At 36.6% G+C, this 72,089-nt stretch overlaps 2 protein-coding genes across 4 annotated transcripts; both read left to right on the forward strand.

Annotated features, from left to right (window-relative positions):
* Nucleotides 1-3,902: 3,902 nt before the first annotated feature.
* On the forward strand, nucleotides 3,903-43,785 carry LOC125839100 (putative ABC1 protein At2g40090). 3 transcript variants are annotated; one of them, XM_049518083.1, is made up of 12 exons: nucleotides 3,909-4,119; nucleotides 18,583-18,737; nucleotides 18,879-19,004; nucleotides 19,146-19,241; nucleotides 19,322-19,422; nucleotides 31,114-31,150; nucleotides 32,713-32,931; nucleotides 33,618-33,729; nucleotides 41,698-41,789; nucleotides 41,874-42,053; nucleotides 42,534-42,647; nucleotides 43,234-43,785. In XM_049518083.1, the coding sequence occupies exons 1-12, from the start codon at nucleotides 3,936-3,938 to the stop codon at nucleotides 43,432-43,434; spliced, it is 1,617 nt and encodes a 538-aa protein (XP_049374040.1). In that variant the 5' UTR covers nucleotides 3,909-3,935; the 3' UTR covers nucleotides 43,435-43,785. The 3 variants fall into 3 exon arrangements, with proteins under 3 accessions (XP_049374046.1, XP_049374040.1, XP_049374041.1); XM_049518084.1 differs by having other exon boundaries at nucleotides 3,988-4,119; nucleotides 18,519-18,737; nucleotides 43,234-43,652; XM_049518089.1 differs by lacking the exon at nucleotides 18,583-18,737 and having other exon boundaries at nucleotides 3,903-4,119; nucleotides 43,234-43,652.
* Nucleotides 43,786-65,056: 21,271 nt separating this feature from the next.
* Nucleotides 65,057-65,568, forward strand: LOC125839082 (uncharacterized). The gene is made up of 2 exons (XM_049518067.1): nucleotides 65,057-65,356; nucleotides 65,416-65,568. Exons 1-2 carry the CDS (start codon nucleotides 65,057-65,059, stop codon nucleotides 65,566-65,568), a joined length of 453 nt encoding a protein of 150 aa, XP_049374024.1.
* Nucleotides 65,569-72,089: the final 6,521 nt, after the last annotated feature.

Here is a 72,089-nt window from a genome sequence, read left to right on the forward strand (position 1 = left end):
TAGTTTTTTGGTGCTATCTTGTAGTTGTGTTGCTCATTGTTTGACACTTTGTTGCTGACCATTTTGGAGAACACTTTTGTAACTCTTGTTGTTTTTTAGTGGTGCTTTGGCCTTGTGGTTTTTACTCTTCACACCGAAGAGGTTTTCCACGTTAAACTTGGTGACTCGTGTATTGATTTGTTTTTCTTGCTTGGTTGATTTGTTTGCTGCCCCAAACAGTTTTGTTCTTGCATTATGTTGTCTTCTCTTGGTTCAAATAGAAGAGAAAGTTTTAACTTGGGTTTTCTTCCGCTATTGCCCTGTCGTGTACATTTGTTTGTGCTTGCCTTTCCCAACGGAATTTGCAGGAAAGAGAGAGATATACCACTAAGTTTAACCAAACAAAATATCCACTTACACGTGAATCTCATGACAAGATATTATTATCATACAAAGTAAAAGGCTAAACACTGAAACACACATTTGATCTCACGCTGGAGAATTTTCTTATAATGCACCATTAGAGTTAAATTGAATAGATCATATATTTTATTGCTCAGTACATATTCAAATTTGTCTATAACATTTTCAGCCTCTTTGTATGAAACATTAACACAAAATGTAAAACTATGTATACAAATGAATGAAGATATTTAATAGTTCAGAAATAAGGGGCAAGAAAAAGAAATAAATGAAAAATACACAAAACTCAAAAGTCCTTATCATAAAGAAGTCATCTATATATAAATTTTCAATTACTATATGTTTATCTATACATGTAAAATCATTATTCACATGTCAGAAGAAAAGAATATCAATCAAATTCTCCGTATCATCACAAAAGCATTCTCCCTCACCCAAAAAATAAATAAATTAGAAAAGGATAAACGAATTATCTATACAAATATGATTTTCTTTCTTTTTTCTTGTATCAGCATAGCATGCACTGCTGTTGAAAAGGAATAGAAAGCTTAAATATGCAATAACGCAAATAAGTTATTGAAAGATCATTGCTCCTAAAATTTAATGCAAAAGGTAAATACAAAAGTAATTGATATTTTTAATACGTAACCAAATAATTCAAGTCTTACTATATAGATGAAAAAAATATAGAAATTCAATATGCATTGATTATCCAGCTTACTTGGCCAATTATTACTGCTACGTGGGCTAATTTTTGTATATATAAAATAAAATATTTTAAAGTGTATTATTATGTTATTATTATATAGTAAAAGGAAGAGAGACATGTAAAAAATGATACTAATAAATAAATATGAATGGAGACCATAAAGATGTGTCACATCACCTTGTCTATGTTTCTCCTCTATTATATATATAAATTATATTGTAGACACTGAAATTTTATGGACCTCCACAAGATAAGCTTAATTCATGTTTTTCAAACTTTAAGGCGTGTCAAAGTTTTCTGGAGGCTATTTTACCCTAAGGGTGTGTTTGGTATGAAGGAAAATGCTTTTCGAAAAATATTTTTCGATTTTCTTATTTTTGGTTGGGTAAACTGTTTTCCAAATCAACTCATTTTCCTCAAATTCAAGAAAAATGACTTCCCTTCAAAACTTAAGGAAAACATTTTCCAAAACTTTCCTCCAACTTCAAATTACAATGTTTTTTTTGAAAAAATCTATTTTTTTTTGTTGAAAAAATAAATTTACAGCTTATTTTAAAAAAACATTTTTCAACTTCAATTTATTTTATATTTTTACCCACCCTCACCCCGACCCCCCTCCCGCCAGCCCCTATCCCCCCACCCCCAAAAAAAGAATAAAAATTTAATATTTGTTTTTAAAAAATATTTTCAATTTCAATTTTTTTCACCCCACCCTTACTCAACCCCCCCCCCCCCCCCAAAAAAAATTAAAGTTTGTTTTTAAAAAAATTTCCAATTTCAAATTTTTATTTTTTCACCCCACCCCTGCCCCCATTAACCCCCCACCCTCACCCCCTAAAAAATGAAGTTTGTTTTTAAAAAATATTTTTAATTTCAAATATTTATTTTTTTACCCCATCTCACCCTTACCCCCTACCCCCTACCCCCCTCCCCTGCCAACCCCCCCCCCCCAAAAAAAAATTTAGTTTATTTTTAAAAAAATATTTTCAATTTCAATTCAAAAATTATTTTCTACTCTCTAGTAAAAAAGAAGAGATATTTTGTCAAAAATAATTTTCATTCATCATTAAAAAATCTTTTCCGAAAAATATTTTCTACTCACCAACCAAACATGAGAAAATAAGTCAAAAATGTACTTGTTTTCCAGGAAAACATTTTCCTTCATACCAAACACACCCTAAATCTAGCCCACACCTATAAAAATAATAATATACATTTCCTTGAAAAGGTGTATTCAATATCCTATAAACTCTTGAGTATTAATAAAAATATTAAGTCATCAAATATTATCTTTCTCAGAGCTAAAGTGATCAAGATGTGTTCTTCCTCAAGATCAACTCGATATATCAAAGTGATGCCCATCATTTTTTGCGATCAAATACATCACAAAGAGGTCCAAATCATCCTTGTTTGAGAAATATGTTACTATCTATACTCGAATCAAGAAGAAAATATTTTATGAAAGAAAAATTAAGAGAACACACAAAATTATATTCATAATCTTGCTAAATAAAATTACTTCTATTTATTTAGGGATAGGAGTTTGAAAAATACCCCAACTTTGGTCGAATTTGCTGTTGCGTTACTAAACTTTCATGAGGACCTATTACCTCCCTAGACTATTTAATACCGTATTTTAAACATATATACTTGCCCACGTGGACATGAAAAATAATGCAAAATTATAAATAGTAATGTGTCCACGTGGGCACATATATACCTTTAAAATACACTATTAAATAGTTCAGGGGGTAAAAAATACGATATTAAATAGTCTAGTAGGTCCTCATGAAAGTTTAGTATCGCAACAACAAATCCGACCAAAATTAGGGTATTTTTCAGACCCTTATCCCATTTATTTATTTATTGATTTTGTGATTACAATTTTTTTTTGATAAAACTATTTTTGGTGTCTACATATATTTTTATTAATTTATGTCAAACTTTTCATTTAAACGAAAATGAATACGCAAAATACCATTACACTAGTAAAGGAAGGTAAAAAGGAAGAGAAAACGTGGACGGGAGTCTAGGGGTGTTCACGGATTGGTAATTAGTCAAAATTAAAGTTAAATCAATTTAATTGATTTTTAAGTTATCAAAAACAATCACCAAATATAATATACACTTATCGATTTGATTTGGTTATTCGGTTATTAACTATATACAAAAATAAAAGAAATGATTCATTCAAAAGAGGGAAAAAAATAATTCATTCAAAATGGAAAATAATTAAAACGGCTCATATTGTAGAACTTTCTATCACCAAATTTACTACGAATAAAACTTCAAAATTCATCATTTGAGCCTAGAGGGAAGAGATAATGACATTCTAGTCCCATCAAGAATTGTCATAGACACTTATATAAATGAAACTAATAAAATAAATATTCTCATCTTGAACGTTTTTGCTTTTCATAAATAAATTCAGATGAAAACTTATATAAGTTATTTAAAATTATTTATAAAAATAATACATTATGTATGTATAATAATAAAATATATGTACATAATTTATCGATTCGATTTAATTATTTCTTTAATATTTTTTGAGAAAAACAAAAATCAAATCAAACATTATCAATTTATAAAATTCTAAAACCAAATCAAATTCAAATAAAATCAATTTAATTCGATTTAAATCAATTTTTATCCAAACGGTATCGCCCATACCCCTAACAGGAAGTTAGGCAGTTGAGTGGCATTAAACCAAAGGACAAAAAAACGTAAAAGTAGCGGGGCTATCGTTGGTAATAGAATATAGGAGAAGGGGGTAGCATTTACCTTCTTCATCGAAATCCTCCAGGAGGGGTCGGCAAAAAAAATGGCTGGCAGGTCTATGTGGCGCGCCACAACCAGGCTGTTAGTGGCCACCACCGCCCTTGGTGGTGGAGCAGCGGCGGCCACAATTGCCAGCTCCGACGACCCAGCAATGGCCCTTAAGCTTTGCACAAATGTCCCTCTCCGCCTCTATCGCGATTCCGTCACTGCTGCCACCATTGCGTTCGGTACGCTTTTGATTCAATCCTGAGAATCTCTCCTTTTTTGTGTTTTTCCCCTTCCTTTGAAGCTTGTAGCCGTGGCTAGAAAAGTACAACTTAATTTATATTAATCGATGCTGGATCTTTATATTTTTCTCTACATATAACCTCGAAACATATGAGAAGCAAGAATTGTAACTTAGTTTAGACATGTGGTGTTTTGAAAATTCGAAGCCTGTTTAGACACGCAAGTTTATGAATGGTGCTTGATCAGTTGATGTAATATTTAAGAACATGTGACTCTTAGTTTCACTTTTATCCAATTTCGATACGATCTTGTTGAGCTAATTATTTTTGTGGGTCTATAGTGCTTTGTCCCTTGCGACATTGGCCTAGTCATGGACAATAATTTTTCTCTCTATATAACCTTGAAACATATGAGAACTATATAGTGTGTTCATTTGACACCCCTAACATAGTGTGTTCAGCCATTTCCTTGTTGGAAACTTGAAAAATGCTGAGAACTATACATTTCATAAACTCGAATCCCTCTTATATGACTCATTTACTGCTGACCACCTCCTGACACCCGAGCTAGTGGGAATTTCTGTTTCATGATTGGAAAACCCCCCAACCACACATCTACTTAGCAGGTCTCTGTCTGAAACTTTTGATGAAACAACTACCACCACTTCTGATGTTATTATTACTACCTATTTTGTCAACTTTTTATCAAGTAAAATTTACATTAATTGTTGGGCCTAAACGGAAGCGCTCGCATACAAGTATACCAAAAAAGTAGAAAACCTATAAGAAACGGTCCTCTACGAAAGACAACCAATCTTCTACACAACAAGGAATTTCATGGTTTCACCAAAAGAAAATAAGAGAGAGGAGGCTACTCCTCAACTGAACAAATGTCAACTCTACCTATTCAAAAGTCCTTTTATTTCTTCTCCCTAATTAACTCACATTAGTGCTAAAGGAGCAAACCATGCCTTTCACCTTTTCCTCCTCCCACAATCCCATCTAAACATAAGCGCTCTTGGCATCCCCCATGAGGTACCAAACCAACTAAAAATTTCTCACCATCTCGAGGCAAGATACAATGCAAAAGTAGATGATCCACATCTTCACTCCAACTTGTGCATTAAAGCATGCACTAACTTACACTAATGACCTTTATCTTCCTACGATTCTCAGTCATCCAGAACGCCGCTCTAGCTGCTAACGAAGTGAAGAACATATCGTCTTCAGAATCTTCGGGATTGGAATTGAGATATATGGAAAAGCATCCTCCTCCTTAGTCAAAAGCTTTTCATAGAAAGACTTAACAAAAAACTATGTTATTCACCAACCTCCACCTCCGCCGCCACCTCCACCCATCAAGGCTCTGGCGATATGTATTAATTGTGGAGCAAAGCAAACAACTTTGGAGCTCAAACACCTTCCAGTCATGGAAATTCCTCTTAAATCTTAGGTCCCAAAAAACTGCTCCACCTCGTATCCTTCAGATTTGTTGGATTGCAAACTCCTTTTGGCAAGCTCCTATGTAAGTGTTCGGGAAATTATTTTCAGCATGTTGCCCCTGCACCACCTATGTCCCCAAAAGCTATCTCTCCTCTCATTTCTTACATTGCCTCTAACTTCTATCATACCTTCATAATGTTCCTCCATAACCCACAACAATAAGGCATGTTGACATCCTTAGTTGTCCACCCCCTTTTGATGACCCTACATTTATCTACAATCACCATTCACCATTCTTTAGAATACTTGTTCCTCTGCTAGGAATCTCCATAATCATTTTTCTAACAATGCTTTGTTGAAACCCTTAGAGGTCGTTTGGTGTGAGGTATAAAAAATTAGTCCCGGGATAAAATTTGGGTGTCTTGTTTGATTGCTATTTTTGGGATAACTTATCCCACTATTTATACCATAGTGATGAGATAAGTTATCCCATAAACATGATGGGATAAGTTATCCCAAGATAGTTAATCCGAAGATAATTAATCCTGGGATAACTTGTTCCCAACCAAACAACCCCTTAGATTGTTAACTTCAAGCCCTCCCAACACTTGAGAGATGTCTCAGTCTCCCACTGAACTAAGTGGAACTTCCTTGCCCCATCTGATGAATCCCATAAAATGTTCTTTTTGAAGCTTTTCCAAATTTATTGTGACACTAGTTAGAGCATGAAACAAGGACATGAAATATGGGGGAATTCTCGATAAAGTGCTATTAAAAAGCACTTTTTTCCCACCTTTGATATCTTTTCTGCCATCCTACATGCCTCTTCTCTACCCTTTGAAGGGCTGAAATCCCAACACTTGATCAAAGCACCAACCGGTTGGCTAAGATAGGTAGTTGGGACAGCTCCTACCTAGAATTCAAAACCTAAGCAAGTGCGACAATATTATCCACTGCAAAGAAAAGATGAAAAACTGAAATGTTGTCGTGTCCGCCAACTTCTACATTGAAACCCCTTAATTATTTTCCCATCAAGGCTCTATCCATCATCCCACTCAATACTTCCTCACTAAAGTGCAGAGCATATATGTATATTTTATGATGTACATATGCCATTGTTATCATTTAATGGAAGTTTAGTTGCACCTTGTTCCACAAAGTTTTCCTTAAAAGACGAATTATGTCACCTGCTCCTTATAAGCGAAACACTATCGACCGACAAGAAGAAGAGTATAAATTGACTCAATGAATCTTCTACCTAAGATAGTTGGGTAGTCATCTCATTGGTTCCAAACTCAACTCATATAATGAATGAAATGTGCACTTCATATAGACACATTCAAACTTGATCCAAATATTTATCTCAGAAGAGGATTCAGTTAATATCAAACAATATCTACTTTATATTATATGCTTCAACTACCATGGAAAGACATTTTCATTGTGAGCTAATTTCCCCCCCACTTAGGGAAATAATAGCTTGGTTGCCAAGGGTAAACTGGAAAGAGTTTAATAGCAGAAGTACAATGTTAATTCAGTAAATCCCACCTCTGTATACCAAGTGTATGTGTGCATAAACTGGTTAATGATGATGGTTAGAATCAAGCTATCTCATTGTAATTTTCATGAAGGCAGTTGAATAGAAAACCCTAGTAAAACTGCAAATAATGTATCAGAGTCCAAAATACTACGTGTAAACAGATTTAGATGCCAAATTATGTTTTATCTGCGACGAGAAGAAGAATGCTAGATTAAGCATTGAGCTTCAGTGACACACTACATCGCCAATCAAAAAGTCTCTGCTTACAAGAATGATCAAATGACAGTTCAAATTTATATCTCTCCACTTAACTACTTGAGCTAACTTTTTGTGTTTTCCTTTTTGAAACTTATCGTGAATGTTTTAGTATATAATATTTCACCCCTTTAATAACCTTTAGCATGAAAAGGGAACCTTAAAGGTGCAATCTCATTACTTTCTTATATTCTTGATTCCTCTTATGGTAGCACAATACTCAATCTTGAGTTCAAGTGATCTAACATCCTGGTTCCGTGTATATCTGAATGGGTTTGCATCCACACCTGTGAGAAACACCATTAACCAAATGAAAGACACACCATATGAGCACACTCCCTATTACAACCTTATAAATATAACGGGACTGACGGAAGAAATGACAATCCTTCACAAGTTTTTAAATCCCAGCTTCACAGAAATTCAACAAATTATGGAGCTAATGTGTTCCATAGTCAAGGCCGTCTTAACCACTAGGCCACTAAAGCCACCGCTTGGGGCCCCATATTTTTGGGGGGCCCCATTTTTAAAAAAAAAGTACTTATATATATACTTTAAAAATTATATTTACTTTTAATTTTTTTTTTTTTAAAAAGGTGCAAGAAGTGAAAAAATAAATGCAAGAATTATAAAAAAAAGAAAAGAAGGTAAAAGTACCGTTAGTTTGATAGTTTTTAATTAAGGAATGGGTGGAACAATTTTTGGGAATACTAAACGTGCAAAAATTAAAAAAAGGTAAAGTGCTTTTAATTTTAATTAGGGTCTAGGGAAATGAACAATTTTTGGAATAATTTCCAGGAGTGAGAAATCATGCTTCCTTATTTATCTCCCAAGACTTTAACCATATATTATTATATACCTTAATACTCATCTCTTTTATTCTCTATTTTATTATTTTTATTCTCAATATTGAACTCTCTCCTACAAAATCTTTTGATATACTATTGCTTACAAGTTTGAAGTTACAAAAGAACAAAATTTACTTTTGGGTATTTTCTGCGCATTTCAAGAAGTGCAACCAGTAATCATTCTATTGAAGGAGTCAAGAAACACACCATTATTTCGATATCATTATATCAACTTATCAAATTCGTGAGTCAAGTTTTATTATTCTAACTTTATTTTATAGCTTTTCTTAAAAATTTGTTATTGTTGATATTCTTAGTTCATAAGCATATATATTCTTGTTTTAGTTATTATTACAATTTATTTAATTTAAATATGTCAACTAGAAAATATGATTCTAGTTTTACAAAAAGAGAGAAAAAGAGAAAACTAGAGGAATTAAATAAATCCCAAAAAAGGAGCCCTTGATAGATTTTTTAACAAATAATAAAAATTCTGAATCAAAAAAAATTGGAGGGTGTTCTTCAAATGAACAAGTCACTAACCGAATTGAGTTAGATGATAATAACATCCAAGAAGAAAATCTAGAAGAAGTTGGTGAAAAATGTGACATAGTTCCCTATAATTAAGAACTCCTAAGTAATTTAAATAGTTGCATCCATAAAAATACATATGACCCAAGTCAATGGAATAATACAAATACAAAATTGAGAGATCTATTAGTATAAAAGGGACCAATTAGAATGATTAATATAAATTTTCCAAAGGATAAACACTTACGACATTTTTCTACAACACACTATATTCAAAAATTGGCAAACGGAGAAAAACATGAAAGAAAATGGTTAATTTACTCTAAAGATTTGGATAAAGTTTTTTTTTTTGTTGTAAATTATTTAGCATAAGATGAGAATTTAAAATAGCACGGTCTTAACCTTGAACTTTCTTTAACACATAGTAGTTATTCTGATATTAATGGTTTAGATTTATTTTTTGAATTAAAAGTGTTAAGAGAAATAATACAAGTAGAAAATAATGATCTAATGGAAATACTCAATCTAATAAAAAGACTTGATTCTTTTCCTAATGCATGTATTGCTTATAGAATAATGTTAACAATTCCTATAACCATTGCCTCAGCCGAAAGAAGATTTTCGAAAATAAAATTGATAAAATCTTATCTAAGATAAACAATGTCTCAAGAGAGATTGAATGGATTAGCTATATTATCAATTGAAAAAGAATTACTAAAACAAATCGATTATAAAAACAGTAATTAATGAATTCGCATCTAAAAACGCTAGAAAAGTAGATTTTAAATAAAAGTATATAGAATGTTTTTTTTAAATTTTTTTTAGGGCCCCTCTCTATGATTTGGCTTTAGGCCCCCAATGTTATTGAGTCGGCCCTGTCCATAGTTGACTTAACTATTAACAAATTTCTTAGTAGAAAAAGTTGCAAATATACTCTTCCTAAAGATTTCCATTAAGGTTGACCAACATGACGATGTAAGTGGGACGAAATGGGAAGGGAATGGACTTAACAGGATAGGGGGTCCGAATACTAGTCTCATTCCATCCCACTAAATTTATGGGATGGGGGCCTTAGTGAGATTTTTTTAATTTGTATTAATTTAAATATTTAAGCACTAAAAATTATGAAAAGATGATAGTGTGATACAAGACTACATATAGGATGGTAGGGGTGGAGCTACAATGTATCAAGGGTGGTCAGGAGAACACCCTTCACCAGAAAATTATATTGTGTATATTGGTAAAATGTTACTTGAGATGGAGTATTTTGTATTTTGAACACCCTGAAAACGAGTTGATGAGGTAGCTCAGTGGTCAAAGTTGTTCAAGAAGATCCCAAGCGCTGCTGAGCACGCGTCCCAGGATCGATTCCCACTAGCCTGTTAACTTCTACATATTTTTTTTGAAATAGGTAACTTTGTATTCACACAAAAGACCTCATCAAAATCGATGAGGTGGGATTTACAAACCCCCAGGGGGTGCCATCATACTCAAATCCAAAAAGACAAAACTAACTTTACAATTGGCTTTTAAACTCCACAAGGCTATCTACTTCCCCCACTAAATTTTGCTTACACCAAAAATACAAAAGACTAAGGCATTTCATCTTGATCTCCTCTGGGCTGCTAACCTTTCCTTCAAAACATCTCCCATTCCTTTCCTTCCATAGTGTCCACCATATGCCAGCAGGGATATTTTTCCACCAGTCTTCTTTTGATCCTCTCTTTCCGATTCCTTGCCAGTGTGTTAGGACCTCAAAAGTGGTTCTGGGCATTGTCCAGTTAACCCTGAGTATACAAACGAACATGTTCCACAGATCTGTAGCTATCTTGCAATGCAAAAACAAATGACCATTTACTTCAGCCTTCTGTCCGCACATGTAGCACTTTGAGCAGATCTGTATACCTCTTCTTTGTAGCACTTCATGGGTGAGACAAGCTCTTCTAATTACCAACCAAGTGAAACATGCAACTTTTAAAGGAACCTTAATTTTCCAGATTGATTTCCAAGGCCAAACTGTTGTCAGGAGATGATTGGTATTCCTCTCCCAATAGCATGATTTAACTGTAAAAACCCCTCTGCTATGCAGTCTCCAAACTGGTTTGTCCGGCTCTGTGACAGTGCCTGGAAACAAGTTTAAAGCATGCAGTAGGTCTGCTACTCTTCCAACCTCCCAATCATTTAGAGCCCTTCTGAACAAAAGGTCCCAACCTTGAGGGGTCTACATTTGCGCTATAGTGTCATTCTCCTGTAGACTGATAATGTACAGATCGAGAAAAAGTATCCTCAGATTTACGTCACCTAACCAGGTCTCGTTCCAGAAACTGGTCTTCAAACCATTCCCCACTCTGAAGGTCACCTTTGCACTGAAATCAGGCCACATCCTCCTGATGGTTTTCCATACAGAGCACCCAAAAGTGCCATTCACCTCTTCAGTTATCCAGTTACTTTGTAGGTCATATTTCTCTGCAATAAACCTCCTCCATAATGCCATATCTTCACAACAGAATCTCCACAACCATTTTTGCAGCAGGCTAGTGTTCTGAGTACTCAATTTCTTAATGCCCAGACCTCCTTGTGCTTTGCTCATTGTCACCTCTTCCCATTTAACCAGGTTGTATCCTTGCTTCTCTTTATTTCCTTGCCAGAGGAAGACCCTTCTCAGCTTGTTGAGTTTCTTTCCAATATTTTTTGGTAGTGGGAAAAGACTTAGCATATAAGTCGGAAGTGCATCCAGGACTGATTTTATGAGAGTCAATCTACCTCCCAGGGATATATATTGACTCTTCCACCTTGTCAACTTCCTTTCACTTCTCTCCAGAACTTCACTCCATACTTCCAATTTTTTGTTCTTGGCGCCCAAGGGCATCCCCAGGTATTTGGTGGGAAGAGAAGCTACTTGGCAGCCCAGGTTGTCGGCAAGGCCTTGCATGTCATTTACTTGATTAACCGGGAACAAACAACTCTTCTGCCAGTTTACATGTAGTCCTGATATGCCTTCAAAAATGGTTAGTATTGCCCTCAAATGTTTAATTTGCGACACTTCTGCACCACAAAACACTAAAGAGTCGTCCGCATAGAGAAGGTGTGTGACCTCCATATTATTGGCTCTGTTTGTGTGTGCACCAAAACCTCTTATCCACCCCATTTCATTAGCCTTTCTGACCATGTAGTTGAGTCCCTCCATTGCTAAGAGAAATAAGAAAGGAGACATGGGATCTCCTTGTCTCAATCCCCTTTGTGATTGAAAAAAACCTTCAGGACTCCCATTTATAATGATTGAGAACTTCACTGTTGACACGCAAAACTTGATCCAATTCACCCATTTCCTCCCAAACCCCATTTCACTCAGAACTTTCCAGAGGTAGTTCCAGTTGACATGATCATATGCCTTCTCTATATCCAATTTGCATAGGATACCTGGTATCTTTTGTTTTTCCCTGGAGTCCACCAACTCATTTGCCAACAAAGAGGCATCCATTATTTGTCTGTCCTTCAAAAAAGCCATTTGGTGCTCATCAATCAGTCTCCCCATCACTGTTTTCATTCTCTCGGTGATCAGCTTAGCGATGATTTTGTACATTCCACCAATCAAACTTATTGGCCTAAAATCCTTGAGTTCCGCAGCTCCGAGCTTCTTGGGGATTAATACCACAAAAGTGGCATTCAAGGATTTTTCAAACACTTCATTCTGATGGAAATTGTGGATTGTTTGCATCGCATCGCTCTTTATGATCCCCCAACACTCCTTGAAGAAAAGCATAGTAAAACCATCTGGACCAGGGGCTTTGTCTCCATCGCACAATTTGAGAATGTGTACCACTTCTTCTTCTGAAAATGGTCTCTGCATCCATTCCTGCTCCTCTTGGCTTATTCTTGGGCAATTTGTCATCATAAATGATGGCCTCCAACTTTCTGATTCAGTGTATAGCTGCTTGTAGAACTCTGTTATATGATCTTTGATTTCTTTTGGATCTTTATTCTCCTCCCCATTGATAATCAGCCTGTCGATGGTGTTGCACCTCCTATGAGCTGTTGCTACTCTTTGAAAGAACTTGGTATTATTATCACCTTGTTTCAGCCACAACACTCTAGACTTCTGTCTCCACCTGGATTCTAAATTCTTCGCTAATTCTTCTAACTCGACTAGAACTGTTGCTCTAATCATCATCTCATCCTCTGTCAGCACCCTATCATTCTGGATCAAATCCATCTCAGCTAGCTCACTTAACAAGCTGTTCTTCTTGTTGTTAAGTTCCCCGAAAGTTACACTGCTCCAATCTTTAAGTTTCTGTTTTAGCATCTTTAGCTTCATACTGAATTTGAAATCTGGGCATCCGTCCACAACAAAACCATTCCACCAGTTCTGGACTAGATCTTTGAAACCTTCTACATTAAGCCACCAGTTCTCAAATTTGAAGTATGCCTTCCTCTGTTCCCAATCACCACATTGTAGCATAATTGGATTGTGATCAGATATAACTCTAGGCATAATTTGTTGCCTTATGTTTCTGAATTGTACTTCCCACTCAATTGAATAGAGAAACCTGTCCAGTCTCGCAGCACTATCGTGGCCAGCCCCTCTGTACCAGGTAAAGGTCCCACCATTTAGATGAGGGTCATGTAACTCCATATCCTCTATCCAACTCGAGAAATCAGCCATTACATTGGTTATTCTTCTGCATCCTCTCCTTTCTGCCATTGTTCTGACAGTGTTGAAGTCCCCACAGGTGACCCAGGGGCCTCCACATAGCTCCCTAACTGCTGCAATTTCTTCCCAGCACTCCAGTTTCTCAGCTCTGGTGTGTGGAGCATATACGCCAGTAAGAAACCAACAAAAACCATCGTGAACAGCTTCAAATTTGTAAGTGATTGAGTATTTGCCTTCCTCCACACAGCTACCCGTCCATACTCTTGAGTCCCACATAATTAGTATCCCCCCACTACTACCATCAGCTTCAGAATACCCACATTTCATCCAACTACAAGACCACAATTGTTTGGCTATCCCCTCTACATCTTTACTGATTTTTGTCTCCTGAAGGCAATAAACATCAGCTCTCCATTTTAGAAGAGAGCTCTTAACCAGATTCCTTGCTGAAATCTTGTTAATCCCCCTGACGTTCCATGATAAAATATTTACTTTCATTTAAGAGTTAGTGATAGGACTCTCCCTCTGTTCCTTGCACCTTCGACCTCACTGATCTGACTGTAAGTTCTTCAACTCATTCTTGCCAATTCCTTTGTGACGAGGTGTTGACACTGCACTGTTTGCCCCTTTCTTTTCCATCACACTCTTCCTTTCATCGAGCTTCATTAGTAATGCATGTGTTTCTTCCCTGAAACCTTCGAATGCCACTCCATAAGTTTTACTGAGCTCCAAAATATGTGACTTTATCCAACTGGATGCTTCAAACTCGCTGTCTGTATGGTACCCAGGGTTTTGTATGGAAACCGGCTCCGCATCGTGAATCTGTTGAATTTGCATGCCTCCTTCCACCAGTTCTTGTACCCCTGAAATCTCCCCAAAATCCTTAGAATGATCAATCCCCTTTGCTTTGTTGCATAGTAGTTCAACAGCCTCTTTCGTCTTGTTTACCGGCTCTCTGTTTTTAGCTGAGATGTCGGTGTTTTCCACCATACTCGAGGTTTCCCATTTGTTGTAAGCCTGTAAGAACTGCATCGCTAATTCTTTGATGCCACTTAACCCTTCTAGAAATTCCCCCTGTTTTTCACTTGACAGGTCAAACTTTTTATTGACCAGGCTCCCCTCTTTATTTTGTTCTAGCCCCAATCTTAGAATTGGGCTTTGTTTTGAGTTGGGCTCGCCCCAGCCCACTATTTTGTTTGACTTGGAGGACTGCCCACATGCCTCTGACACAACACATGCTCTGCCAGCTGTAGCAGTTACTTTTTGACTTTGTGCCTCTGACACAACACGTGCTCTGCCAGCTGTAGCAGTTACTTTTTGACTTTGCAGAGGAGCCTCACCTTTACCCAGTGGTTTTCCACCTCGTGACCGCTGGGTACTGATCTCGGAGTTCAGGTCTTCTCCGGCAAATACTCTTACCGGCGATTCTGCCCAAATTTGCATCGTGTAGCATATTCCGCCCCCGTCGATGGTCACTTCTTTGGGTATGTCTGCTCCATCTCCTTTGATTCTGATTCTTGCCCATTTGAGATGATTCCTCAATTGGGTTTCCTCTTCCGTCTCTACCCACCCCTCGCAGAAATCTCCGATGACCTTGAAAATTTTCTGATCCCAAAAATGCAAAGGCAACCCTACAATTTTTACCCAAGTTGAATTTTCTTTACTCTTTCCGCATCTCGTACCTATTGTTGGATTCCACCATTGGAGGATAACTGGACTATTCCTCCACTCCCAATCCCCTTCAATCACTTGCTCTGCTGTGACCCTAAGTGCAAACTCAAATAGAAAGAAGTCATTGCCCATTTCGTAGATGTTCAAGCTGTGTGTTTGTTTCCACAGTCGATTAGCCCATCCCCTGATTTCTGATAGGGTCACTATCTCTCCGGCTCTAGGTTCAAATGCACCCACCAAACTTATCTTTAGCACTTCACTGTACTCCTCTGGATCATCGTTGATAAAGATTGTATCCCCTTTTAGAGCTGCCTTCTCTTTTTCAGCAAGTTTTGAATCTTTATTAGCCCATTTAATGCTCCTTAGCACTGTAGCATATGGAATGTCTCTGCTCACCAGCCTGTGATTGCCCCCATTCATTAACTTTCTACGACTATTAATGAATCTTCCAACCTTTTCCGCAAAGCTCAACCACCCTGAGTTAAATTTAAATTCAGGAATGATGATAACTTCCCTCCTCCTGCCTTTTACATTTATTAAACTGATGTAGCGCCCATATTTATTGTAGTTCCTCGAACAAAAAACTTCTGAGAACCCATCTTTTTTCTTCCATCTCTTCACCATATTCCCCCTTGTCATTGATGCCTCCCGTAAAATCTGCACGATCCATTCCATTGACTTCTCATTAAAAGTCGTTCTCGTAATAGATTTTCTATTTCTTTCCGTCCAGTCGTACCATGCTCCCGCTGTACCAGGTGTTCTTGTGATGTCGTAGGACTTGAATCCAACTGCAAAGTATATACTATCTTCCATTTGGAACTCGCCTGCAAGGACAGTGGGAAAGAAAAGAAAAAAAAGAAAAGAGAAAATGAAATCCGGTGATCAGAAGGATCACCGGAGGACGTAGGAGAGGGGGGTCCTGCTGATTTAGACCATTCCTCGGTTATTGTGTTTGAGAGCTTTTTTTTAGTGGTTTCACTGGGATCTCTCTAACTTCTACATATGTTATTTATTGATAATCCTTAATTAGTTTTATGGTCTTTTAATAAGAAATTTTCATTTTAACACGTAAGAGACCTTAAACAATATTTTTCTTTTATTCAATTAATGTGTCTAAGAGATTTGTTTTTCTCATTAAAATCTTTAAAAAAGAATAAAAGTATCAATAGCCAATTGGATACTCACCCAGTGTGTCTTTGACTTTATTTTATTTTACATTAATTTTTTTTAATAAAATTAAAAAATAATTCTACAATTGTGCCAAAATCAAAATCAAAAATGTTCCATAAGGAATCTTTTCTCTAAAAAAGATCTTGTCTAATTCTGATCTCCATTCTCCATGTCTCATTGTTATTGTTGTCGTCGCTAGAGGCTGTAGAAAGGTTATAGTTTAAAGATGGTTTCTTTCTTCATAAAAAAATGGTTTCTTTCTAGGCTTAAGTTTCTTTGCCTCTTTTTTTTGCGTTGTTTGTTCACTTCATATTAAATTAAATATGAACTCATCAGTGCTAAGCATTATGCATTTTGATTTTAAATTTTTTGATGCACCCATTCATTAAAAAAGTCAATTACTAATAATGCATGGTTAAATTTTAAAATTTGGTGCACTTATGTGCAATTTTCTTTTACCTCTAACGCTTGAACACCATTCGTGAAATTTGTGGCTACACCACTGTAGGATGGAGCCAAGACTAGGGTGAGGATAAGGGGGGGGGGGACTCAAAGCACTTTTGAGTCATGATTGGGTTGCATCAGAGATAGACTCTTAGTTTGTTTCTTTTTACACTAGTTATGGATGAACTGATTCGACAAATTCAAGTGAGGTGCCATGGTGTATGTTATTCGCAGTTAACATGATATTGATTGACGAGACTTGCAACGAAGTTAAGTTAGGCGGGAGGTTTGGAGACAACTCTGGAGTCTAAAAGGTTTAGACTGAGCAGGACCAAGACTGAATACTTAGAGTGTAAGTTCAGTGATGCTACATATGAGGTCAGCGTGGAAGTGAGGCTTGATGCTTAAGTCATCCTCAAGAGGATGTTTCAAGTATTTGGGGTACTTATTTCAAGGTAAGTGGGAGATCGACAATGATGTCACACATTGTATTGATGCAAAATGGGTGAAATGAAGGCTAGCCTCCAAATTCTTGTGTAATAGAAGGTATTGCCAAAACTTAAAGGTAAGTTCTACGGGATTGTGATTAGACTGACTATGTTGTTTGTGACAAAGTATTGGCCTCAATAACTCACATGTTCAGAAGATGAATGTTATGGAGATGAGGATGTTGAAGTGGATGTGTGGGTATACTATGAAGATATCTGGGGCAAGGTAGGAGCGACCTCCATGGTGGACAATATTAGGGAAGTGAGACTGGGATGATTTGGACATGTGAAAAGGAGAAGTGTGTAAGAGAGATTGGCAATGACGGGTATCAGGAGAGGTAGAGGCAGGAAAAAGAAGTATTGGGGAGGTGATTCGACAAAAAATGACACATCTTGAGCTTATTGAGGACATGACCTGAGGAGGGTTTGGAGGATGTGGATTAGGGTAGAGGGTTAATTGGTGGTTGAGGATTCTCTGGCTTTCTGCAGGATATGCTTGATGGTTTAACTTGGACCTTATTTCTTCCTTGTGGTATTAGCACCATTTTCGTAGTTTCTTGTTCTTAGATTTCAGTTATTACTTGTGTTTTTTGTGCTTTGATTATCTATTATGAATCTTTAGGGAAGGATCGATTCGTAGGGAGATATATAAATAAGCTCGTTAAAGGGAGGCTGAAACCTTAGAGTTCATTAAAAGAGAAAACACAGATCTCTTTAGCTCTTCAAAGGGAGACTGAAACTTTAGAGTTCAATGGAAGAGAGAATCTAATCTCTTGCTTTTTGCTGAAGGTTTATTCGTCAAAGTCCCCTTTAAATAGGAGTCTTATTACATCAATAGGAAGTCTAATTCTTATGAAAGTGGGAAACCTAAATCCTATTCCAATCTACTAACTATAACTTAACCTAATCCCCTATTCTAGAATAATAAATAAAGCTACTTAAATTATAAATAAATAATAAATAAATCTACTTGAAAAATGTAGTCAAATACTTAATTAATTGACTTCCTCGTATCCACAACATTATCACATTAATTTGTTGCCATTATTGTGTTCTGTACTGCTCTCCATTTCACATTATTTTGTTGTTGTTACTGCTCTCATTTTTTCATTCCTTTTCAAACTGCTTGGAAATGCTTTAGTTTAAGCCGAGGGTCTATCTATTCAATTCAAAATGCTCACCTATTGAATCAAGCTATTATGGCCAAATTCACAATGTTCACTTAAAATGTATGATTCTTGATGGTCGTAGTAAAGAATAGTTGAAGTGTTGTTCTTATATCGGCGTTGTTCCATTTACTGATTAATGTTGGGGAAGTTTCTGGGTTCCTAATACTGCCCCTTTATGTGATAATATAGGGATTTTTTAAAGGAGAAGTTCTTTTCAATATACTAAGATGATCTAATTGTGACTTCTTGTTAGATTATGAATATTCACTCTGGGGACTGCCAGAAGGTAGTGCAGAGAGAGCAAAAGCCAAACATGAAGTTCACATGAGGGGTGCACGCAGGCTAGAAGAACTTTGTTTCAGAAATGGTGGAATTTACATTAAGCTTGGTCAACATTTAGGACAGCTGGTTTGCAACTTCTCTCCTTAGGTTATTGTATAGATAATTGTGTCATTTATATTTGTTCAAAGGCACAAGAAGGCTCTTGCTTCTACAAGTAATTGCCCAATACTTCTGGGCTTATCCAACTTGACCTTTGGTTTTGCTCAGGAGTACTTAGTACCTGAAGAGTATGTTTGTATAATGAGGGAATCAATGTTAAACAAATGTCCTCATTCTTCTTATGATCAAGTGCATGAAGTTATCAAGAAAGAGCTTGGAGGTGCCCCTGATGAAGTATGTTTTGATTTATTGGATTCTCCTCAAAAGCAATGTTTTGGTTTAATATAGAGTCAATTTGATGAATATATGGCTTATATATTCTTGGACTTGGTTTCTTTGTTGTGCACTCAACTGAATTAAAACCTTTGTCTACAGATCTTTGATGAATTTGATCCTGTACCAATAGCAAGTGCTTCTCTTGCTCAAGTCCATGTTGCTCGAATGCATGATGGGCAAAAAGTTGCTGTCAAGGTCCTAAATGTTGATATTGTTATAAATTAGTAATGGAGAATTTTCCAAAACTTATAGGTCTCTTATTTTGCTAATCGCAGGTTCAGCACACACATATGACAGATACTGCTGCAGCAGATTATGCAACGGTGGAGTTGATAGTGAACACATTGCATCAATTTTTTCCTTCCTTTGATTACAGGTAGAAATATTCTCCTTTTCACCAAGTTTCATGAAGTATGAACTCCTAATAAAATTTTTCCAGAGAGAGTTTCTTTTATTACTGGAAATACTCAGTAGCCAGTGAGGCATGGTTCAATACTCAGTGGATAATGTTCCCTACTACTACTTTTCCCCAGGAGAGTATTAAGAACTTAGCATCATGTATATCAATCAATCAATAGCAATCAACTACTCCTCAATCCCAAATTAGTTGTGTTCTGGTATCTGAATCCTCTCGTATACATTCTACTCTATTTAGGTTCATCTCACCAATATTTATTAAAAAAGGTTCATTTCACTCCATACCAAATGTGAGAAATATAGGAAAAAATTATTATTGAATTGTTGTTGTGTCTACATTATTACATTGAGACCCTAGAATAGAATCCTTTACCAAGTAGGATACTATTTAGTACTCCCTCCGTCCCTTTTTAGTTGTCCACTTTAGAAATGGCACACAGATTAAGGCAACAATGATTAGCACAGTGAAGTTACAATTTTACCCTTATGACAACTTTTCACTTCAAAATTACAACCACTTATTTGAATTAAAGTGAAATAAATTGGAGGGAAACAACATACACTTTTACAATTTTCAAGAAGTGTAAATAAGGGTATAATAGGAAAAATTTGTTGTCTTTTCTTGATTTGTCAAAATGGACAACTAAATAGGGACAACTAAAAAAGGAAATATGGACAAGTAAATAGGGACGGAGGGAGTATTCCTATTTCTATTTCTATTCCTATTTCTATTCTAATAGGATTGTATAAACCTATTCCTATTCTAATAGGATTGTATAAACCTATTCCGATTCTAACACCCCCCCTCAAGCTAGTGCATACAATTCATGTACCTACCTTGTTACAAATGTAATTAACACAAGGACCGATGAGGGGCTTGGTGAGATATCTGCAAGTTGATCACTCAGCTTCACAAAATTGACAATCAATCTCAATGTGCTTGGTCTTCTCATGAAATACTGAATTTGATGCATAATGCCAATAAAACACAGTGATAAAATTACAGTGTGGAACTTCCCAAACCAAGCTTGCAAAGATTGTTTCAGACTATAGAGTGACTTACACAATCGACATACAAGGCTACTAAACTCACCTTGAGCAACAAAGTGCTCAAAATCTAGTATAAAGTATATGGATCATGTTTGAATCAATAAATGAGTTGATATTAAACAAGGAAGTCACCAAAAAATTGGCCGGAACATGCTCATATGCCGGAGTATTAGATTTGATGGCTGAAAGTGGTCACAATCTAAGAAATAAAATTATATGGGTAGGGTCGGAATGATGTCACAACCCAACTATAAAATAGAAATTATATAGGATAGTTCGAATTGATGGAACGACCCCATTGAAAAAGAGAAATAATATGGGTAGGATTGGAATGATGGCACAACCCTATGCAAATCAGATTTGAGGAGTCACCGGAAAGACGAATGGAACTATGTAAATCAAATCTGAGGAGTCACTGAAAAGACACATGATGCTATGCAACTCAGATATGAGAAAATAGCTTGAAAAAATTCACGATACTACACAAATTAAATATGAAAAATAGTCCGGAGAGATGCACGGTGCTACGCAAATCAGATATGCAAAAAAAGGTAGTCACCAGAAGGATGGCACGGTGCTACACAAATTAAATATGAAAAAGTAGTCACTGGAATGATGGCACAGTGCTACACAAACTAGATATGAAAAAGTAGTCACCGGAAAGATCGCAGGGAGCTACACAAATTAAATATGAAAAAGTAGTCACCGGAATAATGGCACGGTGCTACACAAATCAAATATGAAAAAGTAGTCATCGGAAAGATGGCATGGTGCTACACAAATTAGATATAGAAAGTAGTCACCGAAACGATACACGGTTACCCAACTTTTACTAACATAATTGTTGTCCAGACGGGCGGCATATATGAGTAATAGCCGCCTGCCGGCAGCGGAAACTCTTTGATTTTCTACCAAGATCGTAGAGGCTCTGATATCATGTGAGAAATATAGGAAAAAAATATTATTGAATTGTTGTTGTGTCTACATTATTACATTGAGACCCTATTTATAGACCCTAGAATACAATCCTTTACCAAGTAGGATACTATTTAGTATTCCTATTTCTATTTTTATTCCTATTCCTATTCTAATAGGATTGTATAAACCTATTCCTATTCTAACACCAAATAAATGTCTTTAAGGCAAATCAAAGTTTCTCTAAAACTAGCGTTTGTCTAAGTGGGTGTTCGGATTGACTTATTTTTAGTGTTTTTTGGCTTTTAAGCACTATTATAGTTTTGGAGGTGTTTGGGTAAAAGAACTTTTTTAAAGCCGAAAAAGTATAAAAAAAAATAAGAAGCCAAAAGCCAAAAGTTGGGGTTCCCAACTTATGACTTTTTTTTTATGACAAGGAAAACCCGTAGCCGCTACCCTTTGGGTGCACACAACAGGGTAAAAGCCCCGCTCCTATGCAATAGCTCGCAAACCACATAGGTGAGGTAACCCGCACTAGTCAAGCTCAGTGCGACGAGCTCGACTCAGAAGGCAAACCCCTTGCTTTCGCTGTCAAGGGGTTTCAAACTTGAGACCTCCAACATGGAAGTCCCAAGCCCAAACCACTGGGCCACCCCGAAGGGTCCCAAGTTATGACTTTTGGCTTTTAACTTACACTAGGGACATACAAGTCTCTCTTTAGAATAAAAGACTCTTTCCATATACTTGACATAATGTAACTGTATCAACAACAACAACTAGCCACTAGTTATTTGCAATATGGATCCTTTGTGTTCGTTATGTTCTCAATGGTTTGCTAAGTCCGCATCATTTTGAGAGGTTTAAGGTCTGTTAGGATACCTTTTCTTTATGTATTTTTAGATTTACCATGTCCCCTTTATCGCCTTCAACTATGTAGTGTATGGTTTTCTTAGATATCTTCTCTCATTTAATCATCGATTCATGCTAGTTGCACCTCTATAAGACGTAATCTTGTTGTACATTCATCCTAACCTGTGCATTTATGTGACATTTATCTTGTTGATACATTATGGTCTTATAGGCCTAACATTCACCTCGAAACAACATTTTTGGTTTTACTACCGATATGTTAACTCTACCTTTCACTTAGTTAGGTGTGTGCATATCGCATTGCATTCCCATATCACATTAATTTTGGCGCTCTTATTTGAATTCAACTTGTTACATCGTCATATCATGCCATGAATTGTCTACCTTTAGGCACCACGATCCCATTAAATCTCATTTTGTCTCAAGGGGACAAATTTGCACCGAATATTTTATGTCTTCGAATATCCTCTTTATTCTTGTATACTAGAATCAAGAGTCTTTCTCCTGCCGTATGACATCTGAACTCCTTAATATACTAACCTATATCTATATCTATCTATACTACCTTAAAAGCATGAAATCTCAAACATGAATATTATATTACTATAATACCCCCAATTAAAAATACTCCGTATTTAATTAATTATATTATATCAAAAGTAGATACCTTTTCACATTAAAGGGTTGTGACTTTTCCGATGAGTTATGACTTTTCTTAATCCTAACCTGTGCATTTATGTGACATTTATCTTGTTGATACATTATGGTCTTATAGGCCTAACATTCACCTCGAAACAACATTTTTGGTCTTACTACCGATATATTAACCCTACCTTTCACTTAGTTAGGTGTGTGCATATCACATTGCATTCCCATATCACATTAATTTTGGCGCTCTTATTTGAATTCAACTTGTTACATTGTCATATCATGCCATGAATTGTCTACCTTTAGGCATCACGATCCCATTAAATCTCATTTTGTCTCAAGGGGATAAATTTGCACCGAATATTTTATGTCTTTGAATATCCTCTTTATTTTTGTATACTAGAATCAAGACCTGCCGTATGACATCTTAACTCCTTAATATACTAACCTATAACTATATCTATCTATACTACCTTAAAAGCATGAACTCCCAAACATGAATGTTGTATTACTATAATACCCCTAATTAAAAATACTCTGTATTTAATTAATTATATTATGTCAAAAGTGGTGGTACCCACTGATGTATGTGACAGTTACATACCCCTTTTAACGAAGGATGATGCTTTGGGCCTCAATGAAAGGCCTGAATTTTTAAATGAAGGAACCAGTGGGTCTGACCCAGCAAGTCTGGTCATTTTTAACAACATAACAATCTCAACACAGCCCATCTACAGAGAGGACTGGTCTCTTAAAGATACAGAAAGCCAATTTTGTATGCAGCATAGAACAGAACAGAGTAACGTGCAGGAGATGTCAATAATCAGTGCAAGCGATGTTTTGATAGATGCAGTCTTGCAAACCACAAATCCAAAGTCGCAAATCCTGATTAGGGATGGGGTGTAGAAGGGGGTAGAAGAAGTTGCATGCAATACACTAGAGCAGAGATTAGTGTCCTCCATTGAAGAATGGGAGGTTGAAGAGGCTGAGCCATTGTGCACACAACAACATCTAACTACGGAAAAAGAGAAAGAGATATCTGTTTGGGTAAAACAAAATCTGATCAGACTGGGGAAATTACTGGGTGCTGACTTCCAAGGCCATGAACAAGAAGCTTTGGAACTTCTGTTACAGGTGGATCGTGCCAGACAAGTCAGACATCAGGATGCTGCAGTGGTTTGTAAGAAGACAAGGTTCAAAGGTTCTAAAGAATTGAAAAGTTTAGTAGCATTTGATGTGAAATTCAAGAGTGGTGGGGGTAGAGAAAAGGGGAGAAATTTCCTTACCATTTCATGATGCAATTCAAACTAGTATCATGGAATGTAAGGGGTTTGAATAATAGAGATAAGAGGAGGGTTATCAAGAACATTATGGGGGACTGGAAAGCTGACATCATTTGTCTACAAGAAACCAAATTACAGGGGGATATCACTGAATTGGTAAGGCAGATTTGGGGGGATAGGTGGGTCAAAATGGCATGTTTGGAGTTGAGTGGGACAAGAGGAGGGATAATGATGTTGTGGGATAGTAGAATATGGAAGGGGGAGGTACTAGAGACGGGGACATATACTCTCACATGTAAATTTGAATCACAATTGCAGGACTTTTCCTGCCACATTACAGGAGTTTATGAACCCAATTGCTATGTGGAAAGAAGACTAGTATGGGAAGAAATTGGCTCTATTGGAGGATTAATAGAAGGTCCATGGGCAATATGTGGGGATTTCAATGTGGCAAGATATGCTTCAGAAAAGAAAAATTGTACTAGAAGAACATTAGGAATGAGAGAGTTTTCTGATTTGATTGAGGATTTGAATCCAATTGATCTCCAATTGGAAAATGCTAAGTTCACTTGGTTTAAAGGGGACTACCATCAAATAGCTTCAAGAATTGACAGGATCCTGGTATCTCAAGAATGGGATGATGTTTTTAGTAATCTGAAACAGTATTACCACGCAGAGAATAATCTCAGATCACTCCCCAGTCACACTTCAACGTGGTTCTTGGAAGAAGAACAAAAGTTATTTTAAATTTGAGAATTGGTGGTTAAGAACGGATGGCTTCACAGATAGAATTAGGGAGTGGTGGGACTCTTTCGATTACATTGGGACACCTGACTACATCCTGGCATCTAAATTAAAAGCTTTGAAACATAAATTGAAGGAATGGAATAGAAGTGAGCAAGGAAGTCTTGGCCAACAGAGAAAGAATGTTCTTGAAAAGCTGGCTGTTGTGGAAAATATTGCCACTGATAGAGCATTGACAGAAGATGAAGCAACGGAAAAGGCAACTTTACTTCTGAAACTGGAGGGTTTAATAAAAAATGAAGAGATTTACTGGAGACAAAGGTCAAGATCTGTTTGGTTAAAGGAAGGGGACAAGAATACCAATTTCTTCCACAAAATGGCTAATGCACACAAGAGGTATAACAACATAGATCAACTGCTCATTCAGGGGAATATAGTCCAAGATCCAGAAAGGATCCAAGGGTAAATAGTGGAGTTCTACCAGAAACTTTACTCTGAAAATGTTCAATGGAGACCCGGCAACAATTTCTTAAACTGTCCAAGGCTAACAGGGGAGGAAATAGAGGACCTAGAAAGAAATTTTGATGAGGAGGAGGTTCTGAGAAGTTTAAAGCAATGTGCAGTGGATAAAGCACCAGGACCAGATGGCTTTACAATGGGGTTCTACATCAAATGTTGGGAAGTGGTCAAGGGTGATATCATGAAGACCTTTCAGCATTTCTATGACCAAGGAGGTTTGAAAGAAGTTTTAATGCTACCTTCATGGCCTTGATTCCAAAGAAAAAGGGTGCTAAAGAACTAAGGGACTTTAGACCTATCAGTTTGATAGGAAGCATCTATAAAATTCTCTCAAAAGTGCTCACTGAAAGGCTAAAACAAGTGATGTCCAAACTTGTTAATTCACAACAACTAGCTTTTATTAAGGGGAGGCACATCATGGATGCTGTTCTAATAGCTAATGAAGCTATAGATTCCAGATCAAGTTTGAAAAAACCAGGCATTTTATGCAAATTAGATATTGAGAAAGCATATGACCATGTCAACTGGGATTTTCTTATGGGTATGCTAGAGAAGATGGGTTTTTGTCTCAAATGGAGACAATGGATTAAATTCTGCATATCTTCAGTAAGCTTCTTAGTGTTGATAAATGCTTGTCCATCAGGGTTTTTCGGTTCACAAAGGGGCTTAAGGCAAGGTGATCCCTTATCACCTTTCCTTTTCCTATTAGTCATGGAGGGGCTCAACAATATGATTATGAATGCAAATAGAGAAGGATGGCTAAGAGGTTTTGAAGTAGCTAGAGCCGGAAGGGAAAGCCTAAAGATAACTCATCTACAATATGTTGATGATACCCTGATATTCTGTGATGCTGAAGAGGACCACCTCAAAATTTTGAGACTAATTCTAGTCTTGTTTGAAGGAATGTCTGGACTTCATGTTAACTGGAGAAAAAGCTTCTTGTATCCAGTTAATGAAGTGCCAAATATGGAAAATTTGAAGTTAATTCTTGGTGGTGAAGTGGGTGCTCTTCCAACTACTTATTTGGGTATGCCTTTAGGGGCCAAATCCACGTCTTTGGAAATTTGGAATGGGGTGATTGAGAAGTGTGAGATGAAACTAGCAAGGTGGAAGTCTCAGTACCTCTCACTTGGAGGAAGACTGACTTTGATCAACTCTGTGCTTGATGCACTTCCAACATATATGATGTCTTTATTTCCTATTCCTCCAGGTGTCATTAATAGGTTGGATAGCATCAGGAGAAAGTTTTTGTGGCAAGGAAACAAGGAAAGGAAGGGGTACCACTTAGTCAAATGGAAAAAAGTGATCAATGATAAGAGAGTTGGGGGTTTAGGATCAAGAACCTTAAGAATCAAAGCAATGCTTTGAGAATGAAGTGACTTTGGAGGTATTCCAACGATGATTAGAATTTATGGGGCTCAGTCATAAAAGCAAAATATGAAGAATGTGACAATTGGATGACAAAGGAAGTTACCACTCCCTATGGTGTTAGTTTATGGAAATCCATCCGATCACTATGGGATGAATTCAAACAAAACACCTAGATTAAAGTGGTAGATGGTGCTAAAACTAGATTCTAGAAGGAGGATTGGCATGAAGCAGGAAATCTGGAGACACTTTTCCCGGACATACATACTCTGGTTCTTCAGCAACAAAATACAATAACCGAACTATGGACACCTCATGGGTGGAATATTATATTTAGAAGGCACCTCAATGATTGGGAAATTCCAAGAGTTACAGAATTCTTCAGCATCATTGAACAATTTAGTGGCTTGGAGACTGGGAAAGACAGATTGCAGTGGTTGGAGAATAGTACTGGGACTTTTAAAGTAAGTGCAACATATAGGAAGTTGAACCACCCAATTATGCAGGCATCCAAATGGCCCTGGAAACACATTTGGAAGGCCAAGATCCCACACAAAGTGGCCTGTTTTGTGTGGTTACTGGCTAAGGAAGTGGTGTTGACACATGAGAATTTGATGAAGAAGGGGATTACACTGTGTTCAAGATGTTTTTGTTTTGTGGGGAAACTGCAGAAACAGTCAATCACTTGTTCATCCAGTGCAAGGTCACTCGCCAATTGTGGAGTCTATTCCTAAGGCGCAAAAACATCTCATGGGTCATGCCTGGTAGAATTGCAGAGGCCTTATACAGTTGGGAAGAAGCAGGATTACAAGCAAAGAACAGAAGCAACTGGAGAATCATTCCTGCTACTATTTGGTGGACTGTCTGGAAAGAGAGAAATCTTAGAGTTTTTGAGAATAGGGAGAGTAATATGCAGCAAGTAAAATTGAATTGTATTCTAACTTTGTGTTTTGGTGTAATCAGATCTACTCTAATGACACTGTCTCTATCAATGATGTTTTAGACTCATTATAGGGATAGGACAGTGCCTTTAGAGTTCATTATGTAAATATGGTTTCAGTACAACCCATGTACTGATTTAAAGAAATAGAAACAGTTACCAATCTCAAAAAAAAAGTAGATACCTTTTCACATTAAAGGGTTGTGACTTTTCCGATGAGTTGTGACTTTTCTTAATGGTTGTGCCTTTTTTGACGGGTTGTGACATTTCCAAGGCGTTGTGACTTTTTCGAAGGATTGTGATTTTTTCAAAAGGTTGTGACTTTTCTAAAGAGCTGTGTTTTTTTCGATGAGTTATTTTTTCAAAGGATTGTAACTTTTTTGATGAGCAATGACTTTTTCGAAGGGTTGTGGCTTTTTTGATAAGGCACAATTAGCACCTATTCATACTACTATTTGTTAGTTATAAATAGAGGTGTTTCCTCTCACTTTTAAACTACGTTTGTTTTAGGTTTTGTACTCTTCTTCTTCTTTAAAAATCTCAAATATTATTAGCAACAATTGGAGGTACCACATAAGAATGAGTTGGTGAACAAATTGTAGCAATTGTCATTTGCTATTTTCCTCAAATGATTAATTAATTATCTTTATAATACTTTCTTTTGACAAAGGTAACAATTATGTTATTAATATTTAAAAGTATGGAGTCCTAAAATATATGGTGAATTTATTTTTGTATGGCAAGAGGTATTAGGAGAATTAATAATTAAGGAGTCCTAAAATATATGGAAGGAGGAAAATATATGGTAAGAGGCATTAGGAGAATTAATAATTAAGGAGTGCTATCATATATGGTAAGCGGAAAATATATTTTAAATTTCGTATATGGTAAATACCAACATGATTTTGACTTTGATATCAATGGCGAAATTTTGTTCATAAGGTGCAGATGGTCCAAGACCTATAAAGAGACAACACTCCATTATCTCAACCAATTTGAGATAGTCACCCATCGCACGCCGAGGACCGAATATTTGGATGTGTGGATAACATAACATGAGGCTCCAACTTTGAGTAAACCAAGAGTACGAATGAGTCTACCTCCAATTTGAGATAGTCACCCATCACATGCCGAGGACCGAATATTTGGATGTGTGGATAACATAACATGAGGCTCCAACTTTGAGTAAACCAAGAGTACGAATGAGTCTACCTCTGATACCATGATAAAAAAATGAACCTTGCCCTAACTTAACCTCAAAAGTTAGCTCATGAGATGAGTATGGTCCAAACCACATAAGAAGACAACAACCCATTCCCGTAACCAATGTGGGGTAGTCTAACACCTAGGCACGTCCAATGTTGAACATTATAGCGTAGACAATATAGCATGGGGACCCAAGATCATGTAAACCACTAATACAAATGGGTCTGGCTCTGATACCATGTTGAGAAGATGAACTTTGAGTCTATATCAGTCTCTAAAGCTAACTCACAAGGTGAGATTACCCAATATCATATAAAGAAACAATATCTCCTTCCCTGAACCATGTGATAGTCTTTCAATATTCACTTTTTTCATGGCATTCGCTACTTAAGTATAATTCTATGCACCTAACTATGGATATGTGTTTATAAATGATGTATAAGATCTATAAAAATTATTCTCGTGGGTTAAGAAAGTGATCAACAACGTCTTCATCTCTCTTTCATCTCATTATTTCCTCTAAGAACTCGTTGATATTAATACACTTGGTTTTCTCACTTCTTTACCCCTCTTCTCTCTTAAGTATTAGTTGATACATTTCTTTCTCTCCTTTTATGTTCGTATTTTTGGTATAAGATCTTACTCCAGGATTCACTAATCGCCTTTTAGCTTTTTATAAGTCTAACTCAACCTCAAAATCTAACTCCTGGGGTGAGAATTACCCAAAATCATATAAGGAGACTATATCTCATTCCCTAAACCATGTAATAGTCTAACAATCTTCACATTTTTCATGGCATTCACTACGTACAATTCTATGCGTGTAAATATGGCTTTGTGTTTATAAATGATGTATGAGGATCTATAAAGTTATTCTTGTGTGTTGAGAAATTGATCTTTCTTTTTAAAATTAAAATTGTTGAGAAATTGATCAACAATGTCTTCATCTCTCTTTCATCTCATTATTTCCTCTTAAGAACTCGTTCATATTAATAAACTTAGTTTTTCTCAGTTCTTTACCCCTATTTTCTCTTTAAGTGTTGGCTCATAGCCTTATACATTTCTTTCTCCTTTTTATGTTCATAATATTTGGTATAAGAATTTTAAAGCTTACTTCATGGTTCATTAATCGCCTTTTTAGCTTCTTTATTTGCTCTCTTCAATAACAACAACAACATACCCGGTGTAATCACACAAGTGGGTCTGTGGAGGGTAGGATGTATGCAGATCTTACCCCTACCTTTGTGGGGTAGAGATGCTGTTCCAGCAGACCCCCGGCTCAAAAATTATATCTAACATATATACATAATCTATTCAGATTCTAGTAAGCAAAAAGAATTGTGATTTAGAACCCGTAAACTAAATTTTTTGTTCCGCCTCTGGGACCACCCTCCACCTCCCCTCACCCAAAAAAAGAACTAAAAGGAGAAAGAAAAAGAAGATATCATAGATAACATAAATCATTACGAAAGATCTATATTCACTTTCTTATACTCTTCAAATGTTTCTCTATCTTTTGCTATTGGTAAGTTTCTATACCTCTCCTGATTCACTTTAGTAAATCTTTGTGTGTCCTCATTCTAATACCACGATTCTTGTGCTTAAATCCCTAGGCCTAACTTGCATGTTACCTTCTTAATGTAACATGCCATTGTCTTCCATGGGCTATATCTGTTAGCTTCCAAGTCTAGTACCACCAAATTGTTGGTTGCATATAACTTTACTGTTTTTCCACTCTAGTTCCTCACTTCACATTGAGGATATGCAATGAGCCAATGTTCCAGTACCAATCTGAATTTGACTCATTTGTTTATATATATATATATAGTGTATACACTAATATCTACCTCCTTTGGTTGAGATATAGTACTGTTCAATTTTCCCCTCAATTGCATATAGAAATATAGTATGTTGCATTTATCAGATTTGTGCTTCAAAGTAAACTAAATCCTTCATTCTAAAGGGGTTCAAGAACACTCATGATGCTATGTCTGGTTCCTATTTAATTTACTCTGGTCTAATTAGTGTGAGTCCTAAATTAAAAAAAAATGAATTTTTTTTCTCTGGTCTAGCTTTGGTTTCTGACCAAGCTTCTTGAAGAATGCAGGTGGTTGGTTGCTGAAGTTCGTGAAAGTTTACCTAAGGTAGCTACTGAAACTCAGTCAAATTGTCCTAGTATCAATTTTTGACTGCTCTCCATTTCTCTTATTCATGATGGGTTCTCAATTCTGTGAGCACTCAATGTTTCTAGGACAGACGTTTTATTAAGTTTCCAACTTTTCTTGTGTTTTTTAGCTCCTTTGGTTTCGATGTCATCTAAACCTGCATCTTGAGAAAGCATTGAGAACCCTTGTCCCCATGTACTGGAATATTTTTGTTTCTTGAACATTTTGGTGCGTTCAATAATTCCTATATACATATGATTGCTCCTTTTCAAAGTCATATTTGTGGAAGACTTTTATATTTTGTACAGATTGTACGCGGGATTTCCCCTTCTCCTGTACATATGGAGAAAGTATACTCTTAGCTGGTGCTTTGTTTCAGTACTGTTTAAATTTCTCCACATTGAAAAGAAAATTTTCTTTGGTGTAGGTCCCCTTAAAGTAAATTAGAGACATTTGGATAAAGTTTTGGAAACTTTTTTTGGATAAAGAGTTTGTGGAAGCAGCAAATGTGTTTGGATATTGTAGCTTCTTTGAATATGTGTGATTGTATTGTCCGTGAGAGTCTTTTGAAAAAGATACTTGGGGAAACACTCGAAGCACAACTACTTATTTTGTTTTCATAAGTAAAAAATAACACTCTCAAATCACAAATTAATTAAACAGAACTGTTTGTGAAATCGTTTTGCAAAATAAGCTTCTGAAAACTTATTCAATGTACTTCTCTAATATATGTCCTACAAACTTTAATTATCAGTTGAAATGCTTGGAGCTTTAACATTCTGAAAGTAGGCATAATCCTTGAATTTGCCAGATGCATGACAATCTATGCAAAACATATTAGTAGTTAATAACGATTATTACAATTTTGTAAGCTGAGAATGCGAGTCAATTTTGGCTGCAGAAATGTTTCTTTGAAATATCACTGTGTATCTTTAAGAGATTACAGATTAAACTAATCAAAGTTGTATTTCACTTATTCCCTGAAAGTTGTCAGAGAATATCCATTTTCATGTTTGATGTTATAAATATACGAGACTTCATTCTCATCTTATGAGGTCTTGAACTTTCATAGACCAAGTCGATGCTGTACTTTTCTTTCTATCACCTGCTTGCACAAAAGTTAATCTAGCATGTGTTCATGGATTAGTTGACCATTATTTGCTTGCGACAACATGTAGAATCTGTTGTGATGGTATATGAACATAGTGGACTTCTTTAGTGTGGTTGGTGATTGCAGATGCTATTTCCATGTTTGCTGAATCTACAAAGATTCAGCAAACCATCTTGTTTTCTGCCACTAATTTCTCTTAAGCTTGCTCTTTTAATCCTCTTCTACTTATTGTCTATAATCTGTTTTATACATTATTAAGAAATTTTCAAGATTTGTTTCCACTTTCAAGGCACTGCTGTTCATTATTTTCTGTATTTTTGAGGCATTGTTTTCTTTTATTGTGATATTAATGTTTGTACATTTTATTTTCATGAAGAGTTGTCCTTGTAGGTTTTGACAAAATCTTGATGAGTTATATGATGTATATCAGGAACTGGATTTTTTGGTTGAGGCCAAAAACAGTGTAAGATGTATGGATAACTTTCGGAAGCTGTCTCCTCGTATTGCAGACTACATTTATGTCCCAAGGGTATACTGGAATTTAAGCACTTCAAGGCTGTTAACCATGGAATATATGGAGGCTGCACAAGTAAATGACTTGAAGAGCATCCAAAGATTTGGAATTCAGCCAAGTGATGTTGTAAATTTGGTAAGTAGTTTGCTTCAACATTAAGACATTATGTGATAATGACAAGCTTTCGTCCTTGGTCAAGATGGTTTATTGCTTTCTTTTCTGGTATATGCAATATGGATATTGGTCATATTTTTTGAATGTTTAGTGTTCCAAGGTTATAGCCCACCTTATCAGCAGGGACGGAGCCAAGTGGGACCAAGGGGGTTCATCGGTGGAAAATTACACCGTATATAGAAGGTTAATTTATATATATATATATATTTATATATATATATATATATATATGTAGTAAATGTTGAATCCCTTTGGCTTCTTCGTATGTTTACTTCTTCAAATTTTGAAGCCCCTTAGAAAAAATCCCGGCTCCACCACTGCTTATCAGTTTCCAATGTTCAAATAGATGAGTTAGCAGAATGAGTGAGTTTCTCTTCAACAGGTACCTGGGTTGACTTTGTCACTCATATAGGCTATCATGCTATTTCACATTTCAGCCTTACTGGGGTATTTCACGATTTGACGCAAGGACCATGCTGGCAAATCATTGCTCAACATTCCATTTGATTTGTGTTGTTTTTGTGTAGATGTACATCTCATGACGTTCTTGTAGAAAATGTGAATCAATAGGTGTTAACTTATCCTTTATGGTTTTATACTTTTCAGTTGAAGTAATGATTAAATGATCATCATACCACCTTATGTAGGTTAGTGAGACTTTTGCTGAAATGATGTTCAAACATGGGTTTGTGCATTGTGATCCACATGCTGCAAACCTGCTAGTCCGCCCTTTACCTTCTGGCCGTAGAAGCATTTTTGGTAATCCTTTCATCTCTATCGTAATATTTTATGTTTCTTGCTGGAATTGGATGGTAATAGCTGCTGAGTGTTGTCTATCCAAGGAATTTCAAGTCAAATTTTGATATTGCTGAAAGTTGTCGTTCCTTTTTGCTTTAGTTGAAAGTCTGTAATTCGATTATCCCATGTTGAAATATCTTTCATGTATCATGCATTAAATTTACGTTCCAAGTCTAGAGGCAAATTGCTTTCAGTTGTTGGTTTGTATCAGTTACAACTTACACCACACCTCAAAGTTAAATGATTTTCTGTTTTCTGTGTCAGCCTTCATATAGGTTAGGGAGGTAAAGCTATTTTATTTGATTCACGTGAGCCATCTCGAAGGATGGAAATAAGGTGGCATGGATGGGTGTACTATAGGGGGGGGGGACCTATCTCCACCCACCGGCCACCACTCCCTATTGAATATATTTCACCTATTAAAAAATGCAATTGTTATAGGTCAAGATATAGTTAGAATGTGAAGTTAAATATGGTTCCATTTGGATTTGGTTGTGGGATTTTCTTGGAAAGAATTGATCTTGGATTTGGTTTCCAGAAACAATTGTGTGTGTTTGGTTTTAGTATTAAATGATTTGGATTTGAAAAACTTTTGTATTTAGGTTTGTGGCTTAAACTTTTGAAAGATTATGACTGAAGATTTTGGTTAAAATTCACAAGAAATATCATCTGAACATCTTTATGTGCTACCAACTTAAACAAAAAGCAAAAAAGAATCTATTTGTTGACCATATGAATTGAATAGAAGGGGAGGGGAAAGGGACTGCCTGGCCATAAAGTGTGGACAACCAGTAGGAAAAATTAGTAGAAGATCACTTGAGAAATGTAGGGAGCTAAATGGAAATAAAATTACTGGAAATAAAAACCATTCCCATAATCAGCTGTTGAGCGGATATCCAAAACCTGAGCAATCCTAATACCAAAGTGGGTAGGTCAACCCCCTATAGTTAGTTTTGAGTTTGTTCAAAAGCTTTTTGAATTACTTGTATAAAGGCAGAGAAATAGAATAGAAGAAAGTATATTTCTTTGATGAGACTCCTGTGGAGTTTATATACAAATGAAATAAACAAAATTAGCCTAAACTAACTCCTAGAATGTAGGAACAGAAAAGAACTACTAATACAAGCTGCCCTAAATAAATTGAACAACCTAATCCTAATCAAATTGTATCCTTACTACTGGTACACGTGTGCAGTATAACAATGTTACAACACCAGTAAACACTAATGCTAATGCGCTATTACGGCCCCCTCAAGTTTGGGAAGCATTCGCTGGAAAGCTGGCTTGGACAATGGTTTGGTGAGAGGATCTGCAAGTTGATCAGCAGTGTGTGTGCCTCATTTGGACCAAGCCATTGCGAACCTGGTTACGGACAAAGTAAAGATCATCCTCAAGGTGCTTCATTTTGGTATGATGTACCGGATTCTTGGCAATGTACGTGACCCCAAGGTTATCACTAAGTATTATGGGAGTCGCATGGAGTGACACATGAAGATCTTTGAGCAAGTTAATGACTCTAGTCGTTTCAGACAAGTCGGAAGCAACCGCACGATATTCAGCCTCAGTGGAGGATCGAAATACAGTAGGTTGTTTATGATAACTCCAGGAGATGGGCGTTGTGCCCAAATAAACAATGTAACCTGAGATAGACTGGCGATCATTGGTGTCACCTGCCCAATCAACATAGGCATTGAGAGCAGTCGATTTCTGTGAGGAAATATAAATACCATACTGGTATGTTTCTTTAAGGTATTGCAGGATATGCTTGACTGCCTTCCAGTGAAGCACAAAAGGGGAGGTGTTGAACTGAGTAAGTTTGTTTACTAAGTATGTGATGCCAGGTCGAGTAAATGAAGGTACTGAAGCGTACCAAACACACTTCTCTAATCTTTGCCATCAGTTTTAGGTGCTTCGTCATCAACTAGTAGGGTCTTGGACATGCTCATAGGTGACTGAATACCTTTGCAGTCTTGCATCTGCCTATCTTGTAAAATATCATGTATATACTTGGATTGACTGAGAAACAATCCATCAGCATCTGTGAGTACCTCAACGCTCAAGAAATAGTGTAATAAACCAAGGTACTTCAGAGAATTTTTTTTCGAAAGAGAGGTAACAACATGTTGAATGAGTGTTTCATCACTGCATGTGATTATGAGGTCATACACATAGATCATAATATAAATAGTGACCCCCATATTGTGCAGAACAAAGAGAGAATATCACTCTCAAACATCTTGAACTCCATTTGAATCAAGGAACTAGTCAATGCATTGTACCAGACCTTAGGAGCTTGCCGGAGTCCGTAAATTGCCTTTTTGAGATGGCAGACATCGTTGGGATGATGCGTGTTTTCATAGCCAGGAGATTGAGACATATACACGTCTTCTTGAATCTTCCCCCTGAAGAAAAAGCATTGTTTAAATCTATTTGATGTAGCAGCCAGTTCATCTGTACAACAATTGTAAGTACTGTTCGAATTGTGGTTAACCATCGCTAAATGTTTTGGGAAAATCAATTTCGGTCCTTTGAGTGAACCCTTTTGCAACTAAACGTGTTTTGTACTTACAAGGGACAATATATTTCGGGCATGGTCTGGTGGAACAAAGTCCCAAGTCTAGTTCTTCATTAAAGCATCAAATTCAGCCTTCATAGCGCCTCTCCAATATGGAAATTTTTGTGCTTGCTTGTGGGTTACAGGGATAGAGGGTGCAGGCTGGTTCATTTGGGTAGTGTAGTCAACAATTTTTCGTCGCTTGAAGATGTTGTTTTATGACCTCGTTACCACACTATGGTGTTCTATGGGTGGAATGTTAACAATAGGTTTAGATGGGGGTGATAGTACATATGATGAGTGTGGTCCACGTCGATGGATGTGAGTAATTGGTGGGCGGCGATTCATGGAGATAGGACAAGTAGAGGGGATAAGAGATTGGCTTTGGAAAACAAAATGGGGTTAAAGGTTAGCAACAGGGGATTGCCTATACCTATTAGAAGAAGAGGGTAATGATGTAGTGGGGATATTACTTGGTTCCTTAGTTATGGAGTTATCTGTATGTGGGTAGTTCTCATGTGCGGCACAAATTGAGCATGCATCTTGGTGCGTATCTCGCATTAGTGGAATAGTGGGGGGGCAATTGCGTGCTATTACTATCAAGGTATTTTCTCGATGATAGAAAAGGTTAGAAGTATTTGGAGAAGAAATGTTTTCCCACCGTAAAGAAGAAATTTTTTGTTTCAATTGAGAGAACATACTTTCAAATGGAAAAACATCTTCAAATTTTTTTACATTCCGTGAGAGAATTCTTTTTGGAACTAGTAGGGTCAACATTGATGGGAATGATGAGTGATGGAGAAACCTAGATAGACACAAGGTTTGGAGTATGGTTCTAATTTATTTTGGCCATATGGCCGAAGCCACGGGTAGCACAAACTACCAAATGTACGAAGAGATTAATAAGTTTGTTTGTCATTTAAAAGAATTTCAAATGGTGACTTGTTATTAAGGGTGCTAGTGAGTACACAGTTGATGAGATATGTGGCATGGTGGCAAGTAAATGACCAAAAAATCTATTGGTAAGGTAGTGATTGAATAACGTTATCAAAGACACTTCATCCAATTCTAAGCGTCAACGATCGTTAATCAGTATATAACCCAACTAAATGAGTTGGGGTCGAATCCCACAAGGAGCGGTACGTGTTTAAGATTCAATAGGAAAGTGTGAACATGATCAAATCAGTCATAAGAATAGACATTATCGAATAAAAACATAATTCAAGTCAAAGGGTGACACGAATATCAAATAATGGGGTTTAGGTTTGAAATTATCAACTACAACAGCAACAAACAATACGAAATAACAATATTGAGACGGGTTCTTGGGATGTGATTTGATTATAGGCTAATGTAGACAAATGGGTAATTGCAACTATTAGGAAATAGCTGTAAATTATTGAGTAAGCTAGACTATAGAGGCGGTAAACTTTCTCTCGAACAATTTACCCCGAATCAAGTCGATTTTTCTCGAACATCAACAAGCGTGCAAAATAAGAACAACCCACACCTTAGTCCATTCACTCTCTCGAGCTGAATGTGTGGAATTGGGTTTAGGATTCACTCTCTCGAGCTGAACCCATGACAACCCAATACCCACTGACCATCAATCAATAATCTTAGTTTTAAGACCTCTCTCTCGAGCAAGCCAAAGCACAAGGGTAGAACTGCATTTGCAACTACAATTCTTAAATTAAACCACAATTAATGATTGCACTCACTTCTAAACAACATTTAAACTAACAATTAGCGTACCCATAAACTAAATTAGCCCATAATCACATAATCACACCCCAAGAGTTGGGGTTTTAGCTGGACATTATCAAAAGATAAAAATCGTTACCAAACTGAGTTTCCATCAACTGGGTAAGATTAATTTCGTCTTTACAATGTTCCAAGTTGAAGAATTTCAAAGACCCACTTCCAATCTCTCAAAAGTGAAAAACTTCAATTCTTCAAAGCTAAGGAAAAACTAAAGAAAACTTGTCTCTCAGTTCAAAATTCTAAACACAATTCGATATAATGAAAATTCTATCCTAAACTAAATGTTCAAAAATGTATGTATAGTCGCCAAAAATATGCTGCGAAGAGCCATTCGACGCAGTAGGTCGAGCTCGCCGATCCGCCCTTTGGTCAATTCCTTCCCCTTTCTGCCTTGGCCTTCAGCATCTCAAGGTCTGTAACTTTGGGCGATCCAACACTGCATCGCGGAACCACTCGGCGATCCGCCGACTGCTCCTTTCTCTCGCCGACTTGGTTCTTTCCTTCAGAGCTTGGCACACTGGAACTTTAGGCGGGTCAAATGGCCATTCGGCGACTCGCCAAGTGGACTTGGCGATCACCAGGCTTGCTTTTCTTCGTTCTTTCAGCTCGCTTTGTTCCTTTTTGCAAATTAGTGTCCTTGCTTTGTTCCTCGATCCATATACCTGGAAATCAAAGGTTTTACATCAGTTATTGGCACAAAATAAGCATTTGAGGACACTAAATCATTATAAATAAAGTCCTAAATGAGTCCAAATCTCAGACTTATCAGGTAGCTTGATCAGGTAGTGTTTTGGCTGTCTCAACTAGGTGATGATGGCGCCTTTTAGCCATGGCAACCCTTTGAGGCGTGTACGAGGGAGAAACAAGGCGTTGTATGCCATTGGAATGGAGGTGTGGGTCTATGATATTCGCTTCCTCCATCAGTGTAAAGGGTGAGTATTTTTTGTATCAAAATGTTTTTCAACCACAGGTGGTAAGCTGTGAAACATTTGTTGATTCATTTTTGTTTTTCATTGTGTATAACTAGATGTACTTGCTATACTGATCAACATAAATACAATAATAACCTTTTTTATCAATTGAGAGCACCGAAGAGGGGCCCCACAGATCACTGTAAAGTGCTTCTAAATGGAGATTTGCTGGACAATTTGTTTGAAGAAAATGGAAATCTGTGAGCTTTATTACAGCAACAAGAATTACAAATAAGTGAATTTGTCTTTCAAAGAAAAAAGATTGAAATTATTTAGGATGCAAAATAAAACTCGAGAATGGGGGTGACCCAATCTTTAATGCCACATATGTAAGGAAGGGCTGGTAACACCAACATTGATGGTTCAGCGAGACAATGACGACGACCATTCATAGAGTCCTACTTTATTCGGGCTGCATAGAAGAGGTGTTCCCGTAGTCAGATCCTTCACAAGAAAATTAAAAGGAAAAAATTCTATTGAGGTTAGGTTGTCTTGGCAAAATTTAGAAACTGAAAGATATTTGCGCTTGATTGCAGGAGTACATAAAACAGTAAAGAGTTTGAAGGCATTATTTGACGCATATAAATGAGTAGCACCAGTTTGAGTAATTGGAATCACATTACCATTACTCATCGTCACGTCCTCAATCCCTTTGAAGTTCTGAACATTGTGCAGGGAGTTGGTATGGGAGGTAATGTGGCGAGATGCACCCAAGTTGACAATTTAGGGGTCATGTGTCGGTGTGTGGGCAACAAAAATAGCCTTTGCTTTAAAATGGTTGTGGGACCGGGATTGAGACCGGCAGACATTTGTTGTATGCCCAATTACTGACAGCGGACTCGAGAGGGTTGGTGTGGGAAGTTTCACCACTGAGAACTATAGTTTGAATCCTGAAGAGGGTCACTTTGATTGGGCTTTCTGTTTGGGGGATGCTAGTTGTTATTGGGTGGGCTTCGATTATTGCGTGTTGCTGATTGGTAATGTGTTACTTGTTGACCGACTGCTGTGATGACTTGTGTGGTCGTCTTTTTTTTTTTTTTTTTTGAGGTCCTCATGTTTGAGAAACACTTCGTGATCAATAAGCTTGTCAAAAAGTTTTGCGTAGCTGTTTGGAGAGTCTCGTGCCCGTATGGCTGCTTAAATCTCATGGAACTCTGGACCTAGGCAGCACCATATTTTCACCACAAGTTTTTCGTTATTGATCGGTGAACCGGTTGTGGCGAGTTCATCAAACAGAGCGAATCTCATGTAGATATTCAACAATAGATTTGTTGTCTCTCCATATTTTCACAAGTTCTTCGTTATTGATTGGTGAACCGGCTGTGGCGAGTTCATCAGATAGAGAGTGAATCTCATGCAGATATTCAACAATAGGTTTGTTGTCTCTGCTGACCCCACTGAAATGGTGACGGAGGCTGAAATCTGAATATGCAGGTTTGCGATTTGTTCGCAAAGGAAGTGTGAAGTTGATCCCAGGCAACTTTGGAGTTGTCCGCGTAAGCGACGGTGGATGCGATTGTGGCATCAATAGAGGCCATAAGAGCATTGTGGATTAGTTTATCTTGCTGAAACCAACCCTTGTATTTGGGGTTGGCAGTCTCAATTTCATTAGTGATGATTGTTTTCGGAGGGGACAACTTGGTTCCATCAAGATGACCATAGAGGTCATGGCCATGCGTAGCATGACAATCTGGCTGTCCAAACAGTGAAGTTGTGGCTGCCACAGTTTAATGAGCAGTTGAGATGCTGGGTTGAATTAAATTTAGGCATCAACATTAGCAACTAGGGTGGAGGAAGCCATTGATGTGCAGGAAAATAATTAATTGTTAGAGTATTTGTGGCTCTAATACCATATAAAGGTAGAGAAATAGAATAGAAGAAAGTATATTTCTTTGATGAGACTCCTGTGGAGTTTATATATAGATGAAATAAACAAAATTAGCCTAAACTAACTCCTAAAGTCTAGGAACATATAACAACAGCTAATACAACTGACGCCTAAATAAATTGAACAAACCTAATCCTAATCAAATTGTATCCTTACTACTAGTACACATGTGCAGTAAAACAATGTCCATACTAGCAAAACACTTGTGCTAATGCACTATTAACTTGGGGGGTAAGTTAAAAGGAAATAAAAAGATCAGTGAAAAGAGGTCTTGATCCTGATGTTTTCTGTTTGTTTTTAGAGCATAATTCTCATTCCAACTTGAACTTAAATAAATGATGTATGAGCATCCTGAATAGGAACTCTTAACCTTTTTGGTTGTATATTTTAAATTTCTCGTATGTGGCTGTATCCTTTTTATCCCTTTAGTTTAGTAAAACACTTTAATCTTACAGAAAAGATTATGCGTATCTTCATGCATGTGTGCCATCTATTTTCTTGTCCCTTGCCTTGAAAGTGTTCGGCTTTGGAGTCTTTCCAATTTAGGATCCAAAAGTCTCCTTTTTCCTCAGTAATGGGCAAGGTGGTTCTTCAGAATCCACTCTCCAGTTGTGTTCTAATTGTTTTTCCACTCTTCAAATCAGTCCTGATATGAACTCATCTACTAGTTGCCAAAAAATTTGAATGTTTGCTTGAGCAATGAAGATGACATTTTGTAGATTCTCTCTCTCAATATTTATCCACTTGCATAGGAAGGAGAAAACCTCAGTTGATACTTTTGGACCATGGTTTATACAAAGAACTTGATTACAACACCAGAATAAACTATGCTGCACTGTGGAAGGTGATTTTCACATCCTTGCTAAGTTGTACATTCAGTTTTTGCTTTACTCGTTCTATTAACATTACAATCCGGTATGTACTGCAGGCTTTGGTATACTCTGATGCAGATGGAATAAAGGAAAACTGTGTAAAACTGGGTGCTGGAGACGATCTTTACGCATTGTTTGCTGGGATTCTCACAATGAGGCCTTGGAATAAAGTGATAGATTCTTCAGTTGATCATCTTGTTGTCAAAGGCACAGACAGCGACCGTTCAGAACTGCAGGTGACTTATTATATGACAGTGTGGAGCTAAGTTAAGATTATGAATCTGCTAAGCATCTCGCCCTAGATTCAGGGAGAGTGCTTATTTCTCCTTAGCTTTATTGTCTAGCTATTATTTTCCTTATTCCTTTTGCATTTTCTGGATAGTCTACATGGAGTATTTTCAGAAATTCTGGGAAGTATAATGGGTTTCAGGGAGATCTGTTATGAGCAGGCTGATCATTTAGCTTTAGCTGTATTTTGTGGGGTAACATTATAAAGTATCATTTAACTTCTTCTTGCCTGTGCTCCTCCTGTGTTTGGTCTATGTTGAAATAAAATGGAAGAGAATGATTTGTGACAGAGAAGTTTTTATTTTACCTTGTAAATAACCAAGTATCCTCTTATATATTCAACTTTTCCTAGTAAGTTTGCTCTCAATGAAGGTTCGAATCACTTCTAATATCATTTGCTTTTGTCAACTATTTATGTTGTTATGCAGATGTATGCTTCTCAATATTTTCCGCAAATTACTGAACTTCTGAGGAGATTGCCCCGGGTTATTCTTCTAATGCTCAAGACAAATGACTGCTTACGAGCAGTTAATGGGTCATTGGTATGAGTTTATTTTTGCTACTATTCATATGGTTATACAAGCATGAAAATCTTACAAACTCTGAGAACCCTCTTTTATTGGATTTGTCAACCAACTTATTCAAATAAGATATTTGATGCTTGTGGACCCTTATTGTTTAGACATTTAGTTAACTGTCCACCATCCTGAGCCAGCAAATAGATGAAAAACTTCCTGCCGTTATCCAAAAGGTTTATTTTTTTTCTTTGTTTCTTATTTTTGATATGGTCAAGTCCATTCCCCAAAATCCTGAGCCCAATATGTCATGTTTTCACTTTGTTCCTTGGTGAGAACTCTAGAGGTGGAAGATCCTGACCTCTAAGCAATTCCCTCCCTCGTCTTCCCAAAAGATTTTATTTTAGTCATAATAGTTGTGATACATTGAAGTATGCAAAATAGCTGGTTTTTGAGTTGCTAATAGATGAAAGTATTTGCGAATTCTTGAAAGGATTTGTTCCATTCCTATTCTTGTTGGTGGTCCTGTATGTCACATGAAGCATCTTGTGAATTATTTCTAACGTGACTTCAGCAATGATGAACTGATATTTCTTTCATTCTTTATCAACAGATTCAAGGGCCTTCTCTTGAGTCATTCTTAATCATTGGAAGGGTTTCATCTGAAGCCGTTCTTGAGAGTATGTTGTTGCAAAAGAGATCATTATTTTCTTGGATCAATTTTTGGATACAGAAGATTTTGTTGGAAGGCCGGCTTTGCGTAATGCATATAGCAGTGTGGCTTTTGCAACTTCAGAAAGCATTGACATTGTGAAAGCAAGTATACTTCCAATTTTATTGGATGTCCACTGACATAGTGAAAGTAACTAATAATCAGGATATGTTTAATATGGAATTTTGTTAAAACTTTCTATAGAAGGTGGATTCATTGATTTTTTTGCAATTCATCATTTCAGCCTGATCTCTCATTGTAGTAGAGCCAGAGCCTGGAAGATAGCAATTCTTTTGTAATAAGCTGCATTTACAATTTTTTTAAGCAGAATGAACCTCTTAGAGTAGGGAAGGGAAACAAAAATGATTATTTGGTCGTAAAATCATCACAGGATGACAGCATATTTATTGGGATATTATGGTATGCTGGCCATAAAATGTGCAATTTCTTTTATGGCAGGCTTTTTATCTCTCAGGATGATTAACTTTTGGAGAATCGCGTCTCGATTACAAGCTTCCAATTCTTGTGCCAAATTTAAGTATATTAGGGGTTGACATTTGCTTGAACGATTGCTGATAGGCAAAGTCGTACCAGGTTGATTTTCCTTGAGTCACATTATTAACTTGTGCATTAGATGCTTTGCTTTACTTTTTATCTATCCATCTATAAATTGAGGGAAATGTGTCATAGTGAGTTAGCATTCCATGTGCAACAAAATGTGGTGAGAAGATGATCTCCAACTTATAATTATAATTTGAATAGAACAAAGATTACTACAAAATTGTGTTGTTTTTATAGGTCTAACTCATTTCCAGTGAAAAGGTCATATAACTAAAATGACACTTGTAATGGATTATTAGATTAAATAAATAATGAAGACATGCACTTTTGATGAAAAGATGAAATTCGACTTCATAGATGTGTATATTTTTGAAGCTAGGTTGATGTTTTTAACTTTTGGCAGCATCTTGGGGCAATCAAAGTCTAAAGTAAGATTTTTTATATTGCGTGAGGTTCTGCAAAGGTTTAATTTGAGGCTTATTGTATAAAAACTCAACTTTTATTATTTTAAGGCAAAATGGTATGTAGATGAGTCTTTGTACTTATGCTTATTATTCCAAGGTAAAATGGTGTGTAGATGTCCATCCTTGTATTTGTATGAGTTTGCATTCTGAATCCTTCTACTTAACCTTTTTGTCAACTGAATACTTAAAACCAGCGGAACACAATATTTTAAATACTTTTTTAACTGCTTAGTTATATGTGTGACACAAACGCTGACACATAATTTAAAAGGAATTATAAAATGAAACATAGGAAAAAGACACGTACGAAAAGAACTAAAACTTTGCATCTTCTCATTCATCTCTCATTGTTCATCTAGAAACTTGTACTTTCGCTTTTCCATTTCCCCCTTCTTTCCCACGCTATTGTTCGGGAGTTCTTGTTCATTTTGTTTGATTTTTAAGTTAATTTTGGTAAAATGTTCATGGGAAAGAGACATATACACTCCCTCTATTTCATTTCACTTAGCTCTTATAAAAAATACTCATTTTTTTTTCTAGATTACCTTTTCAAGTAAAGAAGAACTTAGAAATTTAGATGTTTTATTTTACTTCTTCATTTTAGCAAATCAGGAAAGTTTTATTATATTTTTTTTCATACTATCCACCCTTAATATTAAATAACTACATAAAGTAGCAATGGTTAAACCTTTATATAGTGGCAACGGCCGTTATCTTAAAACTCCATGGCTTCTATATATGTATACTGACATTTGATGTTTTGATGTCATTTAGTTGTTATAAACAAAAGTATGCAAAATTAATTTTTTGTACTTTTTATGTTATAAACGAAAACAAAATACTTGTTGAATTTAGAATCTTGTTGATTTTTATATTTCATTTATAAATAATTGAAAAGAGTAAAACATTACTAATAAATCCATAACTAGTTTTAGGAATATATGAATTTAAATTTCGTTGAAAATTTTAAAATTTTAAGTTTGGCGAAGAATTCTGTTATGGTAGGTTGTTTCGTAAATTCCGTTGATGGGCACCATTTAAATATATATATATTTTTTTATTTTCGTATTTGAAATTTACTATGTGCATAACTTTAATGATGATTATCATAAATATTTAATACTAGTGGATTTGTTCACGCTTCGCGCGATGAGAATTTTTTTCAATTAAAAATAAATTGTTACATGTGAATATCAAAAATATTTTAAGGATCCTTTCGAGTTTGCAAATTCAAATGGATTAAATTTCAAGTTTTAATTATCACTAAATCGCATTTTAAGCAATGTAATAATAATAGTTGAAATAATTCAATGTAGTGTGAAAAAATGTAAAATACAATATTAATATATGTTATAGGAAGTGTTTGACTTTTTAAACAAAATGAAAAGAGTTAATTTCACAAATGATTATCCAGTTGAAGGTTTATTGTAACAAAGTGGTAGAGCTAAATTTTATATTAAAAAATAGTTTTTTCAATATTTTTCATACATAATAATCGTCGAAAATTCATCCATTCAATGTTTTTGAAAAAAGCTGCAACACAAGATAAACTTGTCAAATAAGCATAATCATATAATCAACAAAACAAACAAATTCATCATATCAATGCACAATAAACGAAAAATTATGTGTAAAAAAGAGAAATTTTAAATTTATATTGCAATACACCTAAATATGAAAAAAAATAAATTATATGTTGATCTTTATTTTAAAGTTACAATTGAAGATTTGATATCACAATTTAGAAAAATATAAAAGTGGCTAATAAAAGAATGATGTAGTACCTCACTTTAGTCAGGATTATCATTTATCTTCTTTCTTCTTTTTTTTTTTTTTTTTCATTTTTTGAATTTTTCTTCTTTATTTTGATTTATAAAATCCACAAAAAGAATTATTCAATATATTATTCGTCTCTCTCCTCACAATTATTTACAATTTATTAAATAATTTTTATCACCCTTTATCATTACTACAACAATTTATTATTTTTTCTACCTTCTATTTTTTTAGTTTTAAAAATAAAAAATCTTATTTATCTCTCATCTTTATTACCATAATTGATTATTCTTATTCACAAAAATTCTCTTTTTCCTTAATTACTTTCTTTATTTTTATTTATAAATTTTGAAAACAAAATAGATCTCAAATATTTTATTTATCTTTCTCCGCACTATTACTACAATCTATTATATTTAAATCTTTACTCATTGTTAATTACTATAATTTATTACTTTTTTGAATTTCTTTTTCTGCCTTCTATTTTTAAAGTTCTTTTTTAAAATTCCCCACTGCTGTCCCCGTGGGAGTCAGGCCGTGTCTCGGCGAAGTCAACCTAGAATATTCAGTCAGGTGATTTCAATATGAGTACATTCGAAAATCGGCCAGCCCTCATCCTCTCGGGGCTCCCCATGGTTTAGTAAAAGGGAGGAGATATTTTTTCTTCATCCGGGGGTTTATTCATTATGAACTTCACCGCTTTTATTTTAAAGGGAAAGAGGAAGCCCCAACGGCTCCGGTAACCTCCTGAACCTTATCCATTACGTCAACCCTTCTTCAACAAGGGGAAGATAGGAGGGGACATGAACTATTCGACCTCTTTCAGGAAAGGGCCTTACACACAGGGACACTGGCTGATCCAGCCGACGGGAGCAAAGGAAGGTCAAAACAGTCATAGGACTGGAGGAGACAATTATGTTTTTTCTCCTTTTCTTGACTTTTCAAATATTTCTTCTTATTTATATTTTATGTTAAAAAATCAAAGAAAAAGTTTAATTTAATATATTTTTTTAACATAGTTATAGTATTCACCTTTATATTATGATTATGATAAATATGTTCATCTTATTTATCTCTCTCCCCATCATTACTACAATTTATTGTTTTTCATCTCTCTTCATCATTATTATTCCCTCCGTCCCTAGTTACTTGTCAAATATTTTCTAATTTGATGTCTTTTTTTACTTATCTATTTTTGACAAATTAAAAAAGAATAATTAATTTTTCCTATTATACTCTCAATTTATTAACATTGAGTTAATATCTTTAAAAAATGTACTCCCTCTGTCTCATATTAATTGATCATTATATTAAAAATAGTTGTTCCATATTAGTTGTCAATCTTACTAAATTAAGAATGCATTTATTAATTTTTTCTATATTGCCCTTGCAATTAATTCTTTTTGAAAGTGTTTACATTTGTTTGTAAGATTCCCAAGAAGTTTTTTAAGGGGTAAATTAGTAAAATTATCTTCTTATTTATGATTTCTTAAGCACAGTGTAAAATGAAAAGTAATCAAATAATATGGGATGGAGGGAGTAGTGAGTAAATATATATTTGGGATCATATCAATTAATAGGGGTAACATGGTAAACTCACTATATCAATCAATATTTTCTTAAGAGGTGTGTCAAGTCAAAATTTGATAAATAAAAGGGACGAAGGAGTATAATTTATTATTTATTCTTAAATTTGTTTTTTGCCTTCTATTTTTATAGTTTTTAAAATAATAATAAATTATTTATCTCTCCTCCTTATTATCATAATTTATTATTATTATTCACAAAAAATTTCTTCGTTACAATTTAAAGTTTTCTTTTGATCTACAAAATCAGTAAAAACAAAATTAAAAAAAAATACTTTATGTCTCTCAGTCACACCCCGAGCCTACACCCTGGATGCGACGGGCACTCGAGAACCATTGATGGCCCAAGCGAACCCTTAGCCTGACTCAACTCTTAGCGGAAGACTTACTCAACATTTAAAAGAACTCAAAAGATAAACTCATATAATAAACTTGGAATGTTTAAAAGAAACATTCAACTGGCCAAAGAGGCAACTCAAGTCTCAACTGAAACAACTGAAAATGGAAAGACTCATGAACTACTGAACTATTGTCTATCTATCTATGAAGCCTCTAATACTATGAGGGATGTCGGGACAAGGACCTCGATCATCCTAACAAACTGAAATACCAAATCTGGAACTCAACTGGATCAACGAAGCGCTGGATGCTGATCCTAGTCACTTGTATCTGCATCATAAAAGATGCAGGCTTAATGACGTCAGTACGTGGAATGTATGAGCATGTGAGGGGAAATCTAAACAAGACATAATCTTGAGCTGGAACTGAAGAAACAACTTATCTTGTCTCAACTCAACTTACTCAACTCATTTCAATATAAAGCAGTAGTAAAGATGCATTATAAAGAAAAGCTTTTAAAACAATAGATAACAACTTCATGGATTTAAAAATACAATTTATCTCAGTTTATATGCAAGAATACAAAATATACTCTGCTTGTATATATAAATACAAAATAAACTCTGTCTGGGAGGTTCTCTAACCGACAACCATCACTATGAGCTAAGTGATGATACAACGTCTAGCCCATACTACCAAAATTGTCCTATACTTTGCCGAGGTATAGAACCTACTACTAAGTGGATCCACTAGTCTATGCTTAAAAGCAATAAGGAATCATCTAAAAAAAGTATGACCCTTTCTACCCACGTTGGCTACATAACTCAAAGTTTATGAGGACTTTGAGTTATCTGAACTCGTCCCCATATCGGTGCTCAATACTACTCCCAAAATGTAACTAGATCATATGTTTAAAACATAACTCTTTCTATAGTTTGATATTATTACTCAAAAATCTTTCTCTTAAAAGAGATGGTACTCAAAAGTGCTCAAAACTCTTTTGGAAATCGGTGTTTCCTCTCATCTTAAATGTGAAAACATTTACTCTTGGAAATACTTAGTTCCATATATCATTGAAAGAAAATGAACTCAACTCTATTCTTTCTCTAACTCAGATGCTCCAGTCTTAAAATAAGTTTAAAAAGGTTTGCAAAAGACTCAAAAAAACTCTCGAGAGTTGACTCTTAGCTCTACCTTGAATTTGAATTATGGATTCAAGGTTATGATTCATGTTATTTATGATTTCTAGATGTTTAGAAGTGTTTTAGAGTGATTAGAATCAAAGAGGAGTAAAGGTACCCTTTGAAAGAACTCAGATGGACTAAACGAAGGAGAAGGGGTGGGGGTAGATGACCCTGGCGCACTGAGTGGCGTAGGGCGCCAACTCCTATCCTTCAGGCTAGTAGTTGGGGCGCACTGGCTGGTGCAGGACTCCATGCCCCAAACTACAGGACCTCTTTGTTAGCGCATTGGTGGGGCGGTGTGCCAACCCTTGCCCAGAAAACCCCGACGAAAATTCTAACTTGTTTTCTAACCCTAATTCACCTAGAATCAAATGGTTTCTTCCCCAATCACTTAGATTCGAATATCCAACCAAAGTACACGAAAATCTACTCAAAACAACTCTCAAATCACCAAATTTCAATTCAAGAACTCATCAAAACCCCAACAATCAAGATTGCGATAGAAATTTCAAGAAAACTCATCAAGAACCCTAATCCTTCAACTTCAAGAACGAAATTGCACTGAAATAAATATGATTGGCGCGTGGGTGAACGAACCCAGCACTATGAGAACTCACATACCTCTTAGGGATTAAACTCTTGGCGGAACAACCTTTGATTCACAAGAAAACTTGAAGAACGCCTTGACTTTTCACCCTTTTCTCCTCTTCTTGAACTCCTCTCAAAACCCTAACGTAAATTAGGATTTGTAAAACTGAACCAAATCAGTTTAGACCCCTAAATATTACCAAATTTTATTTTAATCTGATTGGGTAAGGAAAAACCAAAATACCCCTCATATTTTCGGGTAACTTTACTTAACTGGACAACCTAACTTCAAATGAACATATCTCCCTCATACGAACTCGAAAATTAGCAAACTTGGTGGCGTTGGAAAGAGGATTCCAAGACCTTTCATTTGATATCTTATGTGCCACCTAACTCATTCTGTTCTGAAAGTTATGGTCATTTGAAGTTGACTCAAACTCATAACTTAGCATAACTTGCCCAAATTTTCAAATTGACTCTTTCAAATTGGTTCATTCTAAAATTAACTTATTCTAAGGCGGGATGTTACACTCTCCTCACGCTACTACGATTTAATATTTTTTTCTTAAATCCTCTTTCTACATTCTATTTTTGAAATTTTCTAAGAATTATAATAATATTATTCATCTCTTCTTTATTATCATAATTTATTATTATTAATGAAATTTCTTATTTTTCCTTAAATTTTTTCTTTTGACCTATAAAATTTGCCAAAAAATATCTCTTCGATCAAGGATCATGATTAATATTTTTCTCATACTCTTGACTTTTAAAAATAAATAAATTCTTATTTATGTGCTAATTTTTTTAAAAATCTTTTTTACCTTTTTAACACAGTTGTTGACACCTAATTTTGACCCTCCCCGATAAGAATTAACTTTCGAGCTTCTTAATTTTCAATGATTTGGAATAATTAGTTTTACGAAAATTCAAAAAATATTTTTTAAGTTTTGAAGCAAGTCGTATGTAATTATTACATTTCTTACGAACATTCCAAAAATCATTTCAAAAAGATTTTACTTTTTTAAGTGTTTTGTTAATTAGCTCACTTAATATTAGTTTATATTTTTGAATCGATTATTTCGCAAGTAGGTTAATTATTTTTATTTCGTTAAGATTAAGAAGCTTGTAAATTAATTATATTAATTCATCCTATTTAATTATTAGTTGAACTTGTCCCAATTAACCAAGCCTGGCTATATTTGTAATTTTAAATTGGCTAATTTTGCAACTCATTTGGCCAAGTCTTAAATTACAAATCCAATCCCTTCCTTACCAATTATTTCAACCCTTTCAGGCCAACTTTGGGCCTTAATTTCAGCAAAATAACCGACCCAACAATACAAGATCAATACTAAATATTAAAATAACCCAACACATTCTAGCAGCCCATTCCAACTGACCCAGCTGCAATTCCCAGTCCAATTCACATCCAAATAACCATTTCCCAGCCCACAATCTTAATACTCCTTAACCCGGCCCTACCCTCTTCTTCAACAAAGAGACCAACACCTACAATTCCCAAACATCAACAACATCAGACGTGTCTTCATTAGTGAATACACGGCGTCAACAACAGATGGCCAACGACGTGAACAACGGCTCCAACGACACTTTTTTCGTCAAAACACACGACCAAGAAGATGTGTTTCTCTTTTTCGTGTCGTCTTCCTCCTTGGCCAGAACAATGGTACGATAGTACTGTTCCAGCAGCGAAAAACACATGCACTTTTGTCCTGGCAGTCACATTTTTTGCCCTTTGCTCGCGTGGATGGATGCCACGTCGAGCACAAGGACGATTGGATAAATCGAAGCCATCCACGCCGCCTCTGTCGTCCGAATTTTGTGGGATTTGGGTTGAATTCTCGTACAAACAAACAACTCCTTGGTCCTTGGGAAATTTTGAATTGAGGATTGAGTTTGAGAATTCCGATTCTACCCTCATTCTCACTTGAATTTTTGTCCCTTTCCCCCCAAGAACGAACCCTAAATCTCCTCTTAGATAAACCCTTATCCTTCTCCATTGTAAGGGTTGGGAAATTTTTAATTAAGAAAAAGAATAGCACAGTAAAATAGCTACGACAAAGACATACGAAATACATTCTTGAAAGGGAAGAGGTACTTGGTTCCAATCCGAGTGTCATTGTTTCATCTCATTTACCATTGTTTCCCCCAATTTCCTTTGGATTCGAGATTTTGTCCAGGTTTCTGGTCGGTCATTCGCGTTCGAGTTTTGTGGTGGAAAAATTGAGGTCATCAGCTCGTCTCGTCCTTGTTCGTTGCTCATAATGAGGTAAACCATTCTTAACCCTTTCATTGATTTTGCTTTCAGTAGCGTTTGACAATGATGTGAACTTTGATCGACGTTTTTTGAAAATGCTCTTATGTTATGTGTTCAGTGTGAGTTATCCCTTTCACCTTATTTTTCTGAAATGATTGTGAAGGTTTCGTTTTCAAAATGATTTAGTGTTTATTATTAAAATCATCTCTCTGTTTGCACTCTTCCGAATTCGTGATTATTGCCTCGCCTCAAATTTTAGCTTGCTTTCATTGGATAGTTATGATACTATTATGTTTTTATTTTTGATGAAAGCGTGTTCATGTCTTTGTTATGTTCTTAGAAAGCGTTAAAATGCATTAGGCTGTTGTACATTTGGTTGCTTATGAATATAAGTCAATCTTTGGAGTTTGTGATGTTTTAAAAACGTGTTTATGAATCTGTCCATATCTAGCTTTTGAAGGGATTTTTCTTTTGCTCGTCTTCTGATTCATTTGTTGTTCGATGTTTCGGTTTAGAATGCAGCTGGGAACATATCAGTCTTCTTTTATTTCTAGATATAGTCTGGTTTATTTTGATATTGTTTAATGGGTGAAAATCTAGAAATTTCGGTCATTATCGTAGTCATCTTCCACCTTCGTATCCCTTTTGTGGTAGAATGTTTTCTTTACAATCTGTGACTCTCTATAGCTCCATGTGAATGTGACTTTCATTTTGGCTTAAGTTAACAATGTGCTCTTAGTATCTCTCTCTATGTGTTCAGTAAGTTGATCATTATTTATTTTTGTATATTGTTCTTGATTGATTACTTGGTACCTTACTGTAAAGAGTTTATTTGACCAAATGACTATTTTACTTGTTGGTTAGTATCGGTTCCATGTAGTGACTGCTGTCCACTAGTTTGTCTAGCGAAATACTCTTAAATTTGTTTGATCTGGTTGTCAATAGTATGTTGAGTTGTTAATTGAAATCCCGGTTCCATCATTAAAATATATATGGGTGTTGATCTCTATATAACACCTCTCATTTCTGCTTCAAATTTATTACATGTACTGCTTTCATTATGTGTCTGATAAATTGTTTAAATGCTGAATATATTTTTCTATCATGATTTATCCGTCCTAGTTCATGTTTTGTTAGTATCATCATGCAAGTGTGTAATGTCGGGGTTCTAAAATTGGTTAGAATGGTCTGATTTATTCTCATTTGGGTCATTGTCTCTCTTATATTTTTTGCATTCTAGAGATGAAGAGTAATCTAAATCTATTAGTTTAATGCTACATTTGTGTGTGAGTACCATGCATGCTTATGTTAGAGAAATTCTTTGGATATTCTAATAGATTTGTCCACATTCAACTTGTCTGATTTGTGATTCTTATCCATTGAATTTTCTCTGTTTATTTTGGCTCAATGTCATTGGAAATAATTTGAGATTTACGGCTATTGCAAAAATAGATGTTGATGTGTTTCTCTTTTATCTTCTTTGCATGAAATCTATCTGAGTCCTCGCAGACTCAACCTTTGTATTCCAAAGGGTGCCACGAAGGCCCCCAAAACATCCTTTATCAAGTTAGCCAACCATAGAAATTGAAGAACAGGTCCCTCAACTATTGACAAACAAGAATTGGAGCTGATTCAGGATTGCATACACCTAGTGTATACAAAAATCAAGAAGTGGGCACAAAGGCCCCCAAAATTTCAGAAGTTATATTTTGTTACCTTTGGGCCTAAGCCCACTTATCTATTATTATCTTGTTAGAATTTAGGACAGGTGAAAGAATTGGGCCTAAGGCCCAAAGAAGAAACATTACTTTATGTTAGAATAAGACAGGTACAGATGATTTGAATGGGCCTTTGGCCTAAAACGAAAATAGGCCCAAGTGTTGGCCCAGGCGAACAGATCCAGACTTGGGCCCAAATCTTCTTTCCCTATCTACTTAATTGTCATTATGTGTTTATTTGTTAAAATTAATTTTAACGTTTCAAAAATTCAATTCCCCAAAAGAAACCATTTTGAGTTTAACACTTTTCCTAATATTAAATAAGATTATATATTTTCTACTTCACCCTTTTGTTTATAGTATTTGCCAGTTCACTTAATTAATATTCCCCTATATTTCCCCTCTCCTTAAAAAATAAAAATAAATAATTTTAAGTTAGAAACTATTTTTTTTCGCAGCTAAGTCAATTAAGCATGTTCAAATTTTAGCCAAATAGTTAATTATTAGATAACCACTTGTTAGTGGGCATTTCGGGTGCTTTAAAATCCTTCCCGAAATGCTAATATGAACCCTGACCCCTTTAAATTATTTTCAATTGATTTCTGTTTTAATCTTTTGAAAAAATCAGTTTTCTTAATTTCCCTTTAAAAATTAAGTGGCGACTCTTAAAATAAGTTTAATTATTTTTTAAATAAAATAGAATGACGACTCTGTTGGGGATTTGAATGGTTCTAACCTTAAAATTAATTTATTTGGCTATGCGTTTTAACTGTTTACTTGTTTCATTTATCGTATATATAAAATTGTGACATTCATGACATTCGATTCTGCCAAATGACAAATAGATTGCATTAGGAAAAATGGCGGTTACGTGTCTTACCACGACTGTCCTTAAAAAAAACACAAGTTGAATTCTTTGGAAGTGAGAAACGAATAGTTGACTTGTGGTCATCCAACGTCGTTTATTAGGCTTCACCCCGTTGTTTGTCCGACTCGGGTAACCTTCATTTCTAACCAATTCTAGTCAACCTAGAGTAGAGCAAAACCAAATCCAAATCTAAACATTAGCCTAAGACGACTTAATACCCAAGGCGTATTAAGTCCATTAGTAAAACCGCCAAAAATCATGTCCAAGGTCCACGACCTAACGACATATCATATTATTTGACATTTGAAAGATGTATGTGTAGAAACCTGATTGTTACCTATTTGGGGGGGAATCTTAACTGGGTTTTATTTTGTAGGTATGACTCAGTTTCCCAAGTTCGACATGGTTGTAAGGCCCCCAGATTTGCTCAATTTATGTATAACGACTTCAATGCGCTTCACAGAAGGGATCTCAACAAATATGTGGGGGCCTTAATAGAACTCATCAACATGGTTGGGTGGCCCGAACTAATTGAAATCCTCACTGGCTACTGGGACAATGAAAAAATGGTGTTCCAATTTGGAACCATGGAAATCACCCTCACAATTGAGGAAATTCGGGATGGCATAGACACAGTAGGTACAGGGCTTGAAAGAAGAGTAAGAAAACAGGAGGACATCCTAATACCTAACAAGCCTACTGTCGAAGAAATTACAAAATGGTTCGGATTAAGAAAGGATTGCGCACACTGGTCACTTGGGTCAAGCATCGCTTTTAGGGATCTCTATATCAAATTTGGGAATGCAAGCTTCTATGAAAATCATAACCAAGAGTTCAGGATTACTTTCAGAGAATGGGATGATATCAGACCCCTGACGTTCACTATTGCACTGTTAGGTACTATTTTTTCCCTAAGGCCCAAGCCTCAGCATCAACACCCGGATAATTATGCTTGCAAACACCCTGTTCCATGGGTATGAGAACCAAGGGCAAGTGGAATATCACCCCATCGTGCCTGTCATCCTATTCGACATGTACCGTGCTTTAGGAAATTGTAAGGAAGGGCATCGTTACTTTCAGGGCAGTAACCTCCTCCTCCAATGGTGGATAATGAGCCACTTGGTGAAGAGATGCGGGAATCAAAAGCTCCATACCCTCGTTGAGCATAATGCTCTTAAGAGTTTGAATGATATGTTGTTCTGGGCAGATTTAGAAAAAAAGAGAACCACTTGTGCTTCCTTTACCAGGTATTCGGGGTATTCGCCCGTATGCACCCATCCGAGTCCTGAGGCAGTTCGAAAGAAAACAAACTACACCCCCAAATGCATACTACCGTATCTATGTGTTCCACATCGGGGATGATAGAGTGCCTGAGGCCTCAGAGATGCTGAGAGAATGGAAAAAAAGCAGTACGAATGGATAAAGACAACATTGTTACGGACCAATTTAATGCTGGGTATGATGAAACTTACAAAGGTTGGTTGAAAGACAACTTGCAAGGAATCTCCTTCCCAATTCCAAACATCTACCGCAGTTTGGTGGACAAAGAGTCCAAGGCTTTGATAGAATTGAGAGAAGTCAAAAAGGAAGCTCGGGAAATCCATAATGAGTTCCTCTGAAAGCAAGAAGAGGATAAATACACCTTCGAAGGTGTAACCCAAGAATTAGAGAGCTTGAAGTGCGATTTTGGGGAGCTCAACACATGGATGGAAAGTAAGAGGGGAGAGATGCGGTTTGAAGATTGGGAAGAAAAAGGGCACCGATATGACGGATACTGGCTAATGATTCAGTACATGCTTCAGCACTATATGGGACAAAACAAGAGAAGCAAAACAGAAGCGGGGCCGTCAGGAACCTCTTAGTGGACTTCGCCCTTGCGTGGGCCTTTCCTTTTGTGTTTCCCATTTATTCCCTATTTCCTCTGCTTATTTTCTCTTTCTAAACATTATTTTATATGCGAAATTTGCTTTGGGGTAACAAAATGGTTCAATTCTACACATACATGTTTCAAAAAACGCTAGCCTACCCTTGGCACAAAAGGGCCCCTTACTTGTTTAGGACGTACGTTATCCGTTTGTGTACTTTAACTGTTTATGTGATATTGCTGCTTTGAACGAGGATATTTTAGCCCACTCCTTTTCAAAAAAATTCTGAAAAATCTCTATAATACCAAATACAAGTCATTACCCAAAATGTCCAACCAGAATTTCCGGAGTCTTGAGTTTCTTAGCCAAAAAATAAAATCCTACTAGCAAATCCTAAGATAGTACTCTATGATCTTAGGAAAGGTATATCTGCTGCTAAGATGGAAAAAAGGCAAGAATGTCGAGATGGAGTCGACTGTGGAGGATTTAAGGATTAAACTGTGTCGATTCAAACAAGAGATCCACGAAACCAAAGAAAGAAGAATAGAAGTGAAACTCACCACCGCGGTCGCACAAGCCAAAAGTACAACATTAGACGCGAAGTTGGCGACTAAGATGGTAAGATATGGTATCATGAATGAAGAGACAACCGCTGTGTGGAAGAAAGACGATGTCTTCAGAGATGATATAGCCCTGAGGCTTCAAAAGCTGCATGAAATGTACTTTTCTTCCATTAGGAAACCGATGTCACCGGTCTCGAAGGCACTGAACTTGAAGCCGTTGAAGAAGAACCTGAGGAGGAAATTGTCTATAGGCCTCCTTTCCAAGGACGTCTAAAAGAAGGAACGAGAAGACCACTCTCGAAGCACATATACAGGTATATAGGGTAGGAGCAAAAGTCATTTCATGTGCTCTCATTTACGAGCATCTTCGGGCTAAACACACCCTCAAACCCATCAAGCGAACCACCTCTGGGGTTAAACCGGAGGACATGCATAAGATATGTGTCTATAATCCAGACCGAAATGGGCACACAATAGAAGAATGTGTGGAGCTTAAGGCCGCGATCCGTGACCTGATCAACATTGGGAAAATCCCCTATATGTGTGGTGACAACACTCTCCTTACCTATGACCAACTAGGGCCAGTATACTGGTCACAGAGCATACTGTGTTTTACTGTCACTTCTTTACGCCTTTTAAGAGAATGTTGTTGGATATATATTGCCAGTTGGTTCGAAGAAGGGTCTTGACCCCTATCAAAAGGAATGATGGAACGTTTGATTATGTTGGAATTGAAATCTGGAAACCTCGCCCTTATCACGACACCATAGATCACATCATTGGAAAGTGCCTCGGGTTTCGCTATGACGTGGAGTGCCTAATCAACAAAGGAAGGATCCAAGTTGAGTTTCCCACCGTGGTTAATGCAACAGCTAGAAGGTTTTGACTAAATAGAAGAAGAAGCCTTGATAAAGGCACAATCTATATTTTAGGAGTTTTTATCGCATGTTTTTGATTTCCTTGTAATCAAAAGAAAGAATGAATGAAAATCAAATTCCTTTTGTATTCGAACTACGTAGGGCCTGAATTCTCCTTTGGAGATACGTAGACAACCTTTCAAGGCCTGGCCCCTATCATTTTAAAAATTTTCTTTTCCCCTTCATTCTACAAGGAAATGTGGAATTCACATCAACAGATGTCGAGAAATGCAGCAAGAAGACCTTAGCTCAACGCAGTTCAACCTACTTGGGTCACTAGTCTCAAATTAAAATGAGTAAATTCCTGCTTATTTAAAAAATCAGTCCTTGTTAATTGTGGGTTAACATATCCTCAAACGAAGCAACTTTTATGTGTTTACATGCTTTCTATGTGACATTTTGCATTTTTTGTCCTGAACTAAAACTAACAAATTTGCCTTTGAGTTGTTTTTTCCTCTATAAGTAGTTAGAACTGATCTGTATTGATAAGATGGCTGAACACCCTTATTTTACACGATCAAAAGCTCCCAAAGATTCCTTCCCCAGTCAGAATTCTCGAAAGGGCAAGTCAACAATGGGCGATAGCGTTGAGAATACTGGCTTAACAGATGTTGTCGTGGCTCATCCCGTCATCGCCGATCAGAACGAGTTAATCATACAGTTGATGCAACAGATCACCGAGATGAGGGTCGAAATACAGAGAAGGCAAGATTTGCCTAATCCGGGTTTTGCTTTCAATGCTCCAACAGACGGAAGGCCTCCACTTCACTTCCTCCTTCAAACGCGGAATAGGCTCTAAACCCACCCCCAGTCCTGCTCAGAATCCCTCAATCATCGACCTAACCGCCCAAAATCTCCATTATGCCTCCGCCTCTTACTAGACACCGCCTGCTCCTCAAAGTATCAACCCCCAAGCACCACTTCCTCCTCTGAATGCCAAACTCTAAGCTAGTTCGCCCCCTCCAAACCAAAACATTAACCACCCGCACACTTCTCTCCACCACCAAAATTATCATACTAGCCTCCAGACTTTCCCTCAAAACTATCATGCCCTTCAAAATACAAAGAGTCCCTCCATAGCTCCACCCCTACCTCAAAAAAACACTTTCCAAATCCCAGTCCCCAATGAGCCTTACACCAATGGTTCTGAGCTCGACCACTATGAGGAGCGAGAGAGAGAGTAGAGGTTAAAGGAAGAGGTCGCCAAGCTGGATATGAAGGAAGAGATCTGAAAGGCCATGAAAGAGTTGCACTGCATTCCTGAAGTTGTCGGGTTGAGTTATGAGGACCTATGCATCCATCCAAATCTAGACCTCCCGAAAGCGTTTAAGGTGCCAAAATTTGACGTCTTTGGAGGAACAAGAAACCCCTTAGCACACCTGAGGGCCTACTGTGACCAGCTTGTGGGAGTTGGAAGAGATGAAGCTTTATTAATGTGGCTTTTAAGCCGATGTTTGAGTGAAGAGGCTCTAGAATGGTTTACATCTCATGAAACGAGACAATGGCCTAGCTGGAATACTCTGGCTAAGGACTTTATCGAACGATTTGCCTACAATGTGGAGATCGTTCCTGATCGTTATTCCTTAGAAAAGATGAAGCAAAAATCGAATGAAAGTTATATATAATTTGCATACAGATGGAGAAAGGAGGCAGCTACGGTTCGGCCTCCTATGTTTGAGAAAGAAATTGTTGAAGTATTTGTGCGGGTTCAAGAGCCCGAGTATTATGATAGAATCATGTTGCTCGTTGGATCAAAGTGCCGAGATAGTCAAAGTATGTGAGACTATCGAAGACAGATTAAGAACTTGGAAGATTGCCCGTGTTGCTGCCTCGCCTGGATCCTCGGGTTTGTTGAAGAAGAAAAGAGAAGATGTGTCTTCTATCTCTTATGAGGGGAAGAAGACCACAAGGAAATCCTCTTCAGACTAAGGTCGTTCTCGACCTTCACAGAGTTCATACCCGGCTTGTTATGCACATGCTGATTATCAAAATGCCCCTAGTTACCAAAATACCCCTCCCCCCAGTTACCAAAATACCCATCCCCCTAGTTATCAAAATACTCACCATCCTATCTACCAAACTCCCCCTCTAATTCACCAGACTCCATCTCATCACTACTGAAACGCCGCCCCCAATTGTGCCAACGTTCATGCAAAGTACCAAACCCCTCCTCCAATGTACCAAGCCCCAGCTCCGCTTTACCAAAATACACCCCCGAACTACCAAGCTCCATAGCCAAATTACCAAACCAATCCATACCCAAGATATCAAGCCCCCCATCCAAACGCTCCAAATTATCATCAAATGCCTCCCTTTCAACAAGGCAATTATGATCCCCCCCGTCCTAGGTTTGAGAAGAATCCCGCTAGAATTTTAACTCCGCTAATTGAAAGCCGAACAAAGTTATTCGAACGATTAACTGTAGCATGATACATTCATCCAGTAGGGCCCAAGCTAGTTGACACTAGCTCAAGGTTTTAAAGACCTAATCAGAGGTGCACATATCACTCCAATGGTGTTGGACATGATACAGGACTGTGTCAACCTCAAGTACTTGATCCAAGATCTTATTGACTAGAAAGTGGTCTCTCTCCAGACAGTTGCGCCCAATGTCAATAGTAACCCTTTGCCAAATCATGGAGGCATCACTATCAATATGATAGAGACGGATGATGATTGGTGCGTGATAAAAGCAATAGTTCCGATCGCTCCTGATGAACTGAAAAGGGCTGTAGCTTCGTTGTGCATTAGAGAGAAGGAAGAGTTTGTGATTCTGACACCCGAGAAGGATGTTGCCTTGGTGCCAAGAGAAACTCTCTCCCAACCAAGGATTGTGATTGAAACGGCTACTACCTAGGGTATGGCTAGATCCGACATAAACTACACACCAGAAGAGTTAGCCCAGGGGGTACAAAAAAAAGATCAGTCTAAAAGGCCGATTAGTAAAGCTAAAGCAGAAGAGTTCTGGAGAAAGATGAAACCAAAAGATTACTCGATCGTGAAGCATCTAGAGAAAACACCAGCTCAGATTTCTGTATGGGCTTTGCTGATGAGTTCACAACTGCATAAGCAAGCTTTGATGAAGTCTTTGGATGACACTTATGTGCCTGTGGGTACCAACAGTGATAATCTTGCAGCCGTGATACACTAAGTCGTTCGAGGACACCGCATCAGTTTCTGAGGCGAAAAACTGCCCTTTGAAGGCAAGATGCACAATAAAGCTCTACACGTCACCATTTTGTGATGATACAAACTTATAAATCGCGTCTTGATCGATGACGGATCCGGTCTGAATATTTGCCCACTTTTGACTTTGAAGCAGGTAAACTCGACTTGGGAAAGGTGCACCAGAACCAAGTTAATGTGAGGGCTTTCTATGTAGTTCAAACAGACATGTTGGGTGCAGTGAACTTTGATATTCAGATGGGTCCTACGGAATTTAATGTCAAGTTTCAAGTGTTGAACATCAATACCAGTTACAATTTGCTTCTCGAAAGACCATTTATCCACAGGGCTGGGGCTGTGCCTTCTACCCTTCACTAACTAATGAAATTTGTTTTGAAGGACCAGTAATTGGTCATTCATGGTGAAGGGAACCATTCCAATGGGTATGCTCCGATCGTCGATGAGGTCTCTTGAGGTTGTGATTTCTACAGGTGGAGCTGGTAAATGCCACCGGTGATGATTTGGCTCCATACCCCCATATGCCTTTTGTGTATAAGATGATTACTACTGTTATGCTCCGAAGCGGGTTCGAACCAGGTTTCGGATTGGGGAAGCATTTTCAAGGAATTGTCGAGCCTATCCAAATTCCCTCCAAAGGAGCAAAGTTTTGTTTGGGGTATGTCCCCACAGATGATGAAGCAGAGATGAAGAACAACAATGCTGATCAAGCATTGGTCTGGCCAATTCCTCGTTTGTACCAATCATTTCCAGTACGAGAGTATGTTGACGATGGTGGTCTCGGGGGAGAAATTTGGGGCCTTTTTTAGGAGATTGATGCGGTCATCAAGGAAGAGGCTGGGATATCAGGCATCCGTGATGCAGAACCTAAGGAGCAATTGCAAAAATTGGACCTCCACACCACTCTTGATTCCCCGCTCATCTGGGTAGAAAGGACATGTGTTTATATTTGTTTTTAAAATGAGGAAGGTGATGACGAGTTCGAGGAATATGAAGAAGAAAATGTGGTACCCAAACATGTTGCTAAAGAGTTTTTACAATTCTAGAATCAACACAAGCCGAATCTAGAAGAAATTGAGACTGTGAATCTCGGAGATGAGGAATGTGTTAAAGTAGTCAGAATCAGTGTCCATCTGACCGAAGCTCAAAGAAGGGACCTAGTTCATTTGCTTAGAGAATACATTGACGTATTTTCCCGGTCTTACAGGGATATGCCAGGGCTGAGTATTAATATGGTGTCGCATAAATTGGCGATCAATCTAGATTTCAGTCCGGTAAAGTAGAAAACTTGGAAGTTTAAGCCGGAATTGAGTTTGAAGATCAAAGAGGAGATTACGAAGAAAATTGAGTTTAAAGTGGTGGAAGTGACGCAGTATCCGACTTGGTTAGCTAATGTTGTTCTGGTTTCCAAGAAAGATGGAAAGATCAGAATTTGTGTCGACTACAGAGACCTCAACAAAGCAAGCCCAAAAGATAATTTTCCATTGCCAAATATCCACATTCTCATTGATAAATGTTCTAAACATGAGATGCAGTCATTTGTAGATTGTTATGCAGGTTATCATCAGATCCTGATGGATGAAGAGGATGTAGAAAAGACAACTTTCATTACGCCTTGGGGTGTATATCATTATCGGGTGATGCCTCTTGGTCTCAAGAATGTCGGTGCCACTTATATGAGGGCTATGACGACCATCTTTCATGATATGATTCATAAGTGGATCGAGGTGTATGTAGATGACGTTATAATCAAATCCCGTGATATTTCAGATAACTTGACTCATTTAAGGAATTTCTTTGATTTTCTGCGTCAATACAATTTGAAGCTAAATCCCGCTAAATGTGCTTTTGGAGTGTCAACTGGCAAGTTATTGGGATTTATAGTCAGTAGGAGGGGCATAAAGCTTGAACCTTCCAAGATCAAGGGGATTCAAGAATTACCTCCTCCGAAGACCAAAAAAGAGGTGATGAGTTTTCTGGGAAGGTTGAACTACATTAGCCAGTTTATAGCTCAATCCACCGTGGTGTGTGAGCCCATCTTCAAGTTGCTGAAAAAAGACGCCATGACAAAGTGGACTGGAGAATGTCAAATTGCTTTTAATGCCATAAATAATTATTTGTCTGCCGATGTTGGTTCCTCCACGATAAGAGAGCCCATTGTTGCTATATATGTCTGTCTCGGATAACACATTCGGATGCGTGCTTCGCCAACATGATGAAATTTGGAAGAAGGAGCGAGCCATTTATTACTTGAGCAAGAAATTCACTCCATATGAGGCTCGTTACACTCTTTTGGAGAGAACATGTTGTGTTTTGACTTGGATCGCTCAGAAGTTGAGACATTATTTGTCTTCTTATACGACATACCTTATTTCCAGGATGGACCCGTTGAATATATTTTCCAGAAAGCAATGCCGACCGGGAAGTTGGCTAAATGGCAAATGCTTTTAAGTGAGTTTGATATTGTGTATGTGACTCAGAAGATGATAAAAGCGCACGCCTTGGTTGATCATCTTGCGGAGAATCCAGTTGATGAAGAGTATGAACCGCTCAAGACTTATTTTCCCGATGAAGAAGTAGCATTTGTGGGTGAAGATATTTCTGAAGCATACCCTGGTTGGAGAGTATTATTTGATGGGGAGGAAAACCACCAAGGGAAAGGCATGGGAGTGGTGTTAGTATCAGAATCCGGTCAACACTATCCTATGGCAGCTAAACTCTGATTTGATTGCACGAACAAGATGGCAGAATACGAAGCTTGTATCCTTGGTTTGAAGATGGCGATCGATATAAATGTTCATGAGCTCCTGGTTATTGGAGATTCAGATTTGTTGATTCATCAGGTTCAAGGAAAATGGGTCGTGAAGAACCCAAAGATCACACCGTACGTGCAGTATATACAAAAGTTATGCAAAAGATTCCGCAAGATCGAGTTCAGACACACTCCCAGGACACAAAATGAGTTGTCCGATGTTCTTGCCACCATTGCATCAATGATTAAACATCAAGATACAAGTTATATCGATCCAGTCGATACTGAGGTAAAAGAGCGGCCTGTCCATTGTTCACTTGTTGAAACGGAACAAGATGGTTTACCTTGGTATTTCGACATAAAGAGGTATTTGGAGACCGAAACTTAGCCCGAAAATGCAACGTTCAATCAGAAGAAATCAATACGTCGTATGGTTAACAATTTCTTCCAAGTGGGGAAATCCTTTATAAGAGGACTCCAAATCTAGGTCTTCTCAGATGGGTTGATGCTAATGAAGCTGCGAAGCTTCTGGAACAGATACACGCTGGAGTTTGTGGTACTCACATGAATGGGCTCACTTTGGCGAAGAAGATCCTTCGAGCTGGGTATTTTTGGATGACTATTGAGCATGACTATTGCAAGTTTGTGCAGAAATGTCATAAATGTCAAGTGCATGGTGGTTTGATTCGAGTGTCACCTCACGAACTCAATGCTATGAGTTCACCTTGGCCATTTGTAGGTTGGGGTATGGATGTCACCGGTCCAATAGAGCCAGCCGCTTTTAACGGACACAGATTTATTTTGGTTTCCATTGACTACTTCACCAAGTGGGTAGAAGCAGCTTCGTACAAATTGGTAACCAATAAAGTTGTAGCTGATTTTGTTCGCAATAATTTGATATGAAGGTTTGAGTACCAGAATCCATCATTACTGATAATAGAGACAATCTCAATAGTCATTTGATGAGAGAAATATGTGAACAATTCAGGATTACTCACCGAAACTCAACCGCTTATCGTCCCCAAATGAATGGAGCTGTAGAAGCCGCCAACAAGAACATAAAGAAGATTCTAAGGAAGATGATTGACAATCACAGAGGTTGGCACGAGATGTTGCCATATGCTTTTTTGGGTTATAGAACGACTGTCAGAACATCAATTGGAGCTACTCCATACTTGTTAGTACATGGAACAAAAGCAGTTATACTTGCCAAAGTTGAGATACCTTCACTAAGAATCACCCAAGAAGCTGAATTGAGTGATGCTGATTGGGTTCGCAAGCGGATTGATCAGTTAACATTGATTGATGAGAAGAGAATGGTGGTCGTTTTTCATGGTCAACTTTATCGACTGAGAATGATTCGTACTTTCCACAAGAAAGTAAGAGCCATGATATTTGAGATCTGCCAGTTAGTCCTTAAACGCATTTTCCTCATCAGGATGAGTACAAAGGGAAATTTGCACCAAATTGGCAAGGACCTTACATGGTTCGCAAAGTGTTATCTAGAGGTGCCTTGGTCCTGTCGGAGATGGATGACACTGAATGGCCGAAACCGATCAACTCAGATGCTGTCAAGAGATATTATGTGTGAAGTTTCAGTTTGTATTTTTGTCGTTCCCTTGTAATCATTTTATTTGCTTGTAATCGCTTTGTTTAGAATTTTATCCCTCTTGTAATGAACTACATCTGACCTGAATTCTCAAGTATGAGATACGTAGGCGGCCTATGTCAGCCTCGGTCACCACATTTTATCCTTTTTAATGTTCCCTTGTACTTGAACTACGTTTGACCTGAATTCTCGAGAACAGGATACGTAGGCGCCACAACGGTTCGGTCATATCTCCCACAAGATTTCTATTTTTCTTCATAATAGAGACTGGGACAGAATTTTTGAGAGGGACTAAAAAATTCTCAAGAAGATATCTCTAACAAAGTAAGGACTGAAGTTATTTTGAGATTTGCAACTAGGACAGAATTTTTGAGAAGATCTCAAAATTTCCGTAATTTGCTCACCAGCAGTTCGAGATACGCCAAGACAGTTAACTGGGACATAAATTTTTGAGGATGACCTCAAAAATTACGATAGGGTTCATCGGCGGTTTGGAACAACTTGGAATACTTCCCAACATATAATTGGATGGACTTCTAGGCACCAACTTCAAAGACGTTCGCTAAAGCTTGACGTGACATGACACCTGGAAGTGTCCTTTTCCAAAAAAAATACTTTTTGAAAATCTATTTTCATAAAAACTTTTCTGTCGTGTCTAAATTATTTCGCATAAAATGTTGTCTTATCTATCAATAAGCGGGGTATCAGAAAAATCAATCGGAGATAGTCAAACAAGGAGCAGACAACCGAAGAGATCGACACAGATCATTTCATTTTTAAACTAACAATTTTTTCTGTGGATGCAGATCTATAATTTGCCTCAAGATCAGCATATTCCTCCATTCAATGAATATGGAGAAGTCAAAAGGGAGAGGAGCTCCCCAAAATTAACAATTTTTTCTGTGGATGCAGGAAATATTTTATGTTTCTTATATCAAAGATTTGGGAATATGAATAACATCATTTCATTCAATTCCCAACAAGGTGAAGTCCATAATGAACATGCAATTATGTTCGGAGATGGAACAAATGAAAACCTTAAAGAGAGAAATATTATTGTTTTCCATCAACTAAAGATACCTAGTGGACTTTTATCTGCATCATATTATCAGACCTGATAATATTACTATCTGGAGAGTTATTTATGTCGTATTGTCGAATGAGATGATACCACTAGATGATACCACTACTCTGAGGGTCATTTTTATTTGTATTGTCGATTGAGACGGTACTGCCATCCAAAAGATACCCAGAAGATCACTTATGTTGTTCGGTAAAGCATTATCTTCATTCGGTATCAGGGAGGCATCATCAAAAGATTCATGCATCACGGGAAGAGATTCATGTATCGCAGGAAGAGATTCATGCCATGCAAGAGAAATGTCATGTATCACGGGAAAAAGGATTCATACATCGCGGAAAAGAGAGTCATGCATTGCAAAAGAAGACTCATGCATCGCGAAAAGAGGTTCATGCAATGCGAAAAGAGGCTCATGCATCGCGAAAATAAGATTCATGAATCGCAAAAAGAGATTCATGCATCGCGAAAAAAGGTTCATGCATAGAGAAAAGAAGAATCATGCATCGCGAAAAGAGATTCATAAATCGAGAGAAAATTCATGCATTGCGGGAAGATTCACGCATTGCAAGAGAGATTCATGCAACGCGGAAAAAAAGGTCATGCATCGCGGGAAAGAAGGGCATGCATTGCGGGAAGGAAAGTCATTCATCGTGGGAAAATAATTCATGCATCGCGGGATAAGTCATGCATCGCCGAGAAAGGACTTATGCATCGCGAAGAAAGCTCGTGCATCGGGAGAAAGTTATCATTATTATTTCCATTGCAAGGACAACATCAAAAGAATCATCAACAATGACATCAAGAGAACTATCAACATATTACATCAGCCTATTTTATTACTTCGGCATCAAAACAAGAGTACATTGAAGATTATATTACAAATATTTATTACAAGCTTTATTTGCTTTACGTCAAACTGGAGGAAACTGACGTCAAATGTTCAAGGAGAGCAATCAAATGTCAACATAGTAAAAGACAATATCTCCCCATTTGAATTACATTTTATGTTGATGAGTTTTATCTCAGTCTTTGTCGAGAGCATCCAAGAGGATGCATTCTCAAAGCAAACCACAGGTGCGGACGACATAAAAGAGGATGCAGCACAACGTGGAACTTTTTCTTAGCAACGAACTGGAACATAGTCCAAAGAGAGGTACCAAACTCTTAGGACGCGAGCTGAGGAGCGACTTCCACCACAATCAAACCACAACCCTATCTGAAGGCATGTCGGTTTTCTTTAAGTTTATCAGTTTTAGTTTTGCATCCGAAAGTTTTGGTTTCCACCTGAGGCATATTTCCAATCCAAATGACAATTCACCAAGAGCTTCGGAAATTATGTTCATGCAAATTCTTAATTATTGGTGTGAAGCATGCCACATTCATGGCTGAGAGGTTGAGAGCCTCTTTTTCATACTCGACTTACTTTGTCGCTTTTCCAGAACCAAAAGGTTATCTTGCATAACAGATTTCCTTTTCAATCGATCGAGTCGAACTACAAGCAGCCTAATTCCTTGAGTTGAGGGAAATGTAGGCAGAATCGATGTTGAAACTTGGTTGTATTCCAACATTCACTCTTAAATCTTATTCTCAAGCATTCCTATCCCTTCATAATTCAGTATAGGGATGACTTTTGAATTTTTTCAAAATCGTGCATCAAATCAAGCGTATCGAACTACAAGTGGCCTAAATTCTCATATAGCCTGAGATATGTAGAAAACCCACTTCCAGGGTTTGACCATAATCCCTAAAGTCCGTACCAAAATCCCTTTTTCAGAAAAAATTAAGATGTGTTCAGTCAAAATTGGATTTGTCAATTTCATTTTCCTCGAATTTTTTGCATCAATCCGAGCAAAACGAGGGACAGTTGTTGACACCTCATTTTGACCCTCCCTGATAAGAATTAACTTTTGAGCTTCTTAATTTTCAATGATTTGGAATAATTAGTTTTACAAAAGTTCAAAAAAAAATTAAGTTTTGAAGAAATTTTAGTCATTCTTGAAAGGAAGAGGTACTTGGTTCCAATTCGAGTGTCATTATTTCATCTCTTTTACCATCGTTTCCCCCAAGTTCCTTTGGATTCGAGATTTTACCCAGGTTTCTGGTCAGTCATTCGCGTCGAGTTTTGTGGTGGAGAAATTGCGGTCATCGGCTCATCCCGTCCTTGTTTGTTGCTCATAACGAGGCAAACCATTCCTAACCCTTTAATTCAATTTGCTTTCAGTAGCGTTTGACAATGATGTGAGCTTTGATCGATTTTTTTTAAAATGCTCTTGTGTGATGTGTTCAGTGCGAGTTATCCCTTTCACCTTATTTTTCTGAAATGATAGTGAAGGTTTTGTTTTCAAATGATTTAGTGTTTATTATTAAAATCATCTCTCTGTTTGCATTGTTCTGAATTCGTGATCATTGCGCTCGCCCTAAATCTTAGCTTGTTTGCACTGAATAGTTATGATACTATTCTGTTTTTATTTTTGATGAAAGAGTGTTCATGTCTTTCGTTATGTACTTAGAAAGCATCAAAATGCATTACGCTATTGTACATTTGGTTTCTTATGAATATAAGTTGATCTTTGGTGTTTGTGTTGTTTTAAAAACGTGTTTATGAATTTGTCCATATCTAGCTTTTGAAGGGATTTTTCTTTTGCTTGTCCTCTGATTCATTTGTTGTTCGATGTTTCGGTTTAGAATGCAACTGGGAACATATCAGTCTTCTTTTATTTCTAGATATAGTCTAGTTTATTTTGATGTTGTTAAATGGGCGAAAATCTGGAAATTTCGGTCATTATCGCAGTCATCTTCCACCTTCGTATCCCTTTTGTGGTAGAATGTTTTCTTTACAATATGTGACTCTCTATAGCTCCATGTGAATGTGAATTTCATTTTGGCTTAAGTTAACAATGTGCTCTTAGTATCTCTCTCTATGTGTTCAGTAAGTTGATCATTATTTATTTTTGTATATTGTTCTTGATTGATTACTTGGTACCTTACTGTAAAGAGTTTATTTGACCAAATCACTATCTTACTTGTTGGTTAGTATCGGTTCCAAGTAGTGAATGTTGTCCACTAGCTTGTCTTGCGAAATACTCTTAAATTTGTTTGATCCGGTTGTCAATAGTATGTTGAGTTGTTAATTGAAATCCTGGTTCCATCATTAAAATATGTATGGGTGTTGATCTCTATATAACACCGCTCATTTCTGCTTCAAATGTATTACATGTACTGCTTGCATTATGTGTCTGATAAATTATTTAAATGTTGAATATATTTTTCTATCATGATTTATCTGTCCTAGTTCATGTTTTGTTATTATCATCATGCTAGTGTGTAATGTCAGGGTTCTAAAATTGGTTAGAATGGTCTGATTTATTCTCGTTTGGGTCATTGCCTCGCCTATTTTTATTTTGCATTCTAGAGATGAAGAGTGATCTAAATCCATTAGTTTAATGCTACATTTGTTTGTGAGTACCATGCATACTTCTGTTAGACAAATTCTTTGGATATTCTAATAGATTTGTCCACATTCAACTTGTCTGATGTGTGATTCTTATCCGTTGCATTTTTTCTGTTTATTTTGATTCACTTTCATTGGAGATAATTTGAGATTTACGGCTATTGCAAAAATAGATGTTGATGTGTTTTTCTTTTATCTTCTTTGCATGAAATCTTTCTGAGTCCTCACGGACTCAACCTTTGCATTCCAAAGGGGGCCACGAAGGCCCCCCAAAAATCCTTTATCGAGTTAGCCAACCATAGAAATTGAAGAACAGGTCCCCAAAAATTGACGAACAGGAATTAGAGTTGATTCAGGATTGTATACACCTAGTGTATACGGAAATCAAGAAGTGGGCCTAAAGGCCCCCAAAATTCCAGAAGTTGTATTTTGTTACCTTTGGGCCTAAGCCCACTTATCTATTATTATCTTGTTAGAATTTAGGACTGGTGAAAGAATTGAGCCTAAGGCCCAAAGAAGAAACATTGATTTATGTTAGAATAAGACAGATACAAATGATTTGAATGGGCCTTTGGCCCAAAACGAAAATAGGCCCAAGTGTTGGCCCAAACAGACAGATCCAAACTTGGGCTCAAATCTTCTTTCCCTATCTACTTAATTGTCATTATGTGTTTATTTGTTAAAATTAATTTTAAGATTTCAAATGTCCAATTCCCCAAAAAGAAACCATTTTGAGTTTATCACTTTTCTTAATATTAAATAAGATTATATATTTTCTACTTGACCCTTTTTTAGAGTATTTGCAAGTTCACTTAAGTAATATTCCCCAATATATCCCCTCTCCTCAAGAAAGAATAAATAAATAATTTTAAGTTATAAACTTTTTTTTTCCGCAGCTAAGTCAATTAAGCATGTTCAAATTTTAACCAAATAGTTAATTATCGGATAACCGCGTGTTAGTGGGCATTTCGGGTGCTTTAAGACCCTTCCCTAAATGCTAATATGAACCCCGACCCCTTTAAATCATTTTCAATTGATTTCTGTTTTAATCTTTTGAAAAAATCAGTTTTCTTAATTTTCCTTTAAAAAATTAAGTGGCGACTCTTAAAACCAGTCTAATTATTTTTTAAATAAAACAATAGTTATACCCACCTTTATAATATGATGTATTACATTTTTAATAATAATAATAATAATATATTCTTTGAAAGTTTAATTTTATATTTTTATAACTTTTTTCTATTTTAAATGTTACATAAAAAAGATAGAAAGAGACAGAAGTGGTTAAAGAAAAAGAAAAATAAAAAGTAACATTTTACACCATTTCCTTTTCTTCTTTTTTAAATGATAGTACTTTTTTTTTTTTTTTCTTTCCTTTTTCTTGTTTTCCTTCCTTTTATTTTTACTCAATTTATTACTATCTTCTTTTTTTATCTAGCGATTTGATGCCTTATTTTCTTATTTTTTTTTCTAATTATCACACTAAATTTGTTCTTTCTTATCAAAGAAGAGAATCAAAAATTTATTTTTCTTATAACTAATCATATTATTTCAATACTTTATAGTCTTCATCATTTGTAAATAAAAAATAATGGAATGAGAGAACTATACTTCATGGTGGGCATCATTTTTACGGTTTACAAATTGAATGTTAGAGGACATTTTGATGTCTTTTGCTATTCATTATATTGAATTCTATATAAAGTTTCGTTCTCATTTTATTAGATCCGTGTGTTATATTTTTTGTTAAATAAAATGGTCAAATCTACACAAATATATTTTAATAAATTTATTTATACAAATAAATTAAAATTTTGTTTTATCTAAGGTAGTAAAGCTTCTCTTGCTACGAGTTCTCGATTTTATCTCCTGCATAATTTTTATTTACACAAATAAATCAAAAACTTAAATCTACCTAAAGTAGTAAATCTTATGATTCTTCCATTTTGCCAATTTACCTTCAGTTTATGT

The sequence above is a fragment of the Solanum verrucosum genome, unplaced genomic scaffold, assembly GCF_900185275.1.
Source record: "Solanum verrucosum unplaced genomic scaffold, falcon-dt-bn FXZP01000304.1, whole genome shotgun sequence".
In the NCBI taxonomy this organism is placed as follows: Eukaryota; Viridiplantae; Streptophyta; class Magnoliopsida; order Solanales; family Solanaceae; genus Solanum; species Solanum verrucosum.

What these genes read in the sequence shown, in the direction of transcription:
- LOC125839082 (XM_049518067.1), top strand. Translation starts at nt 65,057, where the DNA reads ATGATTGACAATCACAGAGGTTGGCACGAGATGTTGCCATATGCTTTT. An exon ending in TTCGTACTTTCCACAAGAAA is followed by an intron (nt 65,357 to 65,415) that starts GTAAGAGCCATG and finishes TTTCCTCATCAG; the next exon opens with GATGAGTACAAAGGGAAATT.
- LOC125839100 (XM_049518083.1), top strand. Translation starts at nt 3,936, where the DNA reads ATGGCTGGCAGGTCTATGTGGCGCGCCACAACCAGGCTGTTAGTGGCC. An exon ending in TTTCCTTCCTTTGATTACAG is followed by an intron (nt 19,423 to 31,113) that starts GTAGAAATATTC and finishes TGAAGAATGCAG; the next exon opens with GTGGTTGGTTGCTGAAGTTC. An exon ending in CAAGTGATGTTGTAAATTTG is followed by an intron (nt 32,932 to 33,617) that starts GTAAGTAGTTTG and finishes CACCTTATGTAG; the next exon opens with GTTAGTGAGACTTTTGCTGA.